Source organism: Rosa chinensis, chromosome 1 (genome assembly GCF_002994745.2).
Source record: "Rosa chinensis cultivar Old Blush chromosome 1, RchiOBHm-V2, whole genome shotgun sequence".
NCBI lineage: Eukaryota > Viridiplantae > Streptophyta > Magnoliopsida > Rosales > Rosaceae > Rosa > Rosa chinensis.
In genome coordinates this window covers 64,379,794-64,433,906 of record NC_037088.1, presented here as the reverse complement: position 1 = coordinate 64,433,906, position 54,113 = coordinate 64,379,794, and the positions used below count along the sequence as shown (strand labels likewise).

Here is a 54,113-nt window from a genome sequence, read left to right as displayed (position 1 = left end):
CAATATATCGCTTTTTTGGTTTTCTATGACCTAGGTGAGTCTTCTTTTTGTGATTCCTCTATATATGCTTCATTTGATATACCAAATTTTTTTTTTTCAAATTTACTTCAGCAGTTTATAATATGCCATGTTTCTATGTAGTTTTACAATTACATAGAAACAAAGATTGCAAAAGATTCTTTCCTTAAAGCAAATGTTCTTTCTTGATACATTCGTGAGCGTGCCTTGTCTTATTGATTTTTAGCCACAGGTAGGGACAGTTTTTTTTTTTTTGACTAAAACATATCTTACACTGAACTCATAGACGGTGGTTACAATTATTAATAAGGGCATCATGAACATCTAAAACTTAACGTAAGAACGTTAACCTAAAAATAAAAGATAGAGCGAACCATAAGTTGTCAGAATGGTTGTTTGGTTACAAAGTTGAAGCTCACTTCTTGGAATTAAAAAAAAAAACAAAACTACAAACTGATGTAGGTTATCCTTAACCCTAAAAAACCCGAGAGATGTGCTAAGGCAGAACGAGGATCCATCGCTTCCAAAACAGAGGACAAACCTTCTACCCACCACCAGCCTAAAGTAGATCGAAGATCAGATTCATGAGATGAGAGATTTGACGGATGCAGGTACTCCACACGGCCACACCGCCAATTGGAGGGAACGCTTCTCACTCCTAAGAGATTTGCCGCCGAAGCCATCTCGGCAGTGCACAACTCTCCCCTCAACGGGTAAAGAGCCGGCACCAATCGAAAAAGTAATTTACGATAAACATCGCCATTGAAACCTTTTCCGAAGAAGGTATGAATAGTATAGTACTAAGATTCATCGATTAACAAGTGAATTTTATTAATAATAAATTAACGAATATTATTAAGCAACTAGGAAAAATTAAAAGCCCCTCTAGGCTTTTACTTTGTAGCCCAGAAATATGCCCTTTACAGTCCTAATACACAACAGAAGCGATACACATTACATCCCTGAAATATGTGCCAAGGCACATAGTTCAGGGCCCAGCTAGCTAACTTCTTAGTATCCGCTAAGTTCACTAGTTAGAGATAAGCGGACTTGAATTGCTGACATCTGTCATTGTAGCTAGTTAAGGGGCTGGAGAACTAGAGGCAAGCCATTGCAAGGCCTCAGAGAGAGCGCAATAGAAGGAGCATGAGTATAAGTCGGGGAAACAGTAAAAGAAAACCTAGACAGAATTAGGGTCAGCACAATCTTGTACTCCAAAAAGGTCAAGTTCCTACCAATGCACATCCTTCCTCCAAACCCGAATGGCAAGTAACCCATCTTGAACCTCTCCGGCTTGAACTCGTGCACATCCTCACCCCATAGCTCAGGGTCATGGTGCATACCCACAGTGTCGATCCACATGTTGGTTCCTTTAGGGATTGTTAGGTCTTCACTCACTTGAATGTCATCTTTTGCTTGCCTCTGCGCATTTGGTGCTGAAGGGTATAATCGGAGAACCTCATTCATCACCCATCCCATCTGCATTAAGCAAAACATAATATTAATTAACAACAGCTTAACATACTAATATAGAAACAAGGTCTTTCTAATCAGATTAAGAAACTTCCCAGTGGCATCTAAAAAGTGCTACTTTGTTATTGTTTGTGACGCTGACATGTTATTCCTTCAGGAATTAGAAGCCTAATAAATTAATTAACATGACTAATGTATGGGAACGCGCCTAATATTTTACCACTGTTGTTTGACCATTGACCAAACCCGAGCTGGAGAATAGGACATGACCAAATAAAATTCGATAGGGACATGACCAAAGTTGAAAGGGCCTGTTCATAAACACGTACCCATTGTTTGACGGCCTCCATTTACATGCAACTACTTAATTTAACTAATTGAATTCGTTTCAACCATGAACCATGGAGACCATGCAACTAATTAACTAAACCCTAAACAAAAGACACGTGAAGACCATGCACGGCCATGGATCCACATGTGCTTTCTTCTCCATTTTATTGTGATAGCTAGACACTATAGACTTTATCTATATAGAAGATAAGTAGCACCATACCAGTATAAGTTTATAACACAAACACATGCATGATATGATCCAACGTGGTTGCATCGAGTTATTACCTTCTTTAGTCCAGCAAGGTTATTGACATCAATTTCTTTATCTCCCACAACTTCCTTAATCTCTGCCCTCAATTGTTCTTGCCAATCTGTATGGGTAGCTAGAAGTAGCATCGTCCATGTGATCGCCAATGCCGTTGTCTCGTGACCGCCGAAGAAAAATGTCTTGCACTCGTCCACCAGTTCCTGTGTGGTCAGAGACTTCGAGAAGTTGCCCGGTTTATCGCTCTCTTTGAGTAGCATCCCGAGAAGGTCGTGTTGCGGGGATTCTGATCTAATCGATTTCTTTCGTGCAGCGATGATCGATAAAAAGAGCTGGTTGATTTCTTCCCCGAGTCTTCCTGCCTCGAGGGTTTTCATGGGATATATGAATTTGCCAAAAGGAACTCCCACAAAACGGGTCGTCTTGAAGAGGGTCATTTGTAGTGCTCTTAATTTTTCGAACACTAGGCTACCACTGTGGTGACTAATACCGAAGCTCGTCTTGGCGATGATCTCCCCAGCTGTTGCCGTGATTGAATCCTCAACGTCAATTTCTTGGATGCCGGAAGTGTTGATCTGAGTAGCCCAGTTGTCTAGCATTGTTGTTGCGGTCTCCACCATCAAACTAGCCATTGCCTGTACATAGTCGTATAGAATATAATTGAGCTAGGCATTACATAAAAAAGAAACCTTGCACATTTTCTATGTACGTACTTTGGAGCAATTATCATGCTTTAACTAAATTGTTGTATAACTCAATCAAAAAAGCTTCATTAAGTCTAGAAAGAGATATAAGTACCTTCAAGTTAGTAGGATTAAATGCTGGAGTGATAACATGGCGGTGACGGACCCAATCATCCCCTTCGGACATGACAAGGCCATTACCAAACATGGGAGCTCTATCGCGTCTAAACACAGCCGGTTTGCCCCAATTCTTTGCGGTGACCTCCGAAGACAATTTTTTCAGTAAGGCTGCATCTGCTACGTATAGGAATGGCTCTGTGCCCAACCAGTAAACGAACATTTTTCCTGCACCACGATAACAAACACATATTAATTAACATGTAACAACTATATATGTGCTGCATAAGTACATTCTTACATTTAAGCATGCATGAAATGAATTTTAGAGAACACATAATCTATTGATTAAGTTTATATATGGAGGTAAAAAAAATTCTAAGGTCAGTTTTTACCGTAGGCTTTCTGCCAGCGAGCAAAGTAGGGAAAGAGAGTTGAGTGTATGTCATGGGTTATACTATTTGAAGATGGCCCAAATGAAGAAGAAGTAGAGCTTTGGCTAGTCTTCTTCTTCATCTCGCTAAGATTTCCCAAAGGAAAACTAGGAGTCGGACCAGTTAACCCATTTTTCTTAAGCTTCCTGTAAGTCAGGACAGGAAAAACCCAGCAAGAAAGTAACAATCTGCAGAGTAAGTACAGAACGACGACGATGAAGACTGCCATTGTTAAGAACCCGATGAACTCCATATCTTTCTAATATTTCAACACGTACGCACTAATTAGAAGAAGTGAGAGAACCCAGGCTTCAGCTGCGTATGTGTTTGTGAGTACAAGAATAGAATTAAACGAGTATTTATAGAAAAGGTCGGGTAGTAGGAGGGGGAGAAAACACACGGTGAAGAATGTTGAAGACTGATTACCAACTTGTCCGCAGTTTGACCAAGACTTCTAATGACGTGGCTTCCTTTAATTAGTTAGTGGTGCGCCTCGGCTTTTGAATTGAATAGGGACTTTCAACAATTTGAAACCATTGCTATAATAATTACTTTTTCTTCCCAGTTTTGTCACTGATGAATCATCAATTTGCGGCTGCTCTATCTCCGACCACTGTTTAGATCAGATAAGAAATCATTGCAGCTGAGAAATATACAGTAGCCTACTTGCCGGTGGAGGTGTGGACCTCGATGGACCCACTGTCCGTAGAGCGGTTGGAGTGTTGGACGGAGGAGAGTCAACACCCACGTACAAATCGAGGAACTTGAAAATCAATTTCTAGAATTCTGCCATTCAGTAGTTGATTCACAACAAATGGATTTATGTTTTATATATGGAGTTAAATAGATTCATCTTGTTTGGTAGTTAAGAGGTTCAGATTGACTAGCAGAATCATATGAACTGAGTACCGGTATTGCGTCCTACATATCCCCTCATGCATACTACAACAATACATGGTGTATTTATCATCCCTAGCTAATTTCGGAAATCTCAGCCAGTTATGTGTATGTGAATACAAATGAAATACTCAATCCTTGTGAATCTAGATCCAAAAGTAGAGAATTTCATGATTTAGTATAAATATCTCAATTTAATCACTACAGGTATGAAATTGATTATCGTCCGTCACATAATCAAAATGCTTAAATAAATATAAATACATTAACTTTCTTAAAATTATAGTTTCTAAAACAATATATGCATATAAGAAATTAATAATGCATACATCCTTCGTTTTGATAAAATAAATAATACGAAAAAAAAAAAAGGACCATCTCTTCGTTTAAGGCAGCTGCTTTGACTTAAAATATAATCAGAAATCTTAACCACTGCATGAAAAGTTGACGAAGGAGCTGGCTTTCCCTACCTAAAGTTGCATAGACTTTTTCTTTTTCTTTCTGAAAGTTGTATGGATTTGAAGCATATAGAAGTTTCACATGAAGAATTTTATCCAGATTAAGTGTGTACAAATGTAAATTTACATGCTCATTGATCGACCCTCAATGTATGGACTATGGAGTAACCCCCAAGTCCAGGGCTTGACAAAGGAAAGGTATGCTTATCAAAGTTTCTTTGCATTTCTTTGTTAGAACTCATACTACATATCGATGGAAGATTCCACAGGACCAGACTCGATGTATAGCCATAACGGTCGACGGGTCAGGTTTGAATTGCTCTTAATGTTATTAATCAACTCTGCAAATTTAACCTACCCTCAAAATATATATATATATATATAAGTATCATTATTTCTTACATAGAGCCAAATTTTAACGAGTCAACTACGACCCTCTCTCTTATCTCTAATGGCGCTACCCGGCCATGCAGGAGAGTTTCGTGATCTAAAATATTCCTTGCAGCTTAATCTGGGATACGGTAAAGGCTAGGGTCAATGCATGCCTTCAAAATACATGTCCATAATCACACCCCTTTAAGTTTGTATTGAGATGTTTTATGTTTCATTGAGTTTCAAGAAAATAGAAGAGCGCACGGGAGGCCTAATGATCGAGTAGTTTAAAATCAAACTTTAGAGTTACATATGTAAGTGTTAGAAATACTAATTTTGTAGACGCAGGTTTTGATGTTGCATTGGAAGCAGGAAGCATATATATATGTGTGTGTACACGAATGAAAATAAACATGTGGTGTTAAATTAGCATTATTGTTTTATTGTGTAATCTCCACTTCATTATGGAAGGAAATCTTCTGTCCCAAAAGCCATGTGCCAACCCTGTCTCCACATTTTGATTGGCTTAGAATGATTAAAAAATCCTTATCTTAATTTTTCTTTCATTGTTTAATCATTCTAAGCCAATCAGAGTGTGGAGACAGGGTTGGCACAGGGTTTTTGGGGACAGAAGAATCCCTCCCCTTCATTATTAAGTATCCCTTTACGTCCCCCCCCCCCCAATGTGTTTCTTTTTCTTTCTTTTGAAATAAAGGAGAGACGGAGATTGTTGCTCTTCTATCTTCAATCTTAATAAAAAAGAAAAAGTATCCCTTTAAATAGAAGTGCCGTAAAAATTTTGACATAGCAATTTAGCAGCCATTACATGGAGTCAAAAGCCAAAATGACTAAGGGGTTTTTTTTCACCATCTCCATCCAAATTAAAAAGGTGTTAAAATGGCTTTTGAGTCATACATTGAGTCAAAATGACCAAGGAATGAAGGTAGAAAGCCAAAATGGCTTAGGGGAAGAAGGCTGGGCCCCACCCTTCACTATTCAAAATGAGCGGCTCTGATTCACTCCTTATAAATTCGATTCAAAATGGAATGCCAAGATTAATTGATACAAAAAATTAAAAAATAAATATATAATTACTTAATTTCTAATCTGACAGTCAAAAAAATGCGAAGAATTAAATTTAACGGCTAATAATAAAGTAATGTAGTTTTAAGTGAGAAAAACTTGAAAACATAAAATAAAATTTTATAAAAAAAAATTAAACAACAATATATTATATAAGATTATTATGTATGATATATAAATTCATATTGTAGTTAAATAATTAAAATTATGAAATAGCTATGACTTTTGACTAAAGGGAGTTGGCGATGCAAAATATGAATGAATAGTAATGACACTAGGGGTGTCAAATTTTCCAAATGACTTCGGTTTTTGACTAAAGGGTTGGAGATGCCCTTATATGATTGCAATTGCTGAAATAGATTGTGGCTTTGTTAACCACCGTATTAACGATGACCGTGTAGTTTAGCATAATGTCTTAATTAATGCACTAATAACCACTATCACAAAATAAGGGTCACTTAATTAAACCTTTAAGCACCTTAAGCCGGACGTGCATATATGCAATTCTAGTTACTAGCTTAATTAAAGAGTTTTGTGAGGTGTGGTATAGGGCGGAACTAGGATTTATTATTTAGGAGAGGTCACGACGTAAAAAATAAGTTTAAACATATAACATCGAGTCATCTACTTTAGTATTTTTTTTTTTTGGCGCAAGGTACTATTGTTATTGAAAACCTGAAAACTATACTTTTTTCATTTTCAAATCAATAAAGTTTTCATTCTAACCCTTCTCATTTACACAAACTAAAAACCAAATATATTTCACTCATAATATTATTGAAGAAAATAACCAACCAGGTTAGTTTGCTATATTTCTTTCTATTAGACTCATGGGGGCCAACCAGCCAACGTCTATGAAATTCATTGTGAGTGGGCTAAGCGTGATGTTTTTTTTTTTTGAGCGGATCAATGGAAATTAAATGTTTTATATGCCCTATTTACCTATTACATGCATGACTTCTAACTGATCTACTAGAAACCGGGGGGGGGGGGGGGGGGGGGGGGGGGGGGGGGGGGGGTGGGGGATCCCCGCGGTCCTCAACACTGTTCCGCCCGAGGAGCCTTAACAAACTCTACTACTCTACTACTCTAGTAAGTATGGTGATTACTTCTTGGTCATGTTTAATATCCAGCTGGCTGGTATCTCCTCATCAATATCTCATCACAGATCAATGGATCACTAATGATTGGTGGTGATTAATCATCATTCTTTATTTAAACTTTGAAGATAAACAATTCAATATCTTTAAATTAAGGACTAAATTCTGCTTACTACCTTGTAGCTTCAAGGGTTCTTCAATTCAGTCCGTGCACTTATAATTTAATCAGAAAAGTCTTTACACTATCTAATTTCATCAAATCAATCCAATCCGTCACCACTTTGTCAATTTTCGGGCAAAATTTTCAAACTACTCATCTGCATTCATAACACTAACGCATCGGCGAACTGCCTACCGATGGGTAGTTTGAGAATTTTCTCTGTGAGAATGTCCTACATCAGCATTTTAACAGCTAAAATTGACGGAATAGTGACGGATTGGATTAATTTGATGAAATTGGAGAGTGCAAGGACTTTTATGATTAAATTAGAAATGCAGGGACTGAACTGATGAACACTTAAAAGTATAAGGTAGTAAGCAAAATTTAATCCTTAAATTAATATCCTTAACAATTTGTTAGCAAATAAGATAACATCTCTTTCATAGAGATAGAATCATTGTGTACATCTTGATGCAATGATAAATTCTTTGACATCACACATTCAGTGACACAGACGAGTGACGAGTACACTACCTTAGTTAAAAAATACAAGATGTTCCGCCCAAACAAAAGAAAAAGTACGTAATTTTTCCATCCAAAATGATGATTTCCTTTATTAATGTTCTTTGCTAATCATCATAATTTGTTTAATAACTATGTACATACATACGTAATTATACATAATCAAAAGACTATAAATATAGACATATATATGTAATGGACTTGCACTGCACATTCTACATTCTCATGAAAGTTCCATTCTAGAATTTTCCAATTATATAATTTCTATTAATACAAGGCAAACCATGGTTGAAAGTTGAAACATTTAGCTTTAAACTCTGTCTGCCTGCAATTTGAATAAGAAGTTGAAACCTTTAAAGCTTAACCAAATAGCAATTAGCAAGTGTGTGCATGTCTATATGTGTGTGTGTGTCAGAATTAGGTTAGTTAATATGAAAGCATCTTCTTCTTCTTCTTCTTTTTTTTTTTTTTGAGAAACTTGATGTTTTTGTAGGTTTGGGTACTCTATATAGACTTGGTAAAATCAAAGATGTCTTCAATATTAATTAATTAATTAGGCTAATTCTGCCATGAAAACTCCATCCTTTGTGGCAATTGGTTTATTTGGTCAAGATTCAAATATTACTTTTCATTCTTTTTGTCAAATTTTTTATTGTTGGTCCGCTTTCAACATTAGGAAATCATGATGTTGATTATTCGCCACGGCTTTATATGAGATACAAACACAGATGACTAATTTATTAACTTAATTAAACGATATTAACTAATTAGTGCATGCAGAGGGCTTTTGTATCTTTATTTTTACCAAACTGTCTATTCTGCATGCTCCTTCCTGTGTGTTGCATATGCCAACAAGGGAACGTTGAATTTTTTTTTTTTTTAAAAAAAAAAAGAACACGTTTTCAATCAAAACTACTTGCTCAATTGATTATAAGAACTCAATTCACTGTATTGACAACTAAGTTTTTTTACAAAATATATCCGGAAATTGCAAATCAACACACTTTGGGTCGCTAGCTGTCTGTGCATCAACTGCCAACCGACCGATCTATAAATGTTAGTTACTGGGCTGGAGGCCTGGAGGCTGGAGCTACGAGAGAGCACTTTATTCCTCCATCAATTGCAAATAGATTATAATGAAAAACAAAGTAAGAAAAATAACATCTATCTGTTTTTTCTTCGTAAATCGTCATGTAATACAGAATCACACATATACGTACTTTTCTAAGAATTCAGAAACCTAAATCTTACACGGCATGCCCGTCCTGTCTCTTATTAATTTGTGAAGTCTACATTGACGATGCGCTCTTTAAATCAACAGATGCATATTATATATAAGGCAAAAGTTGGGGGAAATAACTTTTACATAAGTAAAAACAATGTTTTCTTATCAATGATTGTGAATTTTTATATGGCACGACAAAGTACTTTTGCAGATGTAAAATCACCTTCTTCTTTTATGAAAAGGTCAACAAAGTTTAATTGTGAATAGTGTAACCAAAAAAAAAAGTTTAATTGTGAATAGTGTATTCATGTACTATAGAGAATTAAAAAGATCGTATAGCAAATTACTCAATTAATTCTTCTTTGTGGGCATATGAACACGTCATCAAACGAAAATTTTCAATCTAATGTCGTCAATTGCTTGATAGATTGAGTAGAAATGTCAACTTCTTTTCTTATATAATGACGTAGAAAACTTACTAATTGTCTACTTTTTGACACTTAATATATCACTATCTTTCTCAACTCGCAAGTCAACAACATCAACGAGGCAGTTTGTATAGTTTGGACTTTGGAATTCACTGTGTTGGATTTTTAAAACTTATTTACTTTTTTTTATTTGGTGCCCCTTGACTAAAACTCTAAAAGTATGATAGTTTTTCTTTGTTTAAGCCACAAGGAGCCGCACTCACTGACAATTGTCAATTCTCATACTCAATATTAGACCTTTATATTTAGAGCTTGTCAACTTGAATTAAAGAATCACATTAGTCATAATCGTTCTTTTACTTTTCGATTACTTGATGATGACAATAGTCAAAAACTCAGATTTTCTATAGACGGCTAGAAATTCCTTGAAAAGCATTTTTCAAGTATTATATTATAAAAAATGGCCAAGTTTTATAACAACATTTAGAGGGAATTGAAATTCATACTTCTTATTTTACAATTCACACTTCATTATTATTATTTTTTATACAAAAAGACTATTAATTAAATGGTGCGGCTATTGTCACCCTACCATCTACTCTCTTCACCCTACATAAAAAAAATATTCCAATACTAACCTTGTGATTAAGAAATTTTATAAAATAAAAACAAAAAATAAAACTCAAGAACATTTGCAGTGTACTAGGCCACTGCACCTCCCGCTGTGCAACCCAAATTACTAGCTGCCTCTGCCTTTAACGTACAATGAGCTCTTGATTTGATGGAATTTCTTTCCATCCACGAATTTTCTCTCTTTGTCTTTCAATCTCAGTTCACTTTGATTTTGTTTTTCATCAAGCCTTTTGTGCATCTTGATTAGCTCCAACCCAGGTCAACAAAGTGCATGTGCTCTATGATGAACCGACTAACAATATTAGAAGAAAAAGTGGAGAGAGAGAGAGAGAGAGAGAGAGAGAGAGAGAGAGAGAGAGAGAGAGAGAGAGAGAGAGAGAGAGAGAGAGAGAGAGAGAGAGACCATAATATTTGTGCAATGCTGCAAATATGGATTGGTATACGATCTGTACTAGCGGTTTATGTTGTCTTGTTTATTTACTTGTAATTATTTTTTTATTTAAGGGTAATATTGAAACTTTTGGTGTTAAAAATCAAATGTAGGGTGAATAAAGAAAATAATATGGTGGTATTTGCCGCACCCTTAATTAAATCTGAAAGCTCCCAAGGCAACCACAATTTATAGTGTCAAATAGCAAGGCATTCGAGGTTTCTCTAGGAACCATATTAGTCCATAAAGCACTAACATTACGATTGTGCCCTAAGTTAACAATGACATATGCTACAAACTTTTCTTCCCTAAAAATATGTTTAAAAGTGATATTAAAGAAAAATATAGCAAGGGTTCTGATATCATGCATAATCTTGATGAGTCTCCAGAGGGTTTGATGGCTCCATTGACGGCATCAGTCACTAACTTTGAGTTAATCCACACTCCATGTTTACTTTTTTAGTATCTTAAGTTTTGTCATTTTATAGTGTGAATTGTAAAACTGTGATGTTAAAATACATAATCCAAAAAGAAAACATGGAGTGTGAAATTCACTTCTCTATCTAAAAAACTTACAAATTAATTCTTTTATCTCTGATGATCAATACCAAATGGTAAAATTGCACTAAGACTTGATGACTGGCTTTGTATTCTTTGACTTATCAAAAAAAATAAAAAATGGTATTCTTTGAGATCAACCAGGTATAGAGACCTTTTATTGTTTTGAGAATTAACCCTAGTTTTTCGAATGAAGAGAATTACTTAACCAGGATTAAGAGATTCAGTTTAATTGTATTCGTGTATCTTACGAAGCGTTGCGTCAGAAATTAATCCGGCGTAATGTGTTCTTTCCGGACGAGACGAGCAATATTACAGTGAGTTGCTGCCAAGCTAGAAGTCTACAAACGATCAAGTGCTGAGCAAAAGGCAAAGGCAATAGAAATTTAAAAACTACTTTAACAGAAAATATAGGCTTTAGGGCTGCCTTCGTCAAATTGGAAATCGAGTAGCTGTCGTATTGGAGTCGAGATGCACCAGAGACATGCATTAGTCATTGCAAACGTTGATCTTAGTTTTTTTTTTTTTTCACCTATACTTTCAGTGGTAGAGAAGCCGTGTCCGAATTTACCTGCACTTTTTCACGGGGAAGAATGATAAAAGTCGTTGAATATTATGCATGCACCAATAGTTATAAATACTGTTTAAAAATTGAAAATGTTGTTTGATTAATTAAACATATCGATAAATACTAGTTGCATTTTATCATGCACAGTGCTTTTTAAGTACAGTGTTGTTGAGTTTAGATCAAGTTTGTTAATTCTTATTTTGAAGGACAGGAATCTAAGGTTATGGACCACCACCTGCCACTGCTGACATTGTGATTTAAACCAATAACTTTAAGACATGTGGACTGTAGTTAAAATGTTAACCATATCAGCTAACAGAAGGAATAACGTCGTTTGGGAGAGTTGCCCAACAAACTACTCATCTTCTTCTACGTTTAAACCAAACAAGAGTAGAAATATCTTCTTCTTCAATATTTTCTCTTTTTCATTAATCTCTGGGCAACACAATTAATCATTGAAACGATTAATTTCTGAAGTTTGAAATTCATAGCTCAGTATAGTCTTTATAGCCTTACAGGTTGTTTATAGTTTAGATCTATGAATGAACATGAACTTCACGATTAAATAATTTAATTTTGTTCGAATTGATCAATAATTTTCTTGATTATATGAGATCAAAGATCCATATACCAGTTTATTTAAATATGAACCTATCTGTAAAGAGGGGTGGGGGCGCTGATTTCCTTCACACTCAAATGAACAGATTCCTAGAGCACCATATATCACTTCTTCCCAATTCGCCCTTCCCAATGCAGCAAAGGTTGATTTGCTAAAATATCAGCTCGATCGGGCCACCTTTATTGCCTATTTCGATTTGGATATTAGATCTCTTCAATCTCTTCCCCTTCGGATCATCTCCCCACCCCAAATCTACCGTCCAATATTCCCAAAATTGAAATTCAAAAGCCTGGAAGGGAGAGGGAAGAGAGAGCCAAGGAAGAAGAAGAAGAAGAACCAAAAAGAGGCGCCTCTCTCTCCCCTTCCTCTCAACCTTCTTCTCTCTAATCTTCCAAAGACTCTCGCTTTCCTCCTCCTCACATTTCCAACCCTGGATTTTTCAAACTCTCGCGCCCCACACTCTCTCTGTTCAATTCGGCGTTGTTCCGATTGCGACCACTGGAGGTCGAGTTTCGCTGCGGCGCAATTTCTGAGCAGCTGAATCTTCCAAAGGATTCCGATTACTCTCTGGAGCTGAATTCGGGGAATTTCAGCAGTCATCAGTGGATTTGAGTTTAGAAAAATCAGAAATTTTCTTTTGGGCAAAATTTCAATTTTTTTTTCTGGTGAGGTTTTGGATTTCCAGGGTGGAAGGCGACGGGGCAGATTCGATCAAGACGTTCGATCAAGGTTGCGATGCATTGCCATCAGTTACAGGAGAGACGGAGTTAACAATGTCACAAACCGTTTAATTCCTCTTACTAATGCTATACACGTGTCATTTTTCCATTAGTCTAGACCACCATGTCAGCTGTGCCAGGTGGTGGTCCAGGACCACCTAACAATTTCTTCCCAAAAATCCCGGTTTGTGTTTAGAATCGAATCGAGCAACACCTAATAGGCTTCAAGTACCCAATCAATCATTATAATGCTTTTTCTTTAGTGAGTGGCTCACGCCTCTAGGTTGAGAAATGACAACGTGAAATATAACGCATAAGAATTAAAAAGTTATCTTTTTAATATGAGATTCTGATTAGAATTATTAAAGTGCGTGGTCAAGTTAATCTAAAAGATAATTTTAAAGAATTGAAAACACTCATAGTTATGTTGAAACATGTTAAACCCTATATCGTAATCTCAACATTTATAAAACATGACTTTTAAGAGCTACTCCAAGTGATGGACCTTAAAAAAATCTCGACTTAATTTTTTCTAATGTTTTTCCGGCTTTACAACTTTGAAAAATTGTTAAAAAAAAATTGGGTTAAGATTTTTAAGGTTCGTCAGTTCTATAATTATTTAAAAATTATTATTTACTTATGCAAAAATTTTGGAGAGAAATTAAGAGTATGAGATTTTGACCAAAAACCATGTGCTATAACTTACAATATTAGGTAAAATTCATGATCTTGAAAATTAATATTTTGAAGAAATTTTTGAGATCGGCGTCCTACAATTGGATGTTAATAATTTTATGAAGGGACCTCGGAATTAGGGCATAATATCCTCTTTTTTTTTCTTTTCTTTTTTTTCAATGGCACATCCCTTTAGAGTACATTACCTTCAAAAGGCTAGGAAAAGTAACAAAATAGTTGGAGTTCTTTTGTGCTTGTTTGCAGTGGGGGTGTATAATTTGTAGCACGACATTAATTCCTAGATGGACATTTGGACCCATACATATATATATTTGCTCATGAAAAACATTATTTCCATGTGTATGAATTGTATATAAAACCCACGCCCACAATATTTTACACGTTTATTATACAATATTATGTATGCAGCCGTAGCTGGCTAGTTAAGGCTGACTCAATTATATCTTTCTGCACTACTAGAAAAACTCCTAAATGCACACAGATAACATTCACACGAATATTCACACAGATAAGATTCTGTATGAGTAAACCGGCAATACACACAGATTTTTGTATGAAAACAACATTCACACAGAGATCCGTGTGAAATATATTCTAAAAGTGGGGCTGCGAAAATTTACACACAGACTTCCGTATGAATTCTGATACTACACAGACTTCTGTGTGCATACTGTTAAACAGCGACAAGCGTGGCCCGTGGCCCGCCATTGTACCGATACTGTCCCAACTTAACCACCCAATAGGTGTTGGGTTTTAATCACAAAATGTCTCGGTACAATTTGGTGAGATCCACCCACTTATAAGTTATATTTTATTTGTCACTTTTCCAATGTGGGATCTTTCCTCTCCAACACGCCACCTCACGTGCAACCTAGCTCTAGGTCTGCACGTGAAATTAATTAACAATCCAATTCCCACATTAGAAATTGGGACACAAGTCTCATATTGGAGACGTGGCCAATATAACAATCCAAGGCCTACATCGGACACTTGATAACAATCCAATCGGAATTTTCCGATGGCAATATAAGGAACCAAAATTCGGGCCCATGACAATTGGAGACGCAATTGGAGAGAGACCCGCTTTGATACCATGTTAAACAGCGACAAGCGTGGCCCGTGGCTCACCATTGTACCGATACTGTCCCAACTTAACGACCTGATAGGTGTTGGGTTTTAATCACAAAAGGTCTCGATACAATTTGGTGAGATCCACCCGCTTATAAGTTATATTTTATTTGTCACTTTTCCAATGTGGGATCTTTCCTCTCCAACACATACGTGTCAGAAACTCACACAGATGTCTGTGTGAAAATTTAATTCGTCTACTTTTTTAGATTTTCCATAGGTATCAAAATTTATTATTTAATTGTATACACGGACATCCGTGTGAATGTTTATTTTAAAATAAAATAAAAATAAATAAATTTAATAAACGTATTATATTTGGGAATTATCTCTGGGAAACATTTTGTTTCACACAGATATCTGTGTGAAGCATTTTCGATAAGTCCAATGTCCTCTTCAAACACAGATCTCTCTCTCTTCGAAGTTCTTTCTCAAAATCCATCTCTTCTAATCTCTCTCTGACTAATCTGGCATTAATTGGAGGGAGCAATCCAAGCCCAGAAGCTGCTTCCGATTCCGCCACCGCCGATGAGCAAGCCTCTCCTCCCGCTGACGTTGCTACCCTTTGCGAACACGATTCATTGCCGACTAGATTTATTGCTTCTTCTTCACAATCTCGATTTGGGTTCTCACTTCATTAACTGAAACTGAAACCCTTTTGCTCCAATTTGCTTTTCTATCGCCGATTACAAAGCTCATATATGTTTTTCAAGATGTCAAATCCCCAGGTAAGGCATGGGTATTTCAATTTCTTCTCTTTACAATTTCTCGTAGATCTATCTAATTTTGCTGGTTTTAATAGGAACTCTCGACCCATTTCTCTTCCAATATCCTCCAATTTGGATTCAAATCAGTATGGGTCTTCCGCCTCAAGCCATAACCCTTTGGATCCAACACTTTGAACTCGCGACAGGCTTGGCAATAGAGTTTTCTGGGTTCTGTGACCTCCTTAAGATAGAAGAAGTGGTGTTGGGATGCTTATAGCCCTCCAGAGCCTTCATATTGTAGATCTGAGCAACTCAGCTATCTCTTTCTATGTGAATTTATATGGATAATAGCTTTCAGTTCCTGCTTGCTAATCAAATTTTAAATTTATGATTTTTGATATGTGTCTTCCTCCTTACTGCAGTGAAAATTTGTGTAAATGGTGAGAAGTAGGAGTAGTGGCTTATATTGAATGTTCGCAGCTCAGATGAATGGATTGGGTCGCGTTTATGAAGATATGATATCCAGAAGCACAAGTTGTAATTGAACTCTTCTTGCCCCATGGATTGGTGGTATTGATACGGTGGTATTGGGGATGAAAAAAGACAAAAACTTGAGGAACCAAAAAATAAATATGTAAATAATTTAATAAAGTTTAATAAATATATTTCGTACACACCGATTATTTTTTATTTTTGTGAAATAATTGATAGAGTTGTGATTTAAATATTCACATGGACAGATAACTCTGTGTGTAAGTAGCATTAGCAACGCCAGTAATACGTACAGATATATAATCCGTCACTGTACCGTGTGTATTGGCCTATTCACACGGATTTCTGTGTGGAATACTATGATTTCACACGGATGGGGGTTTTTCTAGTAGTGCTGCGTACTTTTCTTCAATAATGGTAGTTTCTCAGTCTCTCAAATGAAGATTCAGGCGAGCAAGTGACAATGAGGATGGATCCAACCACACCAGATCGAGAATAATAGGAGTATATATAGGACGCAAGGAGTTTCTGTAACAGCTGGAGATCGAAACACAATAAGTTCAAATAAGTTATCGACAAACTTAAAATTCTGCAACGTGATCGAGGGCTCGGTATGTTGAGGGTGCTTGAGTATACAAGATCAAATGTTTGAACAAGTGGAAAGCATGCAACTCACCGCGCCATCCTATAACCGATGAGAAGTTTTCGCAAAATTATACCCATTACTGACTATGATTAGAGAGATCCTCTGAGACTCCATCAAGGACATCATTTGGACATCCCCTTATAAACCTATAAGCAAAGTTATATTTTTCCAATGAGAGAGTTATATTTATACACATTCTCAACACGCCCCCGCACGTGTGGTGATTTCTCAAGTCATACACGTGGACAAGTTATATTGGGTGAAGGTGAGCACGTGTGGCCATCGCTGAAACCAAACACATGGGTAACCCGCTCTGATATCATGATAAAGTAATCTGGGGTTCACATCCAAAACCAATTGGCAATGGATGGAGTGGTCAAAACCCTTATAAACCCATAAATAAAGTAATATTTTTCCAATGTGAGAATTATATTTATACACATTCTCAACACTATAGAGATATCGATCGACCTTTTGGCCTGAACTATATTCTATAGGTCTCTTGTGGTCAGGAACACAGCTTTAGAACTACTTAATTTCTAATATGCTTATGTACTTAATTATTATCATACCTGAGAAGCAACGTACATATTTTATTTGTGTAACAGATTCAATAATTCTGAGCTAGATAGGCTCCGAAGTTGTACATCATGAAATGGAAATTATGTGCTGCAGCTAGTTGGATATTTGGGATGCTATTTAGTAGTTAAAAGTCTTAAGCATGTGGTTATCGATCTTTCTTGTGTTAAAAGATTAATGTTCAATCTTCTTCTTTTTTTAATTGAAATTTCTAAGAGTAGATTTGGCAACGATCTTTTCTATCAGTACCAGTTTTCACTTTCATAGCATATCCTGCTTTCTACGTTATCTAAACTCGCGTTGTTATATATGCTTATAAAAACAAAAAACTGAAAAAAAGTTGGCACAGTCTTTATTGGTAGTCACTTGGTCATCTGCGATCCAAGGGCTGGATTACCAGAGGCAGGCCATAAGATGGCCTCATAGAGACAGGGCCGGCCCTGTGAGTTTAGAGGCTCAAGGCCGGAAAAAATTTGAGGCCCCAAAATAAATGCTCAAACATTACAAAAGAAAACAATATCCCAATTTCAAAGTATCACTGAAATATGACTCGTCTTGCATTTTTAGATGCAAATGTACTAATCAAATTTACATAATCAAGTTTTCCAACAATATCTTTTTCAATAGATATCATAGCCAAACCACTCAATCTCTCTTGTGACATAGTAGACCGAAGGTAAGATTTGATCAATTTCAACTTTGAAAAACTTCTTTCTGCAGAGGCAACTGTGACTGGTATAGTTAGCAAAATCCTATAAGCAATCCAAGCATTTGGATAACAGCCATCAACTTCTTTTATATAATTCAACACATCAATAGCTCTTTTTGTTTCATTGGGTAAATCTTCACTCAACATTTGTAAGTCATGATATAGATCATCTTCATTAAGATCAGAAATCTCGCCATGCTTCAATAAATTTGTAAGGTTAGCACAAAAACTCTTCAAACTATCTCTATCTGCAGACCTTAACTTGTCCAAATCAAACAAAAGCCCAAAATTCTCTTCAAAAGTCTTAAATTGCTCAAACCTGGTTTAGAAAAAAAGAAAAAGATGAAGTTCAATAAACTATATAAACATGTCACACCCAAAACAACGGCTTCTCTGCTTGGATTCTCTTTGCTATAATCTGCTTAGATATCATTAAGTTGGATAAATCAAGTGGTAGGTACAAAGTTGTTCAATTTGAAGAAACTCACAGCTATGATCTTGTAATACAAGAGTGTGCTCACAGTTACTTGGTCAGTGACATGGTCAGTTACGTGACCAGTTACATGACCAGTTACAGTTACTTGGTCAGTTACGTGACCAGTTACATGGCCAGTTACAGTTACTTGGTCAGTGACATGGTCAGTTACGTGACCAGTTACATGACCAGTTACAGTTACTTGGTCAGTTACATGGTCAGTTACGTGACCAGTTACATGATCATCAGCTTGCTCAAAACATCATGCTCATTAACTGATTTCATAATTACATGTTTCAAACCAAAATTGAAAAGGAATGGAATACAAGAGGCCAAGAGCATCAAAAACACAAATAGAGAACGAAAAAACCAAAATTTCTTCAAAATTGAAAATAAAAACCTTCAAAGATCTTACCTTTTTGCGTTTTTGGAAGATAAAATCAACTCTTCAATCTCTTGAATTTACTTTTTCATCTGATCCTCGCAATCACAATTGGATTTTCGATAGCCACCGAGGAAACCTTATGAGATGTTCAATCACAATTGGATTTTTGTCTTGGATTGAGAAAGAGCTTCAAAAACTTGAACTTAGAAAGAGGAAAATCATCTCCTCTCTGCTGCTTTGCGTCTCAATCTAATGGAACTATGGAAGTATTGAAAACAGAGGGCCATGTTGCGTGTACGAAGACACAAAGTGGTTTAGATTGATTTTTTTTTTTTTTTTTATCTGCAGGCCTACATAATAAATTTTTTTGAGGCCCCTACAATATGAGGCCCTAGGCTTGGGCCTGCTTCGCCTAGCCTCAGGGCCGGCACTGCATAGAGAGCAAAGTAGAAGTAGAAGGAGAGTGACAATAGGTAGGAGAAATGGTAAAAGAAAACCTAGACAGAATCAGGGTTAGCACAATCTTATACTCCAAGAAGCTCAAGTTTCTACCAAATACACATCCTTCCTCCAAACCCAGAAGGCAAGAAACCCATCTTGTGCTTGCACCCACCATGTATGTCATCTTTGAACCTCTCTGACTTAAACTCATGCACGTCCTCACCCCATAGAACTGGAAAACTGGATCATGGCCGGTGCATGGCCACAATATCAATCCACACGTTTGTTCCACTAGGGATTGTCAGGTTTTTACTGACTTGAATGTCATCTTTAGCTTGTCGATCTTTGTGCAATTGGTGCTGAAGGGTATAATCGGAAAATCTCATTCATCATCCATCCCATCTGTATAAATTAAATATCACAAATTATGTCAAAAACAACAAATCATGAAGCTATCTTATGTGATGCGTTAAAAATAGTAGACTAGCTACTTCTATGTAAATCAATGATCCACCAATCTATCATTATGCGAAGTATAATGAGAACTCATATATATTGTTTTAACCTTCTTTAGTCCAGCAAGCATATTGACATCAATTTATTTATCTCCCACCACCTCTCTAATCTCTTCCCTCAATTCATTCTACCACTCCGGATTCGTGGCCAGAAGTAGCATCGTCCACGTGATCGACAATGCTATTGTCTCATGCCCTGCAAAGAAAACGCCTTGCATTCATCCACGAGCTACTGTGTCGTCAAAGCCTTTCTGAAGCTGCCTGCTTGTTGATCACTCTCGTTAAGTAATAATCCGAGCAGGTCGTGCTGCGCAGGAGACAATACTGACCCAATCAAATTCTTTCGTGAAGCTATGAGCGGTGAGAACAGTTGGTTAATTTCTTTTCCAAGTCTTCTGGCCTCGAGGGCTTGCTTGGGGTACAAGAATTCCCCAAATGGAACTCCCAGAAAGCGCTTTGTTTGGAAGAGGCTGATTTGTATGGCCCTGAATTTTACAAACACTCGGCTGTCACTTCGGTAACTAATGCCGAAGCTGGCCTTGGCGATGATCTCCCCTGCTGTTTCTGTGATCGATTTCTCGACATCAATTTCTTGAGTGCTGGAATTCATGAGCTGGTTAGTCCACTTGTCTAGCATTATTGTGGTAGTCTCCACCATCAAGCTCACCCATAGGATTGGACGTACATTAGACTATTAGAGTAATGGGCAATGATATAGGGCCTCAATGAGACCTAAGATTTATGGCCTCAAATCCTAGGTGTCATGCCATGTAAGCAAATACTAATTTTATTTTCCATTTCACATAATATATCTTGCCACATCATACTATTGCAACACCAACTTTACCCTTTTATATTTCCTTTTAGATGTTAGGGGTGAATCAATTACATTAATGAATTTAATTAGGTGACGAAAAAAAATCACCTATTAATTATGCATTAATTTAAGAGATATGTCTACAAATTCTTTAACCAATATTTTTCTTCATTTATTTAAATTCTTTCCTATAATTTTTCTTTCCAAATAGCATAAATATATTGAATTAGGTGTCAAGAAATAGGTAATAACTTTATTGATTAATTTCATCCAAAAAAATAGCATTAATAAATTGAATTTGGAAAATACATATGTCTAAATTAAGAGGTAAGAAAAAAATTTCATGTTAGTAGCATTCATTAATTATCATCTACAATCTAAATATAAGGAAAATAAACAAACAGAAAATAACAAACTAAAATATAACGTTTAAACCCTAGCTACATAAAGAGAAGAGAATGAACATAAGAACATATATAATGATATAACTATGTATTTTTCACATTATATTTTCAAAATTTACAGAAACGCAACAAAGGTTGAACTCATATACATGTATTATGCAAATCTATTGATCAAATGTATGTGCAAATCTATTGATTGAATTACATGAAATTTTTTCTATTCTTGACATTGTTATTTAAATCTAAGCATAAGTGTAATGAAAAGAAAAGAAAAAAAGACAAAGTAATTTTTTCTTTTAGAAAAAAAATCCAAATAACTTGGAGTCATTAGATTTTGGAAGGCTAAAATTGTATTTTTCTCAAGAATTACATTGCATGATTTGACAAATAGGTGATGTGTGTAGGTGACATGGCATGACACCTAATATTGAGGCCATAAATCTTAGGCCTCATTGAGGCCACAAATCATTTTCCTTAGAGTAATATAATTGAGCTTGTTTTATATATAATTGAGCTTAATTGTCAGATACCCTACCATTACACATAATCACGTGGCGTATTCAACTCATGCAAAATATCTCCTAAAAGATTTGTGATTGGTTGTTTTGTTCGTGAGACTTGGCAGAATCACTCACTTAGTATAGAATCAGAATGTATGAGTGCCGGTCCTGACATTTTGATGGCCTGAGGCAAATAATTTAAATGTGGCCTCACATAAAAAAATTCATATAATCGAACAAATTTATATATATATATATATATATATAAATTAAACCGCTACATTAATTTTAATGCAAGGGAAAAAAAAAAGGTGTTCAATTCCAAAATAATTTTTCACTTAGAAATTGAAAAAATAAAAAAGAACAGAATATATTTAACTACAAAAGAAACCACTGAAAAATAAAGGGCAAGTACATTAATATTCAATTTCAAAATATTCTTTCCATAGAAGCTGGAAAAAGAAGGAACAAAAAAGTTTAATTGCAAAGAAACTAATTAAGACAAAAAAAAAACAAAAAAGTGCTATTAAACTAATTAAGAAAAAAAAAATGACAAAAAATAGGCCACTGTGTTTTGAACCTTGATGCTGCAAACAACAACACATCTATATTACCACTGCGCTAGTGTGGCGGCATTATAATAGATATGCGAAAAAAAATTATATAATCATAAACGAATATATGTAAAATAAAAAAAAATAAAAAAATAAACTTGGCGGGGGCCGTCGAAGCACTATGATGTCTATAACCTTATCGAGTTCCACTCATTCAACTCAATTATTGGAAATTAAGGAGGGTGAGAGAGGCAGAGAGGGTACCTTCAAGTTAGTAGGGTTAAAGTTAAAGTCGTTAAACGCAGGAGTGATAACATGGCGGTGAAGAGCCCATTCATCACCTTCAGACATGACAAGACCATTACCAAACATGGGAGCCCTATCACGTTTGAACACAGTAGGTTTCCCCCAATTCTTTGCAGTGACCTCTATCGACATTTTTTTCAGTAAAACCGGATCTGCTATATACAAAAATGGCTCTGTCCCTAACCAATTAATATATGAACACCTTTCCTGCATTTCAGGAATCACAATTAAAACCGAAAAAAGTTCCAGTAAAAAAAAATATTGTCAAGATGATCACTAGTGATCATTTCACATACCGTGGAAGTTCTGCTAGCGTACGAAGTAGCTAGGGGAATAGAGTTGAGTGTATATCATGGGAAATGTTACCATTCGAAGAAGATCTTTGATTAGGGTTCTTCTTCATCATCTCACTGAGATTTCCTAATGGAAAACTTGGAGATGGACCGCTCAACCCATTTTTCTTGAGCCTCCTGTGAGTTAGGAAAGGAAAAACCGAAAAACCCAACAAGAAAGTAACAACCAGCATAACAAGTAGAGAATGAAGAAGAATATATAGCAATGACATGGCAATGTGCTCCATTATAATTATATCTGCCTCTCCAAGATTAATTGTGTCTTCCAAAACAATTAACTAAGAAGATCGAGAATGAAGCTGAGTATTTATAAAAGAAATTAATCACTAGCTAGCATGCAGCTTTGGCAGCTGCTCCTATATTTGCAGTAGCTAGATAACTTGGTACATTAAACTTATATTATTTTGAAGTCAGAGAATTACTTGTTAAATAGTCACTTTCTCACATTAGAAAATCATGCCTAAGAGATTAAATAATGGTGTCATCTTTTGTTCTATTGTTATATGATCCAACATTCCAACCACGCAAAGAGGCTAAATTAAAGCTTCCATTACCTTGGTTTATTGTTTATGTGCTTCTGAACCAGCTTCGTGTGTAGCTGGATTACTTAATTAATTTCAGACACGTTTTGCAGACACAAGTGATTGAGATCAAGTCGATCATCATATATAGCAAAAGTAGTGTTAAACCGCAACAAACAACGAGCGTGGCTTTAACTAAGAAAAGCATCAACTAACAGTCACGTATAAATTAATTATCTACAATTACAACAAGAAAAACAGGAAACATATGGGTTTTACGGTTTTACCTCATTACTTTTATTTATGATCTTGATCTTAGTTCAACTATCCAATTCTTGGAATTTAATTTGGTTGGACTTCTGTTCTTCCCACGCTTATCATGATTCATGACTCATGAGCTTTGTGATCAACAAGAATTGGATATATATATATATCGTATATGGAAAATTCTATAATACATACCCGTATCTCATACACACATTTATAAGTGTGACAACAAATTTGTTATCAATGTTGAGTCATATTTTGTGTAATCTTAGTTTTAATAATGGTAATTACACATTTTACGACCTTGTTACAAGTTTTTGAACAAATTTGTTGTCAATGTTGTAATTTTTGTTTAATTATATGTAAATAGTGTAAATGAATATGGTAACTTTGTTCTCAATGTTGTAATTTTGATTCAAATAATTGTAATTTTTGTTCAAATAGATGTAAAATGAGTGTATAATAAACATTACAGTACCATAGCTTGTCTCTATTGTATATATTATTGTTGAAACTAACTTTCTCATTGTAGTAGATCAACTCCCATTACACAACAATTGAAGTAGAAGGAGACTCTAAAATGGTAATTGATGCAATTAATAAGCGCCTACAACCACCTTGGAGACTGCTAAAAATTATTCGAGACATCCATGCTATTGCTACTTGCTTTCATTCTATCAGCTTTAAACACAACTTTGGATAAACCAACTTTGTGGTTGATGCCATTGCGAATTTAGGGCACAATGTTGTAATAGGATCTACTTGGACCAATGGGGATCCTTCTGAGGCCTCTAGAGCCTTACTCTTTGACATTGTAAACTGTGGATGCCCGAGGGGCTTCCAGATTAAATTGATAGTCTTTTACTCCCATTCCATTCCATTGGACAAAAAGGGCGCACCTACAGAAGGAACAACATAGGCTCAAGAGAAAGGCCCAACCCGCGCAACTAGAAAACACTTCACTTACAAATTGAGGGCCTTGAAGCAACTTAAGATTGGGATTTTACGAACTCTAAAGGTAGGCACAATCTTCAGTCCAAGGGCTGGAATACTAGAGGCAGACCATAAGATGGCCTCATAGTGAGTAAAGTTGAAGGGCAGTGACAATATGTAGGAGACATGGTAAAAGAAAACCTAGACAGAATTAGGGTCAGCACAATCTTATACTCCAAAAAGCTCAAGTTTCTACCAATGCACATCCTTCCTCCAAACCCAAAAGGTAAGAAACCCATTTTGTGCTTGCACCCACCATTAATATCATCCTTAAACCTCTCTGGCTTGAACTCATGCACATCCTCACCCCATAGCTCTGAGTCATGGTGCATGCCCACAATGTCAATCCACAAATTGGTTCCTCTAGGGATTGTTAGGTCTTCACTCACTCGAATGTCATCTTTAGCTTGCCTCTGTGCATTTGGTCCTGAAGGATATAATCGGAACACCTCATTCATGACCCATCCCATCTGTATCAATTATGGAGACAAAATTCAAAAACAACAAACCATCAAACAATTATTGTAATGCGTTGAAAATGTAGACTATTAGTTATATGGAATGGTAGATCAATGATCGACCGATCTACCACTATATGAAGTTGGTACGTATTGATAGTTTGATACATTAATGTACCGAATGAGACCTCATAATTCCTTACCTTCTTTAGTCCAGCAAGCATGTTGAAATGAAGTTCTTTATTATCTCCTACCACCTCCCTAATCTCTTCCCTCAGTTCATTTTGCCACTCCGGATTCGTGGCCAGAAGGAGCATCGTCCATATGATAGACAATGCCGATGTCTCATGGCCTGAAAAGAAAAATGTCTTGCACTCATCCACCAACTGCTGTGTTGTCAAAGCCTTTCTGAAGCTGCCTTGTTGATCACTCTGGTTAAGCAATAACCCAAGCAAGTCGTGATGCATAGTAGACGATCCTGACCTAATGGCTTAATGATCGATGAGAACAGTTGGTTAATTTCTTTTCCAAGTCTGCTGGCCTCGAGGGCTTGCTTGAGGTACAAGAATTTCCCAAATGGAACTCCCAAAAGGCGTTTTGTTTGGAAGAGGCTGATTTGCAAGGCCCTAAATTTTTCAAACACATGGTGATCACTTTGGTAACTAATGCCAAAGCTGGCCTTGGCGATGATCTCCCCTGCTGTTTCTCTGATTGATTTCTCTACATCAATTTCTCGAGTGTCGGAATTTCTGAGCTGGGTAGTCCAGGTGTCTAGCATTGTTCTGGTAGTCTCCACCATCAAACTCACCATTGCCTATAGATTAGACATAGGATTAATATAAGTGAGCTTATTTGAGAGAGAGAGAGATATATATATATATATATATATATATATATATATATATATATATATATATACGGGGGCGTTCCAAAGAGGACGTCCGCACTTTCGTTAAAGTGCGGACGGCGCTGCTGCAGCTCGGCTCGGGGCGCGACGGAGCGGCGGAGGTTGCCGGAAGGATGTCAGGGGTCGGGCGGAGAGGTCTGCAGTCGGTGGAGTCGCCGGCGACGTCGTTGCAGCCCTGCCCAGAAAACCTGCAGTTGCAGGTCGGGTTGCTGCCCAGAATTAACCTGCAACTCGGACCTCCTCCGACCTCGAACGCTGCCTAGACCCGTCCGCCAAGCCTCCGGCCTCCGTCCGCCAAGCCCTGAGCCGCCGTCGCCGCCTGGAACGACCCTGCTGCGTCGCCGTCCGCTTCAGAACCGGCCTGTATATATATACATATATATATATATATATATACATAGAACTATTCGCTAAAGTCAATTTTAAAACGTTAGAGGGGGGAAGAAAGAAAGTATATCAGATAAATCTAACAAAATAAAAATTTAGGGCAGGTTATCCAAAAGATGTTCTAGTATGGATATAGGGTTTAGCTTTAGAAGTTTATTGACGTTCAAACCTATTAGTAAATCTTAAACCCTAAGCAATAGATGTGATATATCAATATAAATCATTTGCTAATATAAAGTAACAGCTTCACCGGCGGATACGTCATTATTAGACACTATAACGTATTAATACATGCAAATTATATCCTTGAAGATTTATGATTGGTTGTTAGTTAGACTTGATAGATCACCCACCCACTGAACTAATGAGCTATTATGAGGGGTCGATTTTTACAACTTGAAACGTACCTTCAAGTTGGTAGGGTTAAACGCAGGAGTGATAACTTGGCGGTGAAGAGCCCATTTATCACCTTCAGACAATCAGACATAATGAGGCCATTGCCAAACATGGGAGCTCTGTCGCGTTTGAACACAGTAGGTTTGCCCCAGTTCTTTGCAGAGACCTGAGTTGATAGTTTTTTCACTAAAACAGGATCTGCTATGTACAAAAATGGCTCTGTTCCCAACCAGTATACGAACACCTTGCCTGCATTGCCCGAATCACAACTTAAAAATTGATAAAGTTTTAGTCCAAAAACTAGACTGGTGATCGATCATATTGCGTACCGTGGGAATTCCTCCAACGAGCAAAGTGAGGGAATAGAGTTGAGTATATGTCATGGGATATACTATTAGTGCAAGAAGAGCTTCCAGTGTTAGTCTTCTTCTTCATCTCACTGAGGTTTCCTAATGGAAAACTTGGAGATGGGCCGGTCAAACCATTTTTCTTGAGCCTCCGGTGAGTTAGGAAAGGAAAAACCCAACAAGAAAGGGACAGCCTGCATAATAAGTAGAGAATGATGAAGAAGAAGAATATCACTGCCATGGCCATGTGCTCCATTATAATTATATCTCTCTCTGCAACATAAAGAGAATGAAGCTGAGTATATGTAGAAGAAGAACACTAACCATTAGGTCATATAGCCTTAATTGGCAGCTGCTACACCACTTAACTATTGGTTCGATCATTATGAAGTCAAAAAATTAGTTACGTCACTTTCTCACATGAAAAGCATTCCAAAGACATTAATGATAATCTCGATCACACACTATCATGAGTTCATGACTCATCAGCTTTCTGATCCACAAAAATTGGATCTATGTAATATTGTCGACACTGACTTTCGCATTGCAGTAGATCAACCCCATTGGATGAATGAACTGATATGATTAAGATCTGATATTCACTTACACCATATGTATGATCTTGAGCAAGAAAAAAGAACAGTAAATTACATTTTTGCTGTCCTCAAATCTTCCCCTCAAGTTTAGCTGTTTAGGTTAATTTGCTTGGTATAACCATTTAAAGGGCGTTACTGGTTATATCTCAACGGAAAATGATTTGTGGCCTCAATGAGGCCTAAGATTTGTGGCCTCAATCTTAGGTGTCATGCCATGTCACCTACACACATTACCAATTTGTCAAATCATGACATGTAATTATTAAGAAAAAGACAATCTTATCATTCCAAAATCTAATGAATCTAAATTACTTTGGTTTTTTTCTAAACAATTTTTTTTTTCATTTTTTCTTTTCATTACACTCATGCTTAGATTTAAACAACAATTTTTTTTTCAATCAAAAATAGAAAAGAAATTCATGTAATTCAGTAAATAGATTTGCACATACATTCGATCAATAGGTTTATATAACACCATGTATATGAATTCAACCTTTGTTGGGTTCTTGTAAATTTTGAAAATATAATGTGAAAAATACATATTCATATGATCATATATATTCTTTTGTTCATTTTTTTTCTTCTCTTTATGTAGCTAGGTTTACACATTATATTTGAGTTTACACCTCTTAATTTAGACACACGTATTTTCCAAATTCAATTTATTAATGCTATTTTTTTGGATGAAATTAATCAATATTTGGAAAGAAAAGTTAATGCCTACTTCTTGACTATATTAATGCTATTTGAAAGAAAAATTATAGGAAATAATTTAATTAAATGAAGAAAAATATTTGTCAAAGAATTTGTAGACATATCTCTTAAATTAATACATAATTAATAGCTTATCTTTTTTTCGTCACCTAATTTAATTCATTAATGTAATTGATTCATCCTCTAATATCTAGAAGAAAATTTAAAAGGGTAAAGTTGGTGTTACAATAGTATGATGTGGCAAGATTTATTATGTGGAATTGAAAATAAAATTTGTATTTGCTTACATGGCATGACACTTAGGATTTGAGGCCACAAATCTTAGGCCTCATTGAAGCCCTGTATCATTGCTCTTTATTTCAACTTTTTTCTTGTTTTACACATGTGCAACTCATTATTACTTTTTTTTTTTCTCACAAAACTTCCCTTTTCACCCTTATTTCTAAACCTCTACCCACTTTCGTCCCAACCCCGTATACCCACGGTCGGCAAAGAGACAACTCATCGGAAGCCCACCAAAAAATATCGTTGGGACACCACTAGTAAATGTTAATTTTTCAGAATGCAAAAAATTGGATTTTAAGATGTCTGTAAATCATTAAAAATGAATATATAGCAAATGTGATAGAAGAAGTAGAATTTCTCCACGCCCAAAGGCCTTTATGTTTTTGAGAAGCCAAGCCCAAAGGCCTTGGTCAAAAAGGCCGCACCTACAACCGAAAGAGTAATATTATCATAGGCCCAAGAGAGGCCCAACCACCCAACTGGAAAACATTTCACCTTCAAATGTTGCAACTAGACCAAAAAAATATTGGTGTTTAAGGATTTCAAGTTTATTCTGAATCAAACTTAGGATCAAATGGTACTTGACAGATAGAATTTTTTTTTTTTAATAAAGTTTGGACACAGTTAAGTTGGAAAGCATTAACCTCTCGGTTTAAGAATTTATATATACTTTTGAAATCTATACACCTATCCAACACTTAAGTGCGATCTTGATATTTGTAATCAACTTTTCATCAAAATAATAAAAAAAATACAATTAATGCTATCCAACCGTCCGTTCTTATACTCCTCAAAAAAAAAAAAAACCGTCCGTTCTTATAGAATAGTTGCTCTAAATTCGTTAGGGTTTATAAAGAAAAGAAAACCAATAGACGGCATAAAACTAAGTTTGAACACAAAGCGGCAGGCTTTTTCTACAGAAGTGTCCATGGAAGACCCAAAATCAAAACGTGTTGAGAGCAGAAAGCCACACATGACAACAATAACGCCACCTCCACATGGAGCAAGCCCACCCCAAAAACCCACTTGTCTTCCTCGCCAAAACCAGACCCAGAAGCAGACCGACGTCAAGAAGCGAAAGCTTTCCAACACCAACACCAACACGGAGAAAGACTCCCCCTACTTCAAAATCCGCGCTCTCCTTCAACAACTCCGTCCTCATTTTATTGAGGTAACAATTCCACTGGGTTGGTCTCTGTTTTAGTATTATTAATCAGAGGAAGAAGACAATGCTAAAACATAAGCATGCACCATATACGTTTGTTATAGTGCACGAGTTTTGTGTTCTTATTGTGGTTTGAATAGGGACGTGTAGACCAGGCCTAGTTGGGTTTGAGTTGGACCATTTAATAGCACTAGTACACCTCTATACTTCTTGCCTATCATTATTTGCAAATAATCAAAACTTGTTCTAGGGCCCAAGTAATCACTTTACTACAATTGCATATCCAGAGCTCGGTTATATGGTGGATGTTTTTAGATTGTAAATAGTGGTTTACGGGTGATTGGTGATTGTATGCTGGGAAAACTAGAGGCTGCTGCATAACCTGGTTGGTTTTAGGAGCAGGATATACTTGCTTGAGAAATTAATGGCTAGGCATTGATGCTTATTTGATTTACGGTGTAAAGAAGAGTACCTATTTGGAATATACGCATGATAGAATATGTAGCAAATAGAAATCTTTGCTTAGGGAAATATTTTGATCTCTTGGTTGATGGATTCTTTGATGCATTATGGTATTTCTGATAACTGCCTGAGAAGATTTATATGATCAGTTCCATTTCTGGTTTTTGAATTCTCTGTCTACTTTTGAATTATCGACTGTTTGAAAGATCAATATTTATATGCAGGTTCTTCAAACACCTGATTTTCGGAACTGTAAAGCAGCTGATGAGATTCAAAAACGTGAGTTCTTTTTTTATGATAATTACATCCCATGTACTTGGATGAATATGAAAGAACGGCATTCACAGTTAAAGATTTACTTGGTTCTTCAATTTCGCCTATCATCCATGCTTGGACTCACCTTCTAGTCAACGTTTTTCATGGGTTTACTCTGGATAATGTCTCTTTATCAGAAAATCCACTTGTAACTAACTTTTAGCTGCACAATTTCTTTGACATTATTTAGCATGAAAAAGTAGGATTGATTGTTTGCTTGGTTTTCCTATTTATACGGTAAGTCAACTGAAAGCTTTGCAAGTTTTGTGTACAAAGCATGTCTAATATAATACATTTTACATGCAACTTGCAGAGGTGAGGCTTCTCATGGCTCTAAACAAACAAATGACCATGGATACTGGAACACAGAAGAAGTTTGCATCAGAACATCAACAGCATTCGCCCCATGCCAGGCTGCCTGAGAAAGAAAACAAAGATGGATTGCCAACACAGCAGGTTCAACCTAGATGCTCTGTTGAAAAACAACTGCCTAGTGCAAAATGGACTCATTACATCCCAGATAAGAAATCATTTGTCAGCAGCCAGCTACCAGGAAGCTACATTGTGGGTGGTTCGGTTTTTGGTTGGAACTTCATCACATTTTCAGGCAGTAAACCAGTCTATTATGGTGTAACAAAGGAGGCATATCGAAGCAGCCACATAAGATCAGGAGATGCTTCTATGCTTTCAACAGATGGTTCTTTTGGACAAGGGAGACCATCTATGTAGCAAGGTAGAATAACCCAACAGTTTGCCAGTGCAAATAAAATCTGACAGTAAAAACCATGTATAGCTTTTTGTCACAAGGATCCAATCTGCTGAGATAAGTCTGACTGTAATTTCGTTTCATCTCAGATAGCATTGGTTGTCTTACAGAGTCTTCGGGACAAAGCTAGTGCAGTTTTGACACTCCTAGCTTGGCCCGCTGCCTTTTTCTCTTTTCCCTTGCAGCAATTTTATGCCATATATACATTTTACTTGAGCTTCTCTTTTAATTTCTTCGACATTCTTTTTGGCAATTTGAGAAAATATCTTGTGCCGATAAGTATGTCACCAACAAGGTGTTTTTATTATTATTGATGAATATTGGGCTAAAAATTGATCGTCAACAAGGTGTGTGTCACTATTGTTATTGGTTGATCTTTGTCGGTAGGTGTGTGTGTGTGTTATTTGAGTGAATTTGAGCGATGAGATTTTGTCAGCAACAAGAATTGCATGCCTTACCGAGCTACTGGGTGACTTTTGTCAACAAAATAATCTCTCTTAATTTTATTTTAGGCATAAAATTACATTTTGAAATTGATGTTCAGATTCTTATGCAAGAATCAAAGAAGGTCTTGACTCTGGTCCTGCAAATTTGCAATGATGGTTAGGTATGTCAATAATGACGGCAACTTACCCCTCCCAGTTATGAAATTTTATCCATGTTAAGAATAATATTGAATATAGTCCATAAAACTAAAAAGAGTATCAAAGAGCCCTTTGCTCGGTTGAGAAAACAAATGAGATGAATTAATATATTGATTGAGAAATGATCTTGTCAATAAGAAAATTAACATGCCCTCTGGCTCTGTTTATATGAAGAAGTGGCAATAATATTGCGGTCATGATTTCCTGAATCAGAAGTCATGGAAGAGCATGAGAGCATCATCAAGCTTCACAAGCGATAATGCCATAATTTTCCTGACACCTAGAAACCGGTTGGCTTTTTTCTCTAATTCACCGACACGTTTCTCCTTCGGGGTATTTGTAACCTGCAAAGAGTAGCCAAAACAAATTATTAGAATATGTAAAAAGCTGCAACAAGGTTCTGTTAGGTTGAAGCTTGAAGGATAATGAAGAAGAATGTCTAAAGACTCTAGGCAGGTCCTGATATCATATAAACAAGGTTTTTTTATTGCAGAAACAGAAATGACAATGTGAGAAAAGCAAGTAGAATTGTCATTTGCACCCGACAAGGGATCTGGCAAGAACTCAACAAGAAAAAATACGTGCCCTAGGGATTTTGGTGCAGGAACAGAATTGACAGGAAATTCTACTAGATAAGAAAGTGATAAAACAACCATGTGTGTCCCGAAAGGAATTTGGTACTGAGCAACAAAAAATATAGGCCAATAAGAATTTTGAAAGGAAAAGGCACCAACAAACCTCCTTATTCTCTTCCCTCTCATGATCATATCGCTTAACCAAATTGTACGCCGCATGGTACATCTCATCTAAAACATGTTCCCAAACAATGGACTTGTGCACTTTCCACACCATGACTTGTGACTGTTTAGCTGTTGTCAATGATAATTTCTGCAGGTAGATCAAATATTGTCACACAAAAAATAAAGCTCATAATGATACTCAATATGACTTTACACAGGATAAGTCAACAAAGTCTGTGATTGTGTAATTGATAAACAAAGTCGAAAACATAACAGCAGAAAACCAAATAAAGTGCCACGTGCATAAAGAAAAGAAGAAGGTAAATGCTGTACCTCCATATGAACGTAGTCATCCTTCCAGAGCTTATAGAGAATCTTAGGTGTTTCCTTTTTGTCAACAAGGGCATCGACTGATATCTATAAAGAACCAAGTAAATGAATTACCAAAGATACTACTAGAGTACGTCATATCAAGTCATATAAGACTCCTGTACAATATATGGCCAGGAAACCCAGGTGTCCTTTTAGTTTCTTACAGTAATACAGTACACTCAACAAAGAGCAGAATACTAACAAGTTGTTACCCATATCTTAAAATTTTCTGGATTGCCAGTAGTAGCACACAGAGCCAGATAACTATGTATCATGCAATAGCAACTTATGTCATACAAGACTAGTGTTGGAGATATGGTTAGGTCTCTCCTATTAGTTTCCCACAGTACTACATTATGCTATGCTAAACAATGAGAGCAACAAATTAACAGCAGCTCTACCAAATGTAGAAAACTTAATGGATTGCGAAGAGTGGCACGATAACAATGTTATTACCTTATCTGTCTCAAAAAACTGACCAGCCGGCTTTGACTGGCTTGTCAGTAACCTAAATATTCTACAAGCATCCTGTCCATATCTTTTCAAAACAATCGACTCCACCTGCAGCATAGAAAATGTACTTAGACATCTATCTTGGTGACCTAATGATAGATATCATATATTTGAAAATAACAAAAATCCGAAAAACCTCATCATTCTGAAGCAGTTCTATAATTTTCTTCAAGTCTGTAATGGCAAAAAATAAGGAGACATTTCGTCACTAGCAACTCAATACAAATCATCCATAAGAAAGATAAAGGATGGTCAAATTCTTTACTATACGAAATTGAATGAGAAAAGGGACACTGTACCAATGCTATATGGCACATCCTCATCCTCATCCTCATCCTCATCCTCACCCTCACCCTCATATCCTCCTCTTACAGGAGGTGCACCGCACAACAAGTGGAGGGAAGCTTTGACAGAAACCTTGGTCAAATTACGGCCGGCTGCACTATCTATCACCTCATTATAAATGGCACCCATCTTTAAAGGAACTACAAATATTATCAACACAACAATTAGTAAAGTGGAATGACGAAGTCAGCTACAAAAGTTCCATGATTTCACTTTATTTTCATACTACTGCAATTCCACTTTCATTTTAAATATTAAAAAAAAACATAAAAAACACAACCCAAACAAAAAACAAACAAACAAATATCTAACCCAAATAGCACTTGAAATCATAGAACTAGATACTTGATCCAAGCAACTATCCAACTTCTCAAAAAAAAAAAAAAAGACAAACCAGCTCAGTGGTGCCATATTTGGTAAACATACAAACGGTGGAGACAGCTTAGATGTTTGAATTGGAAGTGGAAACACACAGAACAGTTAAATGAAAATGATGATCTGTGTAAAAACGGATACTTAAAAAGCAACAACTTTTGACTTGAAGTATCTTGTATTGTTTTAACTTTATAACAATACAAGACACAGACCACTAAACATCATAATAACTCCAATTCGACTATTTGAAAGAGCCAACCATCTATGCTGAATGAAAATATATCTATCAAATACAAATGGGAAAACTACTCAACAAATATTATAGTTAAAAACTTAGTCATTTAGTTGCTGGATAACCAGATTAATAAAAAAAATTATATCCTAGAGTCCTAGACTCAAGCATAGGTAGTCAACTGTGTATGACCGACTCAGTATATATTAATCCAAACTTCCAGCTCACCTGAATAATCTGTTTTCACTTTGGTCTCCTGCATTCTAGTTGCCTTCAGCACAGCTCTTAACACAACTGCAGCTCCATCATCATGTCGTGCTCTAACATTCTCAACACAAGCCTAAACCCAACAATCAAATATCAAAGTAGATTCAATTTTTTGTTTAGTTCTTTGATTTGAGAAGAGAGAATACATTCACTTACGGGAGCAGCATACCAGAAAGGAATGCAGTCAAGAGAATTCATCTAATTTAATTTAAAATGGTAGAGTAAGAGAACCCATTATTCACTACAGTGAAACAGAAAGAACTTAGGTAATGTTCAGACATTCCGTATGATTGTCCACCTTTATGTTACCTTTTTAGTTACAGTCAACCAAAGAACGAAAGGCAAGCGCATTCGATGCCAAGGTTCATTTCAATAAACCACGTACTACCATATACACGTAGTTTGATAAAATGCATGAAAATATGGATTTGACAGTCTCTGCTACTAGAAAGTCATACACAGAGCATACAAAAGCATGTAAGCAAAGGTATTTTAGATTAAATCATGCCTAAACATTCTCAACACATTGTCTAACAAACAATTTTCCCTCATTAACATGAATTGATAATTATAAATAAAATGGAAAATCAGACAGAAAACCAACCTTATGCCTTAGACAACGAATGAACTGCTCAAAATTAGCACGCCAAAGAATCACTTCCTTATCATTGGACCCATGTTCACCAATATCCAAATCATCAAACTTGCGCTATAAATCAGAAAACTGAATATTAGAACATAACTAGACTACAAAAAATTGCATACCGCAAACAATAATAATCCATGTACCAACCTTCTCCCCAACACTCATACTAGAGGAATTATTCTCACTTTTTTGTGATGGATCATCAGTTTCTGGATTTGTCGTAATTAAAAATCTTATTGCTTCCATAGGCCTTGCTGCTGCTAGAACACGTTGTTCTATGGTCTCTGAAACTTGAGCCATCTGTAAGAGTTGATTGAAATGTTGATTTATAAGGATGCAGAGTTTTAAACAACAAACTTAAAATGTTCACACAGGTTCAACTAGGAGAGTTGTTCAAACACGAAATGACTCTAACATAAAATATCAAGTCAGGGTTCATTGTTACTTCACACGGAGTTGAAAAGTATATGACTTAGACGAATAATAGTTGATGAGATTATCCGAAAAGGAATAACCTGATTTTGACACAACAAATATGTTCTTCCATCTGTTTATCCCTGTCAGTATTAATTCTAACACATCTATTGTTTGATTGGAGTATTTTTAATATAAGGGACTGTATGAGTTAACTGATACAGACATTAAGTCCAAACACAAAAGCATTAACAAATGAGCCAACTAGTCATTAAGTTAATTGATGTCACTACATAAATAATCATGTGAAGATTAACTAATGATCAACAGGAACCTGAAACCTGAAATCACACTATTCAAACACCAATACAACTCAATCTCCGTCAACAGATGTAACAGAAGTTTTAATTATCAAACACCCCACATCAAAGGGGCCTACTCGAAACATAATATATTATATTTGACACAAAATATCTAGTTGCATTACCTTAGCAGATTTAGAGCGTGGCTTCTTTGGACCTTCTTGTTCAGGTGCTTCTTCAAGAAGTGGTTCAGGGGCCGGGCAGCGTTCAACAAAACGAGCAGTCACAAGTCTAATAAAGTTATCTTGAGCAGCATTCTGAACTGCAGAAAGAAAACCCAGAAACAGTAAATATCTCCAATAGAAAATAGCATGTATAGGCATGGAGAGCACACAAAAAAGTACATTTAATCACAACATCCCATTAAATTCTCTTTTCCTTGCCACAAAAGAACACCATTGAATTCATCATTTTCCGATATCAAATAGATCAAATCTTAAAGCAATACCTTGACTGCTATTTGATTTGGATTTCTGATTGGCTCTGTCCATTAACTGTTGCTGTGTAAGTCTACCATGTTCAAGTAAACCAGCAAGAAGTTGTTTGCACTAACAAAACAAACCAAATGTACATAAAACACCAATCAAAATCCAACCCCTAAATTTCACCAAACAAAAAATCCACCCCCAAAAACAACAAAACCAATACACAAAAAAAAAAAAAAATTGAACTAACATCATCATCAAGCTCCTGGGCCACAACCGCCAGAAATTTGGCAAACCTAAGTCGATGGAGTATGTTATCGTACACCGCCATGTACTGAACTTTAAGCCCAGCCTCTGCATAACCACAAATCCACAAAAAAGCAATTAGCTTTACTCAAATTGAACCAATTCAATCTAGAGTTTTACAAAACAGATTCAAAGAATCAAAAACCCCCCAAAAAATTGAGACAAGGAATTCACAAAAAGCAATTAACTTTACTCAAATTGAACCAATCCAATCTAGGGTTTTGCAAAACAGATTGAAATAATCATAAACCCCAAAAAAAATTGAGATAAGCAGAAGAATTACTGGACTCTTGGGTAAAGGGCTGGACGCAATTGTGCTGGACCAGAATCAGGAGAGAGTTCTTGACTTGCTGGGGAGTGAGCGCCGTCGATCGGATCAGAGCGCCCAGGTTTAACGGTCCGGATTTCAGAAGGGTTTCGCAAACTTTCTGCAAAATCGTAAAGATGGAAAATTTAAGAGCGAAGAGAATCGAAGACTGAAATTATAGAGAGAAAGAGAGAGAGAGAGAGTTACAGCGACGAGGTTGCCGAAGTGTTTGGTGATGATCTGAACGGCGTATTGGATGCCGCTGTTAGTCACCGTCATCTTCTTCTTCTTCTTCTTCTGGTTTGAAGCTTCAGTTAGAGAGACGCGGGAAATAAACGGTGGGAGTTTGCAGAGCCCTAACCGAACTAACCCGGGCCGGGTTATTGTGACGAGCATACAATGGGCCCAAGGCTTCTATGGGCCTGGCCCGGATAAATGTGTGGTCTAGTTGGCAAACTCGGCTTCAGCTTCAAACTCTGGGGTGTTAGGTTCGTTTTCGGCTGAAAGAAAGTATCTATGGACATGGCCAGGGAAGCCCATGCTTGAAGTGGATTAGTTTCAGTGGTTGTCAGCTGACTCAGCTCACATCATAACCATACTTGACGCTGGGGTTCTTTCTGTTGTTCACATTGTGTTCTGAACGTACTTCAACGACCATGGAATTATTTCATACATGTAACAAATATAATTACAAGGCTAGCTAGCTAGCTAGGGATTAGCATTGAATGAGAGTTTGGGTGAACAAGGGTGCTAGGGGAGGGAAGGAATGTGTCACTATCTGATAGGGAATAATGCTGAGTTTCTTGGTAGCAAGGATTGCTGTTTGATTACAACACTTACCTGCCTATCTCATAACATACCATATGCAACTGCAAGTGCCCCCATACTATTATTTGATGTTTGGTCCCTCATACCGACTTACATACCAGGATTTGAGATTGAACACTTCAGAGGATTTAATGTCGTAGGCCATGTGATTTTGCCATTCATTGTTACTCCCAAATTATCCACCACATATAAAAAGGCCTGGCAAATGCTTAAAATGGCTTGATTTTCATGGATTCTGATTAGCTCGTGTGCTTAATTAGCTAGTTGAGTCATTGTTATTTGAGGACTTTATTATATATAAGATCAGTTATATATAACAACAAATTAATTAGAGAATAAATGAAAATGCATGAGTCATGAGGGAGATAGATATATAGAAAGCAAATAGCTAGCTTTACATTACTACTTGATCGAGAAAGAAGCATATCTTTCATGACTCATGTGTATTTATATATGTATATATATGCAAAGCTAACTTCCTCAATCACACCAAATGCATGAACAAATTAAAGAAGCCAAAAGCAGCCAACCTTCTCTTTTGCTATATAATTCAAGAACCTACCCTGAACCAGTGCATATAATTATATTTTCATCTCTCAAAAATTGGAATTTGCTTTTTGAATCATCAGTTCATCACCAAGATCTATCGATCGATAGGAACCTGTACGTATTTCTGGCTTGAGAGGGGTTTTGATGATCAAAGTATGTATGTACTTAAACTTACTATGCTTCTTCACTAATTAGTGTAGGTGGAGGCTTCCAAAGGGATCGCATTGATCTAATTTTGTAACCCTAATCACATCCACATGGTATTTGCTGTTAATTGGATCATGCGATCCCTTCGGAAGCTTCCATCATCAACTAGTTCGGAATCAATGAGATTGATGAATCCAGGTAAGTAGTTGAGTAAGAAATCAACACATGCAAATATTTTGGGTCAGTTTTATCAGCTTTGTTTATGTAGTAGCTTGGTACAGATCTAGAAATCATGACATGCATAAAGTACTGTAGATTACTGAATATATGGTACATTATGTAGTTAGGTTCATATAGAGATGATCTTAAAAGGAAGAGAATACAATTATACTCCTGTAAACTAATTCTTTGAAGTTCTTTTACTTAAGGCCGTGGTGATTGTTGTTCTATGTATTCTGACAATTAATTCAAGGTTGTTGATCAGTCTAAAATGGTAGGGTAAGCATGCACAAGAGTCTCTGAATCTTTTCCCATATATGCTCTCTCTCTCTCTCTCTCTCTCTGTAATTTCCAGTTTATGTTGAAGTACTGAAAATTCTATTATCTTCGTACATATGTGATTGTTTTTAACCATTCAAAACGATATAGAAAGTAGACTAACATCACATGATTCACATCCCATACCAGATGTTGAAGGTTTATAAGGGATTTATGTTTAAATAAGCATGCTTGCATTATTTTGTAGTGAGAATTGTATATGAGTTTGCGGTGATGTTTCAATGCTTGTCTAAGTGATGGACCTAAAAAATCTCGAATGAATATTTTTGTATGATTTACTTGTAGTTATTTTATTTTAGAAAATTATTAAAAATAATATGATTAAATAGTTGTTACTTCATGTACTTTGCTCCAAAAAAACAGTCCGTCCCTCACATTTTAAATTAAACAAGTTAGTCTTTATTCTCTTGAATCTCATACAACAGGTCCAAAAAGACTGTTATACCCCTCACTTGTTTTTCCTCTCTTTTTCTAATTTCTCCCTCTGTTTTTTCTCTCTTTTTATTTTTTAATCCTTTTTTATTTTTATTTTTTCTACTTCTCTCTCTCTCTCTGAGCCCAGATCCATGGTGCCTGCCGATCATCCTCTATGACGTCGTCACCGGTAGACAAGACATTCAATCATGCCTTTATCGAGGGCAACCCTAACCCTACCTCTCACCTCGTTCACTCTCTCAAATTCTCATGGAGATTTCCAGAAGCCTCGCTTTTCCGAACACCCATCCCATGTCCGACCTAGCTCAGAAGCTTCAGCCAACGACTCCGATACTGGATCGCTACAAAGCCCTGCTAAAAAAACGGGATGACGACTTGAGGGTCTTGCCCAAGGACAACGAGCCGTCACCGAGCACAAATGAGATTATACAGCTTTACGTCACCGGAGTCGCTCCAATTTCTCATCTCATCACAAATGCCTTGTCGTCGAGGATTTCACCGGAATCGCTCTCCTCACCCTCCTTCGAGTGTGTTCCTTCTTCTTCTTCTCTTCCTTCCATGATGACCTCTCGCTGGAGATTGGCGAGAGTCAACCTAGGAGGCGTTCTTGATAATCTTCTCTAGGACTGGAGAAATGACCTTTGAAGACTGGAATAGACTTCCAAAGAAGCCATTCTCGGTAGTACCTACGAGTGGTGGCAGTGGTGGGATGACTCAGTGAGCCGGATATGGAGAAATGGCTAGGGTTTCCGATTGCGAATTGGGAATCGATGTGGCTCGGTGAGTTGACTCAGTGGCAATAGGAGAGAGAGAGAGAGAGAGAGAGAGAGAGAGAGAGAGAGAGTAAATAAAAAAGTGGAAGTGAGGGGTATAATAGTCATTTTAGATCTGTTGTGCAAGAATTAAAGAGAATAAGGACTATCTAGTTTAATTTAAAAGACGAGGGACTAACTGTTTTTTAAGGAAAAGTTTGAGGAATAACAAATATTTAATCCAAAATAATACGTTTGAGATTCTTCTGTTCCGTCAAGTGGAGTGCTATTTTCTAAAAGTCATGCTTCGTCTTTAATGAGATTATGACACGAGAAATTTTGCAAAGAAAGTATTTGACATAGTTTTACACTTTGAAGGTGTTATGGGCGCACCCCTAGTGAGCCGGCACACCAAAATATATCGAAAACGTACATTGTCAGCATTTTTTTTTCCTTAAAATTCTCTTAAACCATAATCTAACAATTGGTTAAACATGATTTTTAAGGACTGTTCCAAGTCATGGACCTCAAAACTCTTTGACCCTTTTTTTTTATTTTAATTTTCTTGTTTTCTAGCTGTGATATAGAAAAGAATCGAATTGAGATATTTGAGTTTCGTCAAATCGAGAATTACTTAAAAATCATGATTTAGAGGTAGAAAATATGCTCCAAAAAAAGGTCCGCCAGCCTTTTTGGCCGGCGGAAATCAAGTCACTAAACAATTTTTTCTCCTTTCTGAAAAACGTTTCAGAGTCAGTTTCCGGCTGACTTGGGACACTTTTCTAATGTAACCATCAATTTCACACTTGCGGCGTAAAGCATTGGTACTTTTAGTAACTTAATTACCTTCAGTATTAGTATTATCGATGCAAAACATCGGTTTCTTTAGTGGAACGACTCCTAGATAGAAGTTTGAAAAGCATCGCAGATATAAATGGCTCCCCGTCTCCGACTCACACGATCATCATGAATTTGACTACAAAGTACAAATATTCATATGATCATATCCATCCAGAAGATCAAAGTCCAAACTGATGCCTGGGTCTGTTGATTATAACAAACTCTAAGCCGCAGTCCTTGTTCTAATTGCAAAGATAGTCTATTATATTCACCCGTAAACCACGGAGGAGAACAGTAGTCCTCTTCTTTTTCTTTTACTTCTTCTTCTTCTTCTCCTCCTCCTTCTCCTCCCCTCTCTCTCTCTCTACGAAATGATGAAAACTGTTACTGTAGCTTATAGCTTTCTTTACGTGTCTACCAAACATCTGCACCAGAAGTCTACACAGATGCCGGTCCACGTTTTAACTTCGAATTTCTTGACCAGTAGCTTTCTTTTTCTGTGTTTATTTTCTTCATCTTTTTATTATTTTTTTATTGAAGTATCAAGTATGCATTGATGTGCGGCTTAGTTGGGGAGCTTAGGAATCATCTGAAAGGAGGACAAGAACAAGAACCATCCTAGAAAGTTGGAAACAACAAAAAAATATCTTGTCTTAGAGCAAGTTCACCCGTTGGGTCACCAGATCACCCACTATTCACTGCTTTTTAGTGTTAATTTCACCATATGGGTCACAAGCACAGTGTATTTCGTGCCCTGGGTCACGAGCACAGTATATTTCGTGACCCAGAGAATGAAAATATACAATGAATAGTAGGTGACCTGGTAATGCAACGGGTGAACTTACTCTTATGGCCTTATATGCTTGAGGTTACTGTTTGATATGGACTCTAGCCACTGCGTGTGCAATTTCGTATACAACTCTACTCGTGGAAAATATGGGTTGCTAATTTGCTTTTTCATATGGTTTTCAATGTAATTGGGGAGGGTTTATGCGTGGAATGAATTTTTGTTAGGTTGCTAATTAACAATTTAAGTTTGGTTCTGATGTGACCACTGACCAGCTTCCATTGGGAAAGGCTACTGTTCACAATTTCTCCAGTACTATTAGCTCTCTAACTTCTCTAGTACTAGTATTAATTAACTCAATAAACCCTAAGGAATATATACTTAAGAAAAGAAATATAGTCGAGTTTCAATTCACAGCTTCTCTTGTACTAGACTACTAGTTTACAAAATGGAACGTAGAGCCTGTGGACAAAGGCCGGGTTCCATTTTCCTCCTTTCTAGGGCCTAGGGGTACTCTAATTCATGCAATCAACAGATTTTTATATATTTTTTTTCTGTTGCAGCTAATAATTTTTTATTTTTTTTTTCACAAGGGATCATGATGTGTCATTTAATAGGTTATTTATGTACGAAACATCGGAAGATAACTTTTCTTTTCATTCTCGAGTCTCTAATCGACCAACCTATTACCCAACGGGAGTTGGCGAACTGTTGGACTAGACTTTAGTTACAACTTACGACTTCAACTCGCATATATCTCTCATACAAACAAGTATATATCCAACTTGAATTGAAGGTCTCATACAAACTTGAGAACAACAATTATGGCATCCCCTACATAACTAGGATATCGATCAGAGAGAGAGATCTCAAAAAAAACAATATAATGCATGCAAGTAAAATGCCAAACTCCCTGATTTGAACCTCACCAAATCAACTATATATGTTACAGTGCTGCGAGACCTTAAAATCACAAGCTAGCTAGGCGGTCTTAGATATATGCAAGACATTTAAAATAAACGGTTAAAATAAGCAAACAGGATGGAGAATGGTACCATACAATCGGAAGTTAGGCAGATTGATTAACTAATTTGTATATTCTTCTCAGTTCTCCCTTCAAAAAAGACAAGATTAAGGATAATACTTGGTCCAGATTACTGTGGACACATCCATTGAAATTCTCTCTGCGTATCATAACTATTCAGCTTTTAAAAACCATTTCAGTGAAAAATAAATATTGATATACGGTGTTAATAAAATGAACTTAAAAGGTATTATTTTCCAGTTCTTTAGTTTTTGATTTTGCCGCAAGGGAAAAAAAAAAATCTATTGATCGGTTTCACATACAGTTTATGTGTCATTACGTACCAAGTACCAATAAACATCATTCCATTATAGTTACTCGATACAATCATTGCTCTTTGATTCGGTTTTCATTTCTAATGAGGTGGATTAATTTAATCCTTATGGCTTTGAACTGAACTTGCAAAGAGAACAGTGTCTAACAGCAGTGATGCCAGTGATTAGCCTCAAGAATAAGAACTTTGTTTCTAGATCGATGACCAAATTAACGAACGAACCAGCAAAACAGTAAAAGGTGTTGGAAAATTTGGTTGATGAATGTTACTTCCGTCACCATATTTTGATTCTCTTACAAAATCACACAAATACAATATAATTCAATAATAAATAATTATCATTATTTTATTGTCATATAGATTAAAATAACAAGAATTATAACTTATAAGACTTATCTCTTGACTTTGTAGGCTTCCAAGGAACACATCATTCGAAAAACGTTTAAGGTTGAGGCGTGTAAACATTGCCCTTAAGAGTAGATTTCGCCCCTCGGAGACAATGTCTTGGTGTAGTGGGTTTGTTGTGCCCTACCCTCCATGGTACAACAACCTCGATCCTTGTAGGTGTACACTCACAATACTCAAATTGTATCGAACAGCTTGAAACTTTCTTTTAGCAGATAAATTAAAGGAAATACATGAATACTTTGAGCTCGGAAAGGTAATAAAGGAGATTGAATTTCTATTGTATGTTTTTATCTGGAAAACTAGGGATTATATAAATGGCAGGAATGATCAATGCGATGACAATTTAACAATATTAGCAATTAAGCTATGTAACTTATGTAACCGAAATGAATATTATGACATTGATTAGGAGGAAGAATCAAAACATCAAAATAGGAATGACATTTAAACTCTGTAACTTATGTAACATAAACACAATATATATCTTGACATTGATGAGTAAACCAAAACGGAAGAAAGCAAATAAAGAATCACCATAATTGCAGACTTTTAACAAATGAATGATATATGAGTAAACCGATAAAATTTTTGTGTCTATCACAATCAAAGAGAGTTAATGACTATTATCATATGCAATTAAATGTTGAAATGGAGGTTTCAAATATAACTGATATTTTAAAATATTCTAACTAAATTCCAACAAAAGGAACGTAATTAAGGTAGCAATCTACCGTGATAAACTGACCATTTTAATTAATGAGATCGTAATTAAACTATGTCAACTTTCAAATTAAGGGAGACTTCTAGTTGGGTGTGGCATGGTTTATTAATTAGAATCCAAACACATGCATATATCTACGCCATTGATAGCGGGCAGACATGTGAATAGTTAATATTGACTGGTAAGTTACTTGTATTAGGGTCATAGACGTACCCATCGAACACGGCCCTTATATCTCATAGTAATTATGACCCCCTATTCTTCACTTCCCACTAAAATTTAAAGTAGGGTTCGTGTCCATTTTTTCAGATTCAAAGTCCAACATCTCCTAACTAATTACGGAGCCTATTCAGAGCGGTACACCAGCACTATAAAAGGAGTTGTTCCCACTCATGCATCTTCACAACCCAAAATACACGTTCCAGCCTATATAGGTCAAGTACAGAGCTCCTGCCATTACCAGAAACCCTAGCTTTCTCTTCTGTGATTGCATCATTGGATCAGCTAGCTGCGGTTATGGCTTCTAACTTCTGCTTCACGACCCTTGCAATCCTCGCTCTTGCTCTTGCTGTTTGCGTGCAAGGCACTCTAGGTTCGTGATCTAAGTCTTCTCATGTTTCATGTATTGAAACTTTTTTTTTTCTTTCTAATAATTTAACATGTTATGTTGTGAGACATTAAATCAATATCACTAATACAAGGCTAACTAATTGGGTTTTGCAGGGGGAGTAACATGTGAGAATCTAGACGAAAGCACTTGTGCGTTCGCAGTGTCATCATCGGCCAAACGCTGTGTGCTTGAGAAGCAAGTAAAGAGGAGCGGAGAGGAAGCATACACATGCCGCACATCAGAGATTGAAGCAGATAAACTGAAGGACTGGATCGAGAGCGAGCAGTGCATTAAATCTTGCGGCCTGGACCGCAAGTCTTATGGAATCTCATCCGACTCTCTCCTCGAGTCTCGATTTGCACAGAAGCTTTGCTCTCCTCAGTGCTACGGCAGCTGCCCCAACATTGTTGACCTTTACTTCAACCTCGCAGCTGGTGAAGGTACCTGTGCAAATACATATCATGCTAATACAATACCAAATTTGCTCATCAAATGATACGTCAATATATATCGATTTTAGAGTACGTTAATATGTAAATGACATGAATTTCGTTGATCTTGGTGTTATAGGGGTGTTCCTTCCAAAATTATGTGAAGCACAAGGAGCAAATGCTCGTAGGGATTTGTCCGAGTTGCGAAGCTCTGGATATGTTGCGCCAGGACCAGTAAAATCGGCTAACTTGGTAGCAGAGGCACCAGTAAACTACATGAACTTGGAAGCTGAACACTACGTTGCTCCAGCACAGACACCATGTGCCGATGCTCCAGCACTGACACCAGGTTACTGAAGTACTTAATTACAAAAGTACCCCGTATTGATCTACATCATTCGGGGCCTGTGTGTTATTTCAATCATTATAATATATGTGTGTCAAATCAAAGTTACTAGCTTAGTACTATTCCATTGTCATTCCATAGATTAGTTATGTTCTATGTAGCAGAAAAAACGGGTATATTCTGGCAATAGTCATCGCTTTGTATGCTTTAATATACCCAAGGATTGAATGAGAATAAAAGTTCTACTGTAGAAATGCCTTTGGTCAATGTTATATACTTTTTGGTTTAACAATGGAATCCTTCTGCCCCGACTAGTTTGTCCGGTGAAGGCCATAGCATTCGTCGGCAGAAATTCAACGACTGATACTGGAAAGTTAAACAATCGACACCACCAAGAGCGCTTAAAAAAAAGCGAAACTTGAGGCTATGTTCCGCAGAAAGGCTTTCTTGCGTTTTACCATAACTAACGCAATCTTTACTGAACACCGGAGTCATGAAAGACACCACATCTTAGTAAACCAACCATATTTCCAGATCACTACCTAAATAACTACAATAAAAACCAAGCATGCGATAACGGCCAATCCAACAATCCAATCGCCAAACAAGATTTGAAGAACAAATCAAGATAAAATTCACAACATAACCCAACAGAAACAGAGCAGACGAAAAGATCAAGCCTCCTCCTGAACGTCCTCCTCATCTTCATAATCGTACCCTTCCTCATCTGCAGTGGCATCCTGGTACTGCTGGTACTCTGAAACAAGGTCATTCATGTTGCTCTCTGCCTCAGTAAACTCCATCTCATCCATTCCCTCTCCTGTGTACCAATGCAAGAAAGCCTTTCTGCGGAACATAGCAGTGAACTGCTCACTCACCCTCCGGAACATTTCTTGAATGGAAGTGGAGTTGCCAATGAATGTCGAAGCCATCTTCAGACCGGTTGGTGGGATGTCACAAACAGTGGACTTGACATTGTTGGGGATCCACTCAACAAAGTAGGATGAATTCTTGTTTTGGACATTGATCATCTGTTCATCAACTTCCTTGGTGCTCATCTTACCACGGAACATTGCTGAAGCAGTCAAATACCGCCCGTGACGAGGATCAGCAGCACACATCATGTTCTTGGCATCCCACATCTGTTGAGTGAGCTCTGGAACAGTGAGTGCCCTGTATTGCTGGGATCCACGAGATGTAAGTGGAGCAAACCCAACCATGAAGAAATGCAATCGGGGGAATGGGATCAGATTAACAGCAAGCTTGCGGAGATCAGAGTTGAGTTGTCCAGGGAAACGAAGGCAGCAGGTTACACCACTCATGGTAGCCGAAATCAGATGATTCAGATCACCAACTGAATCAAGTAAATCATTGGTTAGCTTAAGCCATATTGCATAGTGTCAATGAAGAAACTTAAACCATAATTGTTGATCAAACAAGAGCAACAACTCAGGTAAGAACCAAACAAATAAGTGAAACAATAAAACCAATTGGATACACCACGTGCACAGTCTCTAAGATGATTTTAAAAGCATCTAAATATGGCAGCAAACAGTAAGACATGAGAATCACTACTGGCTACTGTCACAATCCGTCTCCAGCCACCATGTTACGCATTTTCTGCCTGTCTTCTAAGACAAGGTAGCTTGGTACTATAATTTCTATATGGTAAGCCAACCACATCTGATCCGAAAGCAGGAACAATCTTAACTTCACCCATCTTCCGAAGTCAAATTTTCAATACCTTATTAGTTATTACTCAATGAAAGTATATGAAATACAAGATCTACAAAAAGTAAACCACACATTTTTCTAAATTGAATATGGAAACAATATTTATGATTTAACAAGGCAGACGTCCAAAAGGAGTATAAACTCACAGCTTGGAGTAGTGAGCTTCAGTGTTCGGAAGCAAATGTCATAGAGAGCTTCGTTGTCCAAAACCATACACTCATCTGCATTTTCAACAAGCTGGTGAACAGAGAGAGTCGCATTGTATGGCTCAACCACGGTGTCAGACACCTTAGGGGACGGAAACACAGAGAAAGTGAGCATCATTCGGTCTGGATATTCCTCTCTGATCTTAGAAATGAGAAGTGTTCCCATTCCAGAACCAGTACCACCTCCCAGAGAGTGGCAAACTTGAAACCCTGTGATAATTCAGCAAAACAATTACATCAGTTAACCGTCAGTGCAATCACGAATCTCCGAAATCTACCAAACGATGCTATTCTAGTCGATAACTGGAATTAAAAGACTATTTCTACACATTTTCTCATACTTTTCCGATAGAATCAACCACAGAGGAAGTAAAATGCTAGAGCTAAGTAGCATATCAAAATGTACATGGATCTAGCCAATTACCGACTCAGAGTAAGCATAGATCTAGACAAGAACACTAAAATTGAACTCGGAAACGATTTCCAGTAGCGAAATTACACAAAACACTTTCGAAAAAAAACCAAGAAACTAAGGCTTGAATAATAATACCTTGCAAGCAGTCACAGTTCTCTGCCTCCTTCCTAACAACGTCAAGAACCGAGTCAATCAACTCAGCGCCTTCAGTGTAGTGACCTTTCGCCCAATTGTTCCCGGCGCCGGACTGTCCAAACACGAAGTTATCCGGCCGGAAGATCTGGCCGTAGGGTCCAGATCTGACGCTGTCCATGGTGCCAGGCTCCAGATCCATGAGCACGGCGCGTGGAACAAACCTGCCGCAACTGGCCTCGTTGTAGTAGACATTGACGCGCTCGAGTTGGAGCTCGTTGTCGCCGCCGTATCGGCCGGTGGAGTCGATGCCGTGCTCGGCGCAGACGACCTCCCAGAACTTGGCTCCGATCTGGTTGCCGCACTGGCCACCCTGGATGTGAAGGATCTCACGCATTTTGAATGCGACTGGAAAACTAGGGTTTCAGAAACAAGAACAAGAAGAAGAAGAAGGTTCTCAAATTCTCAGAGAGAAATGAGAGAGGGTCTGGATTTTGGAAGATGAAGGGTGAGTTGAGGGCTTTTATAGTGGGTGGAGTTGATGGTGGGATTTGACGGCGCCGTTAATTTGAGGTGGGAATTTAAATTTTGAAAAATCAAACCTGATAGGTTCGGTGGCTATTAAGGCGGGATCGGTTACGGTGCCAGCAGGGGTTGGATTGGATCTGAAGCGTTGGATGAGTTGACTGGAATGGAGTCAAGCTGATTGGACGGTTTGATGTTGGGGTGTAAGGAAAGTTTGGTGTGAGTGCAATAGATGAGCTAACTGACGCGTTTGAAACGGTTAGGATATTTTGAGTCACGCGCTTTTGGGGGGGGGGGGGGGGGGGGGGGGTGAGAGTTACGCGATGCGGTTCAGTAGTAGAGTAGAAGTGAGTAGCACTTCAGAGTTCAGGCAAATTTATATTTTCTTTTTATTTTTGATAAGAAATATTTAATTTCAGAAAAATCAGTTTCAAACAACATTATGTAGCAAGTGCTTGATTGTATAATTATATAGACATGTACATCTTGAAACCATTATTGGAGGTCTAGTGAAAAGAATATCAAATATTGGACGATTAGGGGATCTTGATGAATTATTTGGTCTATTGAGACACTCCAAAGTTAATATGCAATAATAGTTTTGTTCTAAATAACAAATTTATAATGTGTTGAGAACAATAGTTGGTTAAATAATCATCAGGTATTTTGGTTAAGTCGGTTTGAATTTTACTCTTATTGAAATTGTTGTGTCGTTTCCTCTAATGATAGGGTTTTTTTTTATCTCATATTTATTCGATCATTTATGTTACAATTTATCTCTTTTGTCTAATTACCTACATATCATTTTTTTTTGGTTAAAATGTCCGAAATACACATGTTCAATAACATGATGTGCTATAGAGATGATAAGCGTGTAAAACAACTAAGAGAAAGTGTTCGACTAATGACTTTAGTAATACTATATATGTGCGATGAAGATGGTAAACACAGGGCAGCATAAACTATACCTCATCTTGTGAAGAATAATTCACGAATCTACCCGTATAGTGTATTCATGGATAGAGAGTGGAAGATTAGTTGTCACATATCAACTTTGCAGTGCCTTCTGGCCTACCAATTCTCAGTTCGAAGCTATACAAACATGAAACATGACATGCCAACCGTACTTGTTACTCAATCTAGCACTGAGATTATTGAAGAGGACCCATGCCCTAGAAGACTAATAAAAGCAGAAAGAAGCAATGTAATCATCATCTCGATTGAGAGCAAGTGTAGCCATCACTCAAGCCTTGCTCCCAAAGTTAACACTTATTGGTAAACTTCGAGATTGACCATTACAAAAGTATGATTGCACTCCCATTCCAGGAATCCAGAATAGTTTACTCGTTAAAATTTTAGGCCTCATTGGCCAGAGTGAAGAAAAGCTTTGACATTTCCAAAGGGTGCCAGAAGCTTACGCTTTTGGGTTGCTGGCATTGCAAGCAATTTGATTTCGGAGAAGTGCCATTGGGTATTCGATCTTTTTCTGGTGGGGAGGGAGGTGTCAGATGAGGTGAAGGAAATATACTTTTGGCCATAAGACATTTTCATATCATAGCAAAGAAAAATTAGTAAACGAAACCGTAAGATGAAATTTGATAATTCAAGTCATAGACCCGAGAACTCTAAGATGATGTTCTTATTCGTTGCTACCACTATAAATTCTAACAAGTGTACACACCTGTCGTTGCTACCACTATTAATTCTAACAAGCATACACACCTGTTTTTTTCTTTTGAGAAGAAAATGAATTACAACAAGAAACCTCTCGGACACCCAAGGCTAGCAGAATCCAGAAGCAACGCGAACGAGGCAACAGCCGGAATGGAATTGAACCAAATCTTGGGATTGGAGAGATCATAACCCAACGAGGTGATAACATCCGCAACAAAATTGGTCTCGCAAAAGACATGAGAGAAGAAAACAGCATCAAACTTCACAGCAAGGCAGCTAATATCGGCGATCAAGGATCTGATTCTCCAAGGAGTGGCACAAACTTTTTTAATGTAGTTGATAATAAGAAGCGAGTCACCTTCCACCTGAATTTTTGTGATGTTATGACGAAGAGCCTGAAGAAGGCCATCTTTGAGAGCACAACCTTCCGCAATAGGAACTAAAGTGACGCCAAGCTTACGGGATCCAACCAGGATAGGTCTCCCATTAGAGTACCTAATAATGAATCCCGCAGCAGCCTTGTTGTGATCTTTAACCGAAACATCAAAGTTGAGTTTAAAGAAACCAACTGGAGGAGGATTCCATATGATAGGATCGACTGACAAAGAAACTGTTTTTGAAGCAGGCTGATTGTTTCTTCTATAGTTGTAGCTGACTGAGGCAGTCAAGAGAGTGATGCTATTTGGGGAAGCAAGAGAATTGTTGAAAATGAAGTTGTTTCTTGCCCCCCAAATTTGCCAACACAACAAAATACAATCTTCGATGGTGGTACAGGATTCTTTATCGAACAGATGGAAAATCCAGTCCGAGAGATTGGAAAATCTTGTAGGAGAAGGTAACTTGGGCACCAAACTCCATATTTGACTAGCAAAAGAACAGGAATAGAAGAGATGGTTGCAGTCTTCCAAACCTGATCCACAAAAAGCACAAGAAGATACCATAGCATGATTATAACGAGCAATGTAAGCCCTGGTTTTCAGTCTTCCCCTAAAAAACAACCAAGCAAAAATTTTAACTTTCGGGGGAAGATTAAGCTTCCACATTTTGTTCGGAATGGAAGTCTGACTATGGAAATTAGAATTATATTGGAGCCAAGTAGCAGATTTAATGGAGAAAGATCCATCTGCTGCAGGAGCCCAAACAAAATCTTGGGATTGGAGAGATCATGACCCAACAAGGTGATAACATCAAGCACACACACTTTTGATAGTTGACAATTTATTATAGTTACGAAATTACTCCTTTATCTCTTTTCTTATTTTTATCACTATAAACTATTCGTACATCATTGAGATATAAATTGTGATTAAAAGTATAAAAGTTTCAAGTTGGGGATGTAGCTCAATTGTAGAGCAATGGGATATGCTTTCTTATTTATCAGGGTTCAACTAATATTATTATTTCTTTTTTGACAGGAAATATTATTTTGTCTTGTGTTTCTAAACAATTTGTCAACCGTTAAGATCTCGTTAATAACAAAATCGGAGATGTAGCTCAATTGGTAAAGCAATAGGATATGACTATACATTACATTTTACTTTCTTGTAAGTTGTAACCATGCAAATCTTCAATTGAGTATGCAAGTCAAGCAGTCAAAAACTCTAATGCTTATTATATGTACATAAAATATATATTAATATTTCAAATTGGGGATGTAGCTCAATTGGTAGAGCAATGGGATACGCTTTCTTATTTATCGGGGTTCGACTCCTTGTTTCTCCATTATTTTTTTTTTTTTAAGCAATGTTTATTTTTTCTAGTGTTTCTAAAGAATTTGTCAACCGTTAAGATCTCGTTAATAACCAAATCGGAGATGTAGCTCAATTGATAAAGCCATAGGATATGACTATGCATCACATTTTACTTTCTTGTAACCATTCAAATCTTCAATTGACCATGCAAGTAAAGCAGTCAAGAACACTAAAACTTATTATATGTACAAAAAATATATATTAATATTCCAAGTTGGGGATGTAGCTCAATTGGTAGAGCAATGGGATATGCTTTCTTATTTATCAGGGTTCGACTCCTTGCGTCTCCATTAATTTTTTTTTTTAAAGCAATTTTTATTTTTCAAGCGTTTCTAAAGAATTTGTCAACCGTTAAGATCTCCTTAACAACCAAATCGGAGATATGTAGCACAATTGGTAAAGCAAAAGGATATGACTATGCATCACATTTTACTTTCTTGTAAGTTGTAACCATGCAAATCTTCAATTGAGTATGCAAGTCAAGCAGTCAAGAACTCTAATACTTATTATATGTACATAAAATATATATTAATATTTCAAATTGGGGATGTAGCTCAATTGGTAGAGCAATGGGATACGCTTTCTTATTTATCAGGGTTCGACTCCTTGCGTCTCCATTAATTTTTTTTTTTTTTAAAGCAATTTTCATTTTTCTAGTGTTTCTAAAGAATTTGTCAACCGTTAAGATCTCCTTAACAACCAAATCGGAGATGTAGCTCAATTGGTAAATCCATAGGATATGACTATGCATCACATTTTACTTTCTTGTAACCATTCAAATCTTCAATTTACTATGCAAGTCAAGTAGTCAAGAACACTAAAACTTATTATATGTAGAAAGAATATATATTAATATTCCAAGTTGGGGATGTAGCTCAATTGGTAGAGCAATGGGATACGCTTTCTTATTTATCAGGGTTCGACTCCTTGCGTCTCCATTAATTTATTTATTTTTGAAAGAAAATTTTATGTTTTTCCTTGTGTTTCTAATGAATTTGTCAATCGTTAAGATCTCGTTAATAACCAAATCGGAGATGTAGCTCAACTGGTAAAGCAATAGGATATGACTATGCATCACATTTTACTTTCTTGTAACCATTCAAATCTTCAATTGACTATGCAAGTCAAGCAGTCAAGAACTCTAATACATTTTTTTTGTTTGAATAACTCTAATACTTATTATATGTACAGAAAATATATATTAATATTTCAAATTGGGGATGTAGCTCAATTGGTAGAGCAATGGGATACGCTTTCTTATTTATCAGGGTTTGACTCCTTACTTCTCTGTTAATTTTTTTTTTTGAAAGCAAATTTTATTTTTTCTAGTGTTTCTAAAGAATTTGTCAACCGTTAAGATCTCGTTAATAATTAAATCGGAGATGTAGCGCAATTGATAAAGCCATAGGATATGACTATGCATCACATTTTACTTTCTTGTAACCATTCAAATCTTCAATTGAACATGCAAGTCAAGCAGTCAAGAACACTAAAACTTATTATATGTACAAAAAATATACATTAATATTCCAAGTTGGGGATATAGCTCAATTAGTAGAGCAATGGGATACGCTTTC

General features: G+C 36.7%; 5 protein-coding genes and 2 pseudogenes across 6 annotated transcripts; 2 read left to right on the top strand and 5 right to left on the bottom strand.

Moving 5' to 3' along the window:
- Positions 1-824: 824 nt before the first annotated feature.
- Positions 825-3,642, bottom strand: LOC112178315 (cytokinin hydroxylase). The gene is made up of 4 exons (XM_024316505.2): positions 3,285-3,642; positions 2,888-3,117; positions 2,110-2,724; positions 825-1,497 (listed from the first exon to the last, which is right to left on the bottom strand). Exons 1-4 carry the CDS (start codon positions 3,574-3,576, stop codon positions 1,096-1,098), a joined length of 1,539 nt encoding a protein of 512 aa, XP_024172273.1. The 5' UTR covers positions 3,577-3,642; the 3' UTR covers positions 825-1,095.
- A 14,071-nt stretch (positions 3,643-17,713) lies between these two features.
- Positions 17,714-23,056, bottom strand: LOC112172157 (annotated as a pseudogene).
- Positions 23,057-24,033: 977 nt separating this feature from the next.
- On the bottom strand, positions 24,034-27,379 carry LOC112178238 (annotated as a pseudogene).
- A 2,194-nt stretch (positions 27,380-29,573) lies between these two features.
- On the top strand, positions 29,574-31,602 carry LOC112182569. Its single transcript, XM_024321078.2, has 3 exons — positions 29,574-29,844; positions 30,525-30,579; positions 30,929-31,602. The coding sequence occupies exons 1-3, from the start codon at positions 29,602-29,604 to the stop codon at positions 31,342-31,344; spliced, it is 714 nt and encodes a 237-aa protein (XP_024176846.1). The 5' UTR covers positions 29,574-29,601; the 3' UTR covers positions 31,345-31,602.
- A 503-nt stretch (positions 31,603-32,105) lies between these two features.
- On the bottom strand, positions 32,106-37,734 carry LOC112169355 (DNA-directed RNA polymerase III subunit RPC3). 2 transcript variants are annotated; one of them, XM_024306377.2, is made up of 14 exons: positions 37,537-37,734; positions 37,306-37,450; positions 36,967-37,070; positions 36,740-36,839; positions 36,417-36,553; positions 35,663-35,815; positions 35,474-35,578; positions 34,831-34,942; positions 33,950-34,135; positions 33,787-33,824; positions 33,594-33,698; positions 33,099-33,182; positions 32,764-32,913; positions 32,106-32,369 (listed from the first exon to the last, which is right to left on the bottom strand). In XM_024306377.2, exons 1-14 carry the CDS (start codon positions 37,723-37,725, stop codon positions 32,235-32,237), a joined length of 1,743 nt encoding a protein of 580 aa, XP_024162145.2. In that variant the 5' UTR covers positions 37,726-37,734; the 3' UTR covers positions 32,106-32,234. The 2 variants fall into 2 exon arrangements, with proteins under 2 accessions (XP_024162145.2, XP_024162155.2); XM_024306387.2 differs by having other exon boundaries at positions 34,004-34,135; positions 37,537-37,731.
- A 7,369-nt stretch (positions 37,735-45,103) lies between these two features.
- Positions 45,104-46,388, top strand: LOC112178062. The gene is made up of 3 exons (XM_024316299.2): positions 45,104-45,304; positions 45,436-45,762; positions 45,893-46,388. The coding sequence occupies exons 1-3, from the start codon at positions 45,229-45,231 to the stop codon at positions 46,108-46,110; spliced, it is 621 nt and encodes a 206-aa protein (XP_024172067.1). The 5' UTR covers positions 45,104-45,228; the 3' UTR covers positions 46,111-46,388.
- A 114-nt stretch (positions 46,389-46,502) lies between these two features.
- Positions 46,503-49,094, bottom strand: LOC112177983 (tubulin beta-1 chain). The gene is made up of 3 exons (XM_024316231.2): positions 48,590-49,094; positions 47,980-48,249; positions 46,503-47,453 (listed from the first exon to the last, which is right to left on the bottom strand). Exons 1-3 carry the CDS (start codon positions 48,981-48,983, stop codon positions 46,774-46,776), a joined length of 1,344 nt encoding a protein of 447 aa, XP_024171999.1. The 5' UTR covers positions 48,984-49,094; the 3' UTR covers positions 46,503-46,773.
- Between the last annotated feature and the right edge of the window lie 5,019 nt (positions 49,095-54,113).

Bases quoted from the DNA above. Each gene is read 5' to 3' on its own strand.
- LOC112178315 (XM_024316505.2), bottom strand. From the start codon at position 3,576: ATGGAGTTCATCGGGTTCTTAACAATGGCAGTCTTCATCGTCGTCGTT. The intron at 3,118-3,284 runs GTAAAAACTGAC...ATCGTGGTGCAG, and splicing joins TCGCTGGCAGAAAGCCTACG to GAAAAATGTTCGTTTACTGG. The intron at 1,498-2,109 runs GTAATAACTCGA...TGCTTAATGCAG, and splicing joins ACCTTGCTGGACTAAAGAAG to ATGGGATGGGTGATGAATGA.
- LOC112182569 (XM_024321078.2), top strand. From the start codon at position 29,602: ATGGAAGACCCAAAATCAAAACGTGTTGAGAGCAGAAAGCCACACATG. The intron at 29,845-30,524 runs GTAACAATTCCA...ATTTATATGCAG, and splicing joins TCCGTCCTCATTTTATTGAG to GTTCTTCAAACACCTGATTT. The intron at 30,580-30,928 runs GTGAGTTCTTTT...TGCAACTTGCAG, and splicing joins AGCTGATGAGATTCAAAAAC to AGGTGAGGCTTCTCATGGCT.
- LOC112169355 (XM_024306377.2), bottom strand. From the start codon at position 37,725: ATGCTCGTCACAATAACCCGGCCCGGGTTAGTTCGGTTAGGGCTCTGC. The intron at 36,554-36,739 runs GTATTGCTTTAA...TTCTTTCTGCAG, and splicing joins CAAATCAAATAGCAGTCAAG to TTCAGAATGCTGCTCAAGAT. The intron at 34,136-34,830 runs GTGAGCTGGAAG...TAATATTTGTAG, and splicing joins AGTGAAAACAGATTATTCAG to TTCCTTTAAAGATGGGTGCC.
- LOC112178062 (XM_024316299.2), top strand. From the start codon at position 45,229: ATGGCTTCTAACTTCTGCTTCACGACCCTTGCAATCCTCGCTCTTGCT. The intron at 45,305-45,435 runs GTTCGTGATCTA...TGGGTTTTGCAG, and splicing joins TTGCGTGCAAGGCACTCTAG to GGGGAGTAACATGTGAGAAT. The intron at 45,763-45,892 runs GTACCTGTGCAA...TTGGTGTTATAG, and splicing joins CAACCTCGCAGCTGGTGAAG to GGGTGTTCCTTCCAAAATTA.
- LOC112177983 (XM_024316231.2), bottom strand. From the start codon at position 48,983: ATGCGTGAGATCCTTCACATCCAGGGTGGCCAGTGCGGCAACCAGATC. The intron at 48,250-48,589 runs GTATTATTATTC...GAATTATCACAG, and splicing joins GAACTGTGACTGCTTGCAAG to GGTTTCAAGTTTGCCACTCT. The intron at 47,454-47,979 runs GTGAGTTTATAC...TACTTGATTCAG, and splicing joins GAAGCTCACTACTCCAAGCT to TTGGTGATCTGAATCATCTG.